The 60948-nt window shown below is 36.7% G+C and overlaps 2 protein-coding genes and 3 pseudogenes across 2 annotated transcripts; all 5 read left to right on the plus strand.

The window, feature by feature from the left end:
- The first annotated feature begins 6655 nt into the window (after positions 1–6655).
- On the plus strand, positions 6656–7618 carry LOC139044304 (olfactory receptor 5A1-like). Its single transcript, XM_070503732.1, has one exon. The coding sequence runs from the start codon at positions 6656–6658 to the stop codon at positions 7616–7618; it is 963 nt and encodes a 320-aa protein (XP_070359833.1).
- Positions 7619–17415: 9797 nt separating this feature from the next.
- Positions 17416–18476, plus strand: LOC123277913 (olfactory receptor 5AN1-like; annotated as a pseudogene).
- A 12829-nt stretch (positions 18477–31305) lies between these two features.
- Positions 31306–37838, plus strand: LOC139044305 (olfactory receptor 5A2-like; annotated as a pseudogene).
- Positions 37839–42618: 4780 nt separating this feature from the next.
- LOC139039754 (olfactory receptor 5A2-like) lies at positions 42619–43466 on the plus strand (annotated as a pseudogene).
- Positions 43467–58913: 15447 nt separating this feature from the next.
- On the plus strand, positions 58914–59852 carry LOC139044333 (olfactory receptor 5AN1-like). Its single transcript, XM_070503770.1, has one exon. It carries the CDS (start codon positions 58914–58916, stop codon positions 59850–59852), a length of 939 nt encoding a protein of 312 aa, XP_070359871.1.
- The last annotated feature ends 1096 nt before the right edge of the window (positions 59853–60948 follow it).

Below are 60948 nucleotides of genomic sequence, written 5' to 3' on the forward strand. Positions count from 1 at the left end.
CAGATTTTCTATTTCTTCTTGATTCAATCTTGATAACTTGCATATTTCTAGGAAGTTATCCATTTCTTATAGATTATCCAATTTATTGGCATATAGTTGTTCATAGTAGTCTCTTATGATCTTATGTAGTTTTGTAATATCACTTGTAATGTCTCCCCTTTCATTTCTGATTTTATTTCAGTATACTTTTTTTTCTTAGCCTATCTAAAGATTTGTCAGAATAGTTTATTTTTTGAAAACTACCTCTTAACTTCATTGATTATTCTTATTGTTTTTTGGTCTCTAATTCATTTATTTTCATTCTGATCATTCTTGTTTCCTTCCTTCTACTCACTTTGGTCTTAGTTTGTTCTTTTTTTTCTCATTCCTTGAGTTGTAATGTTAGGTTTTTATTGAGATTCTTCTATAGTCTTAATATATGAATTTATTGCTATAAACTTCCTTCTCAGAACTGATTTTTTTTATGATGGTATTGGTTTTGGTGTGTTATATTTCTATTTTTATTTGTTTTAAGATATTTGTTGATTTCTCTTTTGATTTCTTATTTGACTTATTGGTTGTTCCGGGGGTTTTTTTTGTATATTTTCTGTACACGAAAATATTTGTAAAATTTCCAGCTTTCCCTAAGTTGATTTCTAGTTTCATACCAATGTGGTCAGAAAAGATACTTGGTATGATTTCAGGCTTAAGAATTTTAAAATATGTTTGTATCCTGTCATATGATCTATCCTGGAAATGTTCCATGTGCACTTAAGGAGAATATATATTCTGCTGCTATTAGATGAAATGTTGTATAAATGTCTGTTAAGTCCATTTGGTCTAATACGATGCAAGTCTAACATTTCTGTGTTGATTTTTTGCCTGGATGATCTATCCACCGCTGAAAGTGGAATACTAAGTTCTCCCACTATTATTGTGTTGCTCTCTATTTCCTTCTTCAGATCTGTTAGTATTTGCTTAATATACTTAGGTGCTCTGATTTGGGATGCATGTATATTTACATTTATTATGTTTTCTTGATGAATTGGCCCCTTTACTGTTATATAGTTACCTTCTTTGTTTCCATATTTGGCTTAAAATTTATTTTGTCTGATATAGATAGCTGTTCCTGCTTTCTTTTGGTTTCCACTTGCATGAAATATCTTTTTCCATTCCTTCACTTTGAGCCTGTGGCTGTCCTTAAAGCTGTAGTGAATCTCTTGTGGGCAGCATATAGTTGGGTCTTGTTTTTATCTATCCAGGACTCTGTCTTTTGATTGGTGAATTCAATCCATTTACATGTAGAGTTACTTTTGATATATAAGCACTTACTAATGCCATCTTATTCATTGTTTTCTGATTGTTTTGTATTTCCATTGTCTCTTTTTTCCTTGCGTGTGCCTGACTTTGTATCTTTGGTGGTATGCTGTGTTTCCTCTTGTCTTTTTGTGAATCTACTCTAGGCCTTTTCTTTGTGATTACCATGTGCGTTACATAAACATCTTATAAAGAAAACACTGCATTTTAAACTGATAGCAACTTAAATTTTCTACAAAAGCTGTACCCCTTTACTCCTATCTTTTATATTTTTATGTTGTTATTTACCTTTTTTTACATCAAGTATTCTTTAACAAATTATTCTAGCTATAAACATTTTAATACTCATCATTTTTAAACTTTATACTAGAATTAAGTGGTTAACACACCATCCTATTACAGAATTAGAGTTTTTTGTGCCTGCCTATATACCTACCTTTATGCTATGCTACGTGCTTTTGTATGTTTTCATGTTGCTGGTTGGTGTCTTTTTATTCCAATGTGAAAAACTTTTTTAAGGCAGGATTAGTGGTGGTGAATAATCTCAGCTTTTGTTTTATGAGAAAGTCTTTATTTCTCCATCGTATCTGAAGGATAACTTTGTGGGATAGAGTATTCTTGGCTGGCAGTTTTTCTTTCAACACTGAATATACCGTTCCCCTCTGTCCTGGCCTATAGGATGTCTGCTGAGAAAACTGCTGATAGCTAATGAGATTCCCTTGAAGGTACAATCTTTTCTTCCCTTGTTGCTTTTAGGATTCTCTCTTTGTCTTTGATCTTTAACAGTTTTATTTTGATTTGTCTTGGAGAACGTCTTTTGAAATGAGAACATAGGGTGATCTGCGATTGTGAGTGTACCTAAGTCTCTCCAGGTTTTGGAAGTCTGTAGTATTATTCCCTAAATTAATTTTCTGCCCCCTTCTCCCTCTTTGTTCCTTTTGAACCTCAATTCTTCTAATTTTGTTTTGATGAAATCCCATAGATCACGTAGGCTTTCTTTGCTCTTTTTCCTTCTGTTTTGTTTCCTTGGCTTTGACTGCGTTAATTCAAACGTCTTGCCCTCTAGCTCACTTTCCTGTCTTCCATGTTCTCTACTCTACTGAAGATGCTCTCTATTGTATTTTTCATTTCATTCATTGAATTATTCATCTCCAGAATTTCTGTTTGTTCTTTTTTATAATTTTTATTTCCTTGTTATATATCTCATTTTGTGTCTTCATTTCCTTATCTTATTATCTTCTTTTGCCTTTTATTTTCTTTCATTGAGATTCTTCGAAAAGCTATTTTGAATTCTTTATTCGCTTAGTCACAAAATTCTGTGCTTCTAAAATTCTGTTGTTGGCGATTTTTGTTAACTTTACATGATGACATGTTCCCTTGATATTTCATATTTCTTATAGCTTCTGGTTGCTGCTTTTGCACTTGAAATAGAAAACACCTCTTCAAATCTTTGCTAGTTGCCTTCAGATGGGGTATCCTGTTATTGGTGGTGTTATATCTGAGGTTTTCTCTGCCTTTATATGGGTAAATGTGCTCCACTCTTATTGCTCTCACTTGTGGCAGAATTCTTAAGCTATTGTGTCTTCCCTGGTTGTTACCAATCGCCAATTTGGCTACTGGAAGACTCTTTTTTGTTTTCTAGAAGCTGGCACTACAGTTCATGTATGTCTTTTTTCCCTTGCCCACATACTCAAGTTTATTTTTCCTAGATCACTCAGTTTACCAGATTTGTTGTTGCTGCTGCCCTTGGAAATATACAAAAGAAGTCAGTTGCAGAGTGGGGAGAAGTGTGTTTAGCACTGGCAACTTAGGGGTTCCCACAGACCTGGTGGGGAGATTCTTGAGTGAGGTACTCCTGGAGCCTCATGGGTGGACTTTCTGTTGAAATCCTGAGTCAGGAGGAAGAAACTATGCCACTTTAAAGCTCTTTAATATTCTCAACTGTTTCTTTCCTGCTCTTCCCTCTTCCTCCAATCACTGACTACCTGTCTCAGTACACTAGGTACTTCTGGGAAGACTTAGGTTTCTCCAGATGCTTCCAGCACTACAATGGTAGCTGGGCACTCACTTGTGGCTCTTTTTCCCTGGGGATAGTTCACCACTGCTGAAATCTTCAGTCTGTACGTTGTTGCCTTGAACAGGTGGTGCTGGGAATGCTCCTCTCACCTTCTCCGCTGTGACCAACTCATATTTTTTTTCTCCTCCAATAATGTGCTATAGTCCCCTCTCAGGAAGGCTAGGCTTCCATAAAGTCTCTCTCTTTCATGGGTGTCAGCCAAAGTCAGCACTTTCCAGGCTTAACCAATCATAACCCAGGTGGCTTGGGTTAGGTTCACTGTCTCCTGCTGGCCCTGTAGCCCATTCTAATGTCTGTCTGCCTGTTACCAGATACACAGGTGGGCAAGATTCCTCCTGGCTCCCTTGGTTTTTGGTCCTGGATGCCACAACTCCCACAAGGTGTTTTTGTTCATGGATGAACGTCCAACTCACTGTTACAAAAGTGGGACAAAAAGGAAGACTGTCTTTTACTGCTAAGATGCTAACATTCCTCCTTCCCCTGATAATTTTTAGTCTCATACTTTGACTTACATAGATATGCAGCCTGAATCTTTCACTGTTCTGACACCAAAAGACACAAAGTCAAAATTCTTGTTTAAAGGGATTCTGTGTTGGTGTTGCCCTCAAGGTATCTTCCAGAAATAATATAAATCATTTCTGAAAGATCATATTTTAAACACAAGCATCAAAGATTCCCACAGACAAATTTTTAAAAAACATGAACTTAAGTTAAAAAAATTCACTAAGCACAGAAATATACAAGGCATCTTGACTAAGAGTCAGCTATGACATCTAACTATAGAATCAGATTTGCAAAACTATATATTTAAATCATTAGTTATTAATGAGAAGTAAATATGTTTAATATGTTTAAATACCAGATGCTTGGAGAGTATGATGAAAGAATAAGAGGCTGTCAAAGGTGACCATTTGGGAAAAGAACTAAATGGGAACTCCAGAGAGAAAATAAAATATTATGATGGAAATTTGAAATTAAGTGGATAAGTTAAACAGCCAATTAACACAATTTATGTTAGTATAAATTTGTTGGAAAAGAGGTCTGTAAAAATTATACAGAAGACAATAGAGAAATACAAATAACGGATGTTTTAGTGATGTGGAGGATAGAGCAAGAAGATTCAGTGACATACATTTAATTAGGGTTCCAGAGGCATATAATAAAAATATATGGGCAATTTTAAGAGTATTGTGTTTGGTAGACAGCACATGAGGCTTAAGGTTACCATATTGAACAACTAGGCATTACAGGAAGCTGTGAATATGTCCATGAGTAGAGGAAGAACAGTATAAGTTGTAGCTCCACAATAAATCTTTTTGCTGTCCTGATTGTTAGTTATGATGATGATGGTAACAGTGATGAAGAATGTAATTTTCTGCTCTGTTGTCACAAAATTCTCCCTCCATTCAGTTTCACTATGGACAGAACCACATTCAAGTCTGGGAATGTTAATACATTCATGCATCACTTAATTACAAGGATACATTTATACATGCCTTGTTAGGCTATTTTGTCTTTGTCTAAACATCATAGAGTGTACCTAGACAAACATACATGTTATGCCTACAGCACACCTATGTTATATGGCACTAATATTATGGGATCAATGTTGTATCTGTGATCTTTCATTGACCAAAATGTTGTTACATGGTGCATGACTGTGCAGCATGTCTGCTACCATTTCTCCTTCCATATTGATGGCAAGTCTTGTATTTCTTTTCTAATTAATAACTTCATTTCTTCAGAATACTCTTCAAAGCAGTGCAACACGGAGCAATGACTGATCTGATTTTGAGAAATGAATGCTTCTACTTTACTTCTCAGACTGTAGCCTTATGCGTCTATGGGGATTTTCTATTTGCATTCATTTTTGGAACTAGAAGGCTTGGAAATGATTGTAGAAAAGGAAGACATTCAGGAAGTCTAATGCTGACAAATATTTGTAGTTGATAGACATAGGTTATTCCATTAAGGTCACAGCCTTTCTCCAGGGAAATTTACAAGACATCTACTTTTACCCATATACAACTCCCAGGCCATCTCTGACATACATTTTCTACCTTTCATACCTTCCCATGATTTTCTTTCTAGTTTGAGTCATATTAATTTAAATAGCTTTGTTGGGAGATGTTCTAATGACCATCTGGAGAGATAACAGCTATTTCATCTTGATGAGGGCATATAGTATCTGATGCAGAAATAATCTTTGGCTTATTTACTGTTTGGACTGAAGACTTAGTGCCTTCTTTCTCTGGACTAGCTCCAAAGAGGAAAACAGAAAGAATCTCCAGAAATTCTGCCTTAGTTTGATAATAAGAATGTCCATTAACTAAACATCTTAACCTTTACTTGAGTTCAAGTCACTCTACTTTGTAGGAGAAGTCTTGAAGCTAGGAACCATGAATAAACTCCAGGATGATTTAAGAATCTAATAGAACCATATGCAAAGGTGACAAGTGGTTGCAGTTTGCTGGGTAGAGGTTCTAGAGTTTCCAACAGATTTTCAAAAGTATCATTGATGGAAAGAACATCAAGAATCACTGTCTTAGATAACTTAACTTATAATATCCCTGATTTGAGGAAAGGAAAATGCTGCAACTGTAAGGAAAGGAACATAATGGCTCTTTCAACCTTGTCTTATCTAACTTCTCAGGAGCCTTCCTAGAGTCATTAGGTTGGTTAAGTCACACCCATTTCCAATCTATATCTTGGTGTGTGACTCTTTCCATCATTTAATTACGTTACTTTCATGTCTCTGAAGGCTTTATAAAAGTAGAAAGGCAGTTACGAAATCGTCCACCCTCCCTGATGGCAGATTAATAGAACGTTGGTTCCAAAGGAGATTTTACAGAGCACCTACTCCAGCATCCTTATTTGACAGATGACACCCAGCATGGTTCAGGGTCTTCTGAAAGGACTGATAAATAGTGGATCCAACCGAGCAGAATCTTTGTTTCCCCATGTTGAGAGATGACAGTTTTTATAATTTGGTCTAGTTCCAATTCTCATATATTTGTAAACTCTGGAATGTTAAGACATGAAATTAAGATTTTAGAGGATAATGTAAAAATAATGTCCATTTACTCCCTTCTGTCCCCTAAGAAAATGACAATATCCAAGGGAATTTTTCAGTTAAGGCTTGTAATTTCACATTTAAGACTATATTAACTCAACTTTGAGGATTTAAGATTGACATTTAGTCAGCTGTGTGAACAGAAAGAAATGTTTGTTTTTATTTTTTGAGAATGAATTTATTTCCATTTCTAATCATTTTCTCAGCAGATGGCACCAAGCATGTCCATGGAAGGGGATAGAAATTACACTTCTGCGTCCATGTTTGTTCTCCTGGGACTCTCAGATGGAAAAGAGTGGCAGCTTGTCCTCTTCCCAATCTTTCTAGGGATCTACCTTATGACCCTAGTCTGGAATCTGGGTCTTATCATCCTAATCAGGGTGGACTCCCACCTGCACACACCTATGTACTTTTTTCTCAGTTTCCTGTCATTTTTAGACATCTGCTATTCTTCTTCTACCAGCCCAAGGATGCTTTCAGACTTCTTAAAAGATGAAAAAACAATTTCCTTCACTGCCTGTGCCACCCAATATTTTGTTGGGTGCTGGATGGGTCAGGCTGAGTGCTGTCTCTTGGCTGCCATGGCCTATGACAGATATGTTGCTATTGGTAGGCCTCTGCAGTACCCAGCCATCATGGCTCCTGGCCTCTGTCAGAAGATGGTTGCTGGGGCCTATGGGAGTGGTTTCCTTAGTAGTTTAGTTCAAACAGTCCCTAGTTTTCATCTCCACTTTTGTGGGCCCAATATCATTCTAAATTTCTTCTGTGACATAATCCAGATTATTTCCTTGTCTTGCACCAATCCCTTTATCATCCACATGATTATTTTTCTGGTAGCATTTTTTACTGGATTCGGGTCTTTTCTTTTTATCCTCTTATCTTATGGTTTTATTGCAGTTTCTATTCTGAAACTATCCTCTGCCAAAGGTAGTGCCAAGGCCTTCAATACCTGTGCCTCCCACCTGGCAGTTGTGACAATCTTCTATGGTACAGGCCTCTTTATGTACCTGAATCCTAGCTCTAGCCACTCCAAGAATCAGAACAAGGTGCTTTCAGTGTTCTATGTTATCCTTATCCCCATGTTAAATCCTCTTATCTATAGTTTGAGGAACAAGGAAATTAAAGAGGCCCTCAAAAGGGTGATAAAGAGGACAACACATTTATCTCACTAAGAGCAATATTTATGCAGGTGCTATTTCTCCTATAATGAAGACAAAGTTTAGAATATGTATTTGACTTTTTGTAGGTCACAGGTCTTCTTTCTAGGTAGAAAGAAGAAGTGAAAGCATTGCTCTTTGATTCCTCTTGTCATTATTCTTAGCTACCACCACCAGGGGATCTGTTCGAGACAGTGTCACCAACATTGAATTTACTTTATAAACCTGATTCTATGATTAGACCCAGGTACATAAAACCCTACGTTTTGAGAACAGAGAATCTAATAGATATTTTATGTACAGAAATGTCAAGACCCTAGGAAGCCACATAGACTGTTTTTTCCTCTACGATTTTTAATGTCTTTTGTTTATTTTCAACCATTAAGCATTTGTATATTTCAATAAATATAATATAAAATAATGTATAAAATTAAATATGTGAAAATTAAAAATAATTTACAAATGCACACTTTATCATCTTATTCATGGACAGAGAGAGAGAAAGAAAAAGAAGGAGAGAGAGAGAGAATGATAGTGAGAAAGGAAACAGAGGGAAGGAGAAGGGAGGAGAGGAGAGGGAGAAAGACTGGTCTGGCATATTCCCAAATAATGTTTCTATCCCCTCCATCTTATTCCTGGAGAACTTCTTGTGTAGTGGCTTGTGAAAAAGAGGTGGGAAAGAGGAATGGTAGGAAGAAAGGGCCCTTTTATGGTCAAGAGTTGGGGAGATTCTCAGAGGCTAGAAAGAAGTCAAAGTTATCAATTTATGGACATAGTTCACCTGAAGCATGCTCCATGGTTGCTTCCCAGAGTCAAAGCAAGACTTCAGAAATTAAGGCTGTTGTGATGTGTCTTGGGAGACAGCGTCAAAGTCCCAGAGATATGAACCTCCCAGGGATTCCAGGGCCTTAAGTTTGATCAGGGAGCAGCAAAGCCAGCTGACTTAGAGACTCAGATTCCAATCAAGAGAATTTAAAGAAAATTTAAATAGATATTTTTTCAGACAAGTTTGTGTACTATATGTCATACATATTACATTAGTATTTACACAACACTTTATACTTCATATGGTTACATTGTACAGATGTGATTTATTTCTATTGCCATGTGAGTTGGCAGATGAGAAGTTATTCCCATTTCACAGATTGAAACTTTGGGCATATTGAGGTCTGCCACATTCTTCCCAGGGTAGCAACAATCCACGGTGAGTCTCGCAAATTTTCATGTGTGGATTATAAGTGGTTCCTATAGACCAGAAGCACGTCTTCCAATGCTTAGCCTTGGAACCCAAATTCTATACTTTTGGTGTTATATCTTTAAACTATCTTAAGAATCTATTCAGTTTAAAAGATTAAATTAGTATAGTTCTTATCAGAGGGAATATGTAACTGCTAACGAATTAGTGAATGTTAAATCAAAGAAATAATTTATTTCCCCATCCATCCTTTTCTCCCTAAAAGTAAGATTAGCTGAACTAGGTCAAACCAAGAAGGAGACCTTCTGAAAATATCTCTGTATTCCTAGTAATTGCAGGATAGGTGAGCTCCATTTTTCAAAAACAAAACACAAAAGTTTATGGGGATTATCTTAAGTAGATATTTTTAATGAAGGATTAGTAATGCAGCATAATATGCTGGAAAGAACTCCAATTCAGAAAACATGAATTACACCTTCTGATAATAGAAGTCATCGTTTGTACTACATACTGTGGTAAGTGCTGGATAACTGTTAACTAATTTGATTCTTTCTATGAAAATTTACTCTGAGATGTATCTACTATTATCAGCTCCATTTTATAGGTGATAGTACTGAGGTTTGGAGAGGTTAATTTGCTCAAGTTCATACAACCTACAAGTGGAAAGCTGGTATTCATCCCAGACTGGCTGATACCAATGCCCATGGTTGTAACCATGGTAACTCATCCCCCTGTCACAAATTAGTTTTATTTCTTCCCTATTTCCTTGATTTCCTCACTTATGTTTAGGAAATCATGCCATGTCTGCTTCAAAGGGCTGCTTTGATTACTGACTCAGGTCAGGTATTTGAGAAAATGTATGTATGTACATATCTGAAATGAAAGTACTTTGTAAACTGGTAAGTGCCCACACATCTAATTTATTGTTGTCAGTCTATATTGCCAACCAGCTGTGTCATCTTGGGCAAATCTCTTAGCTCCACTGGCTTCAGGTCCTCACCTGGAAATTGATGACATTTGACTAGATGGTTTCTAGGTCCTTTCCAGCTCAAATGACTCCAAGTTCATTAAAAGAAAAACTATAATCGTGAGACCATAATAGGACAGTGATGAAGTGAGGAATTGAATCAGAAGGGACATGGCAAAGTAGCATGGAAAAAACTCCATGACAACCATGACTCCAGAGAGCAAGTACCTGGAGAGTTTTCTCCCTGATTGTCTTTTCTCCTTTCACCTCTGACCTAATAGCTCATTTAAGAGGATCTCTAGTTGTGGGCATCTCTCTGGGGGTGAGTGGAAAGCCAATCACATGGCCAAAAGTGCACATCTTGGAGTGCAAGGGCCCACCTGAAAAATTCCTTTGGAAAAGAAATAAGCAATTTCAATCTTTAGCAAGAACTCTGTCTTCATGTGGGATCTAGGCCAAGCTCATAAGGGAAGATTTATAGAGAACAGTGGATTCTGTGTGTCTCTATATCTGTGTTACTCTTCCTTTAGGACCTACACAGCACAAGGGTTATGGTTCTCAGTCTCTCCTAGACTTTAACTTTTCCCTCTCTCTCACTTCTACACCCTTCGCTTAGGGGTCTTCCTTAGGTTCTGTTTCCCCTTACTCAAATTCTTTGAACTTCAGTGAAAAGAATATTTTCTAAACTGAAATTTCAGGTATTACTCTGTGGTGAGGCATAGATGTCTAATTCTAGTTCTCAATTTCTTAAGTATATGATCTTGAAGTCTGTTAATTTCTGTTTTTATTTTGTAAATTGGGGATAATAGAATCATCTAGAGTCTAATGAGACAAAACCTATAAAGCCTAATAGATTGTAGAAATTAATAATTGTGCTCTGAATCAAAAATAATAATTTGTTGAATTTCAGGGGAATTAACTAAGGTAAAACCGACTTGCCTGTGCTTCCCAACTTCAGCCATTCCATGACTCTCTTAATTTAATTTTCCCTTGAGAATTCTGCTTTCATATAATAATAATTAATTTGATTTCCATTTCAGTATACACCTTTTATTCATTATTTCTGAGCAGCAAAGCCAAGCTGGTCATTTCATAATTATATAATAAAGTACTCATGTACAAATCTATTGATCTTTTGAAATAATCCAAATAGTTGTGCATTGTCATCTTTGAAAACTCTGGTGGTCCGGAGCATGGGTGACACAGAAATCAGAGATGCCTCGCTGCAAGCACAGGCAGTGTTGATCTAACTGTTCCTTTTATCCTTCTTTTACTATGCTGTTATTCATTCAGCAACATTCCTGGCTTCCTCAACCTGATTGATTTCTTAACCTGATTTTCTACCCTGCACAAACTTGCAAATGGCCATGTCCTTAGAAGATCAGATTGGAAAAGGTCTTGATTAACTGTATCTCCACAGCAATATCGCCAACCAATATTTACCTCAGTTATCTTTTCCTCTACAAACTGTCTTGGGAGATGGCAAACACATGCAAAAAAATAATCAAAGAGAGTAAGTATATTCAGATTTTATTTTGTTTTTCTCCTGGCTTATCAAATTTTAAAAACATACATTTTTAGGATAACTTTTCTCATGAACAAGTTAAACAATCCACGACTCATCACATTTTTTCTGGGAATGATGAGGTACATGGAATACATTTAGTTACGGCTGACTCTGTTAACAGAATGTAACAAAAAAGTGAATTTTAGTGCAACCAATTGATCAAAAGCTTGATTCATTTTCATTGAATTGATCAATTATTTTGTTGTTTCAGGGATGTTGTGCGTGAATTTATATTTTCAAAATATTTTCATTGAATTGAATTCATCTTGGATAAAACGTGATGAATTATATAGACAGCACTCTAAGAGTAAACAGAAAGATTTCAACATTCATAAAACCATAATTGAAATGAAACGAAAATCATATATTTTCAGTTTCTCCTCCAAAGCTGGGTGAAAGAACCGTTCACGAACATCTTCAGCATATATTTACTGAGTTATATAAATGTTAGTATATGAGATGCTTATCACTAAATAGGAAAACATCTTCACTAGCCCATATACTGTTATAATAGAGTATCATCAATTCAAGAGGACCTGGTGGTGGTGGAACATGAAAAATAGCACCACGTGTTTACAATCCTGCTGACTGGAAGATAACGGAATAATACAAGATAGAGATAAATGTAATCATATAACCGATATTCTTGAATCTTAGCTTAGAGAGCATCTAATTTAGCAAAGAATTTTATGAAGAGCTCCTTGATGCTATAGTATTAGTTCTGCCTTATTTTTCTTTCACAGAAAGGAATGATAATTGCTAACATTTATTGAGCCCTTACTATTTTAAATCCTTTGTGTCATTCAGTTCCTGAAACAACCAGATGAAGTGGTAAATATTATTAGCCCCATTTATAGATGACTCCACTGAGACACAGAAAGGTTAATAACTTGCTTAGGATCACACAGCCAGTGAGTAAATGTAAGGAAAGTCTGACAATCTATTCTCTCTGTCATTCTCCCTCTTTCATTCTCTCTCCATTATTTTCCTTCTCCCTTTCTCTCTCCCTCTTTCTCTCTCACTGTGCTAACTATTAAGGATTTCTATATCTTAATAACTTTTTATTACAAATATAGGAGTTGTAGAAAATAAAAATACAGATAAAAATAAAGAAGAAAATCAAAATCATACCACTTATTACATTTGTCAATTGTAATTGGTTCACATGTGTGTGTGTGTGTTTGTGTGTATGTGTGTGTGTGTCTGTGAGAGAGAGAGATTGATTATATAAAGTAATCGTTTTCCTCTAGAAAGGTAGAACCATGTTTTGCAAACATCAGCAGTATACATGAGTGCCTATCCCTTATTGATTTATGCTTTTTATATTAAAGGCATTGCCACATTGGCATTCATATATTTTGTGACTAGGTTTCCCAGTTCATCAATCGTATTTCAAAAGTGTTTTATATAAGCGGGTTTTCAGCCATAATCAAGTTTAAATTGCTACATCATATTTTGTCTCTTATGGTCTCTTACTTGATGTTACATTTCAGAAATTGCATTCCCATCCCAAGATTATGCACCTGTGTATGTATTGATTCCTCTGACGCCTTTTATTTATAGTAAGCTAGGTCTCATAGACCCTTTAGGGAAGAGTTTATTCTTTTCTATCAGTTGAAAATACTAAATTTATCATCTATTTAATTCTTATCAGTATTTAAATTTATTTTTTAAATTGTATTTGTTCTTTTGACACATGTCTATTTTTACAAGAATAATCAATTATCAATGTTTATAATGCTTTTGAACATCTGAAAGTCCAAATCTTTCTAATTATTAATCTTTTTCACAATTTTATTGGCCATTATCATTGATTTACTCTTTCCTCTCAAGGAAGATCAGTTTGGGTATGGAACATAGCCAATAGGTGTTATCTGTTCTGAATCTCTTAGTGAGCTCTAACTTGCTGAGCGTATCAACAAATATATGAAATATATCTTCGTTGTTTTAGGGAATTGAAATAGCTACTTTGACTCTTTCTTGACATCAAGTCTCATCATAGCTTGATGCTGGCTGTCAATTGATCCAAGTGTACCTGAATTCAAGCAAACTGCATAGAAAATCTTTTATGTGGTTTCTGTCTATATGACTCCAGGTGGTTTGACTTGCCTGGACACTAGGTCTGAAGCTACAGCTGCCCAGAGGTAATGATGCCTGACTGTCTGCAGGGCTGATGATGTCTCAGAAGTTTCCCCAAATTAATCAATAAAACTCTAGTACCCATGGCATTCCTATTCATGAGTACAGCTGTTATTTGTGGTTATCTGTAAGCAATCACTGATAATAATATCCAAAATCTATTAAACAATTAATGTGTACCAGACTGTGCTGAGTGTTGGCATGGATCTCCTCATATAACCCTCCCATTAACCTTCTGTTTAAGGGGCTCTTGGTGCCCTAAATCTGTTAGGAGTAAATCGAACCTAGTGTGTATAAGCCACTGAGACAGGTTCATAGAGTGAGAGAACATCAGAACTGAAACTCTTTTCTTCAGCTTTATTGAGATATAATAGACATATAACATTGTATAAGTTTAAGGTGTACAACGTAATGATTTTATATATGTACATATTGTCAAATGGTTACTCCAATAAGATTAGTTAACATCCATCATCTCACACCATTACAGTATTCTTCTTTGTGACGAAAACTTTTGAGATCTACTTTCTTACTGACTTTCAAATATACAATAGAATATCGTTAACTATAGTCATCATGCTGTACATTACACTACCAGAATTTATCTTATAACTGGAAAATTTTACATTTTGACCATCTTCACCTATTTCCCCCACTTTCTGGCCCCTGCCTGTGACAACCACAAATCTGATCCTTGTTTCTGAGTTGGGCTTTTTTAGATTCCATATACAGAGAGATCATGCAGTATTTGTCTTTTTCTGTCTGACTGACCTAACTTAACATAATGTCCTCAAGGTCTGTCCAGATTATCACGAATGCCAGGATTTCCTTCTTTTTTTAAAGCCTGAATAATATCCCATTGTTAAACATATAATTTATGTTATTTATACATATTTATACGTATACTTGTTATTCATATTATTTATATATTTATAGTATGATTTCTTCATTCGTCAACGGACACTTAGATTGTTTCAATGTCTTGCCTATTATAAATAATACTGCAATGAACATGAGAGTGCACATATATTTTGGTGATTACATTTCCTTTGGATATATACCCAGGTATGGAATTGCTGGGTTATATGACAGGTCTGTTTTAAATTTTTTTAGGAAACTATGGTTTCCATAGTAACCACACCAATTTACATTCTCACAACAGTACACATGGTTCTGTTTTCTCCACATTCTCACCTGCAGTTATTATCTCTTGTCTTTTTGATGATAGCCACTCTAACAGGTGTGAGTTGATATCTTATTGAGTTTGATTTGCAATTCCCTGATGATTAGTGATGTTAAGCACATTTTCATGTATGTGTTGGTATTTTGGATGTCTTCTTTGGAAAAATATCTAATTAGATTCCATGCCAAAATTTTAATTGGATTATTTATTTTCTTGTTATCGAGTTGTATGGGTTCCTTATATATTTTGGATATTAAGACCCTGTCAGATAGGTGATTTACAAATAATTTCTCTCATTATGTAGGATGCTTTTTCATTTTGTTTAGCACTTCTTTTGCCATGCAGAAGCTTTTTAGTTTGATATAATCTCTCTTGTTTACTTTTGATTTTTTTGGCTTGTGGTTTAGATGTGATGTCCAAAAAATCATACCCAATCCATGTTCATTTTTTCCCTATGTTTTATTCTAGGGGTGTTATGGTTACAAGTCTCACATTTAAGTCTTTAATTCATTTTGAGTTTTTTTTTTTTTTGGTGGGGGGGTGGTGGTGGGAATGGGATCCAGTTTCATTCTTTTACAGGTGAATATCCAATTTTCCCGGCACCATTTATTGAAGTGACTGTGTTTTTTCTATTGAGTATTTTAGGATCTCCTGTCAAATGTTAGTTGACCATATATGCACAATTTTATTTCTGGGCTCTTGATTCTGTTCCATTGGTCTATGTATCAGTTTCTATGCCAGTATCATATGATTTTGATTACTCTAGTTTTGTAATATAGTTTGAAATCAGGAAAGGTAATATCTCTTGGCCAGCTTTATTCTTCTTTCTCAGGATTGCTTTGTCTATTCAAGTTCTTTTGTGGTTCCATACAAATTTTAGGATTGTTTCTTCTATCTCTGTGAAAAATATCATTGCAATCTTGATAGAAATTGCATTGGATATATGATGGCTTTTGATAGTATGGGCATTTCACCAATATTAATTCTTCTAGTCCATGAACATGGGATACCTTTCCATTTACTTGTATTTTTTTTCAATTTCTTTCGTTGATGTCTTATAGTGTTCAGTGAAGAGACCTTTCACCTTCTTGGTTAAATCTACCACTAAGTATTTTGCTGTTTTTGATACTATTGTAAATGGGATTTTCTTTATTTCATTTTCCTAGAATTTGTGTAAGTATATAGAATGCTTATTTTGTATCCTGAAACTTTACTAATTTCATCGATTAGGTCTAACAGTTTTTTGGTGACATTTTTAGAGTTCTCTACAAATAAAATCATGTCATCTGCAAATAGACACAATTTCAAGTCTTTTCTTCCACAACTTTGATGCCTTATATTATTTTTCTTTGACTTGATTGCAGTGGCTGGGGTCTATTACTATTTTGAATGGGAATGAGGAGAATGGTCATCTTTGTCTTCTTCTTGATCTTTCAAAAAAACTTTCAACTATTCACCATTGAGTATGTTATTGGGTATCAGCTTGTTATATATGAGCTTTAGTATGTTGAGGTTAGCTCCTTCTATACCTAATTTATTGAGAGTTTTTATCACGAATGGTGCTGAATTTTGTCAAATGATCTTTGTTCATTTATTGAGGATTATATGATTTTTATATTTCATTCTATTAATATGATGTATTACATTTGTTAATTTTTGTATATTGAACTATTCTTACATTCTAGGAAAGAACCGTACTTGACCATGGTGTATGATCCTTTTCATCTGCTGATGAGCTGAGTAATTTACTTGTTAGTATTTTGACGAAAATTTTAAAATCTGTATTCATCAGGGATATTGACCTATAGTTTTCTTTTCTTGTAGTGTCCTTATCTGGCTTTGGTATCAATGCTGGACTTATAAAATGAGTTTGGAAATGCTTCTTCCCCTTGAACTTTTTGGAAGAGTTTGAGAAGGATCAGTGTTAATTCTTCTCTAAATATTTGGTAGAATTCCCATGCAACCATCTGGTCCTGGGCTTTTCTTTGTTGGGAGGCTTCAATTACTGATTTGATCTCCTTACTTGTTATTGGTTTCTTCAGGTTTTCTATTTCTTCATGATTCAGTTTTCTATGTTGTATGTTTCTAGTAATTTACCTATTTCTTCTAGGTTGTTTCATTTTTGGAAGAAACCATAGGACAAGGGGAGTCCTTTTGTTTTGGCACTGTGTGAGCAGGGGGCAGGGCAATAGGGTCAGAGTGCTGCTACTCCTCTACTGTTCTAGTGTGGTCCTTCTCATTTTACATGGTCCATGGGGATGCTTCAGCTTCATAAGCACATTTAGGATTTTCACCACGATATCTTTTCTATGAATAGTTACCAGTTGTTCTGGTAAAGCTGACTGAAGTCAAGAACAACTTATTTTGCTGTCTTGATGATGTCACTCGGAATGAAAACTCTAAGGTCTGAACCCTTAATCACAGTACTTTTCTGTTTACTAAGACACAAAATATCCTAAAATTGAGAAAAGAATTGGGGTCAATAGTTAGTTGTAATAGCTTCCCTTTGGAATAGTTATCAGTAAATCTTCAAATATCATTTTTAATTTTCATGACCTCATGAAATAATTGAGAACCTGTAGCACAAGTCAGGTACTTTTTGATATTCAATATGAAAAACTGGGGTCTTTCCATCAGCACGGTGAAGTATTTCCCCCTTTCCACTGATGAATGGAGGGAAAAAAATGGCACTAATGAAAATTGTAAAGCTACTAATTTACCTGAATATTGTCTATTTTCTGATTTTAGAAACACCAAGTCAATGGTTTGTGGAGGAAATATTACAGATATCAACCCTTTCATCCTCTTGAGATTCTTGGATTTCCCTGAAATCATAGTAGCGTTCTCTGTTGTATTCCTGTTGACCTAGGTTATGAGTCTAATGTGATACCTGTGCCTCATCCTCTTAGTAAGGATGGACTCCCACCTCCACACACCCATGTACTTCTTCTTCAGTATTCTGCCCTTAATGATATCTATATGTGACCTCCACAGTTCCCAAGATGCTCTCTAACTTCTTCCAGGAGCAGCAAACTATCACCTTTGTGGGTTGTGTTATTCATGACTCTGCCTTCTCAACCATGGGACTAAGTGAGTCTTGTCTCATGACAGCTATGGCTTATGACCAATATGCTGCTTTTGTAGACCACTTTTCTATTCAATCGTCTACTCACCCACCCTCTGTGTTTGGATGGTACTGAGGTCCTATATGGATGGACTCTCTGGTTCTATATCCCAATTGTGTGTCATGCTTCAGCTCCACTTCTGTGAGCCTAATGTCACCAACTACGTCTTCTGTGACATGCCCCAAGTGTTAGTCCTGTCTTGCACTAACAATTTCTTTGTACAACTCATGACTGCTATATTAGCAATGATCTTTGGGATAATAAATGCCTTAGTTATTATGATATCCTATGGCTATATTGTCATCTACATTATGAAGAACACTTCAGCTACAGTACTGTCCAAAACTTTCAACACCTATGCTTCTCACCTTACAGCAGTGACCCTCTTCTAGCCCTCAAATATCTTTTTCTATTTGAGTTCCAGCTCTAGTAGCTCCCCCAGCTTTGATAGATTTGCATCAGTCTTCTACTCTGTGGTGATTCGCACGTTGAATACTTGATTCATAGTCTGAGAAACAAGGAAATCAAAGTCGCCTTGAAGAGGTTTGCAAGAGAAGAGAGAGTATTCCTGAAGTCACGGAGTATAAGATTTCTGACCAATTTGTCTTGTCAGAATCACTTTAATCCACAAAAGTATGCACACTACTGCACTATAACAAAACTCATATTGCCTTTGGGCAAAGAAGGCTTAATTTAACACAGATAATATGAGGAAATAGAACAATAGGTGACTCAATGCCACACAAACACTATAACTTTAGGTCCTGGAGGTTCATTACTTTCATCTTACGTGAGGAGTGGCCTCATCATTTATTATTTTTTCTGAAAGTATTTGTGAAACATTAAAGTTTAAAAACTTGTTGCTTCTTTTTGCTACTGAGATTGACCTCTGTCCAATTGCAGGCCTCTGGCATTGAAGGCAAGATAATTGACAGAGGCTCCTGGGGGTGTACTAACTTTGTCTCCCAAATATTTTGATGCAGCATTATCTAAACATGGTGGTGACCAATGTATGGTCTGTGTTTCTGAACAGAATGGGAATGAACAGAGAGAGGGGGTGTGCCTTTAGAGAGAAACAAAGCTATAGAGTTGGCCTGGTTGTGCCTCATGGAAGACCAGTCTGAGATAGCTAACATTTGTCTAAGGTCTCTTTCAAAGGTAATCATCTAATAAGTTTTTAGTTACATCCTAGTCTCCACCAGCTTTGGTCTAAGGAATGAGGTGATTTAAATGATAAAAGGAATCAATGAAGCATCTGTTCCACTCAGTGCCGTTTGTTTATGATTCTGATGAATTAGTTTCTTGCATCTAGTGTCCAGTTGGAATTTCTGCTGGGAAATGATATTAAAAATCCATGTCACAGCCAATAGCAGTTTCTGATATTATGAAATGCAAACCTCTCTTTCTATCCTCCATTCAATCTAGAAAGTTTGTCCTTGGTTAACATAGACAATGGGATCACACTACCAAATCATTTCTGATATTTAAAGCATCTGAACATGTTAGGTAAGAAGACTTGTGTGAGAGTTCATTATAATAATAGAGTTACTGAATATTCAGTATTGCAGGGACAAAGAGGAAATATGGAAAACTTGTCTACATTCCTTCCTACTGTTTGTGTTCAACATTTTAAGTCCTAGAGATTGGCGATTGTTTGGGGTGATATAATGGATGGAGTAGAACAGTGTGAGTGACTTTAATGCTCGTATTTTCTGGGAAACCTCAAGGGCCAGGAGTGATAATAGATAGTGGGATAGGCAGGGTTCTCAACTCTGACCAGTTTTCACTGTCTGAAGTAAGACATAAAGTTGTGGTCCTTGTGGTATAGTTAAAAAATAGATCAAGATGCCTAACAACACTGACTGTTGATTTACCAGATTTCTCAGACTTGAATAAACTAATGTAAAAAAGATATAATTACATTTACATATTATCCTTGAAGAGTCATTGGATTCTTTTTTATTTTGCTTCTATTTTTTTTTATTGAGGTAACATTGATCTACATCATTATATCAATTTTAGGTGTACACCATGATATTTTGATTTCTATGTAAAAAACATCATGTTCCCCACGCAAAGACTAATTACCATCTATCACTATACACATGTGCCCTTTACTTTTTTCACCCTCCCCCCATATCCCATCACCTCTGGTAATCACCACTGTAATATCTATTTCTATGATTTTGTTGGTTGTTATGGTTTTTATCTTCCACTTCCAGGTGAAATCATACAGATTTCAAATTTTTATAAATATACTTTTATACAAAATACAAAAATTTCCATTATAAATATATTTCCATTATAAGCATTTGTTACATGTATATTGCATATATGTATGGAACTGTTTATAACTATGTATAATTTATTACATTAATAGTTAAATTACAAAAAGTGGTGGCTTATTTGTTGCTCTCTAACATTCATAATCATTCTTTCTCTGAGAAATATACTGAAATATATATATATATGGAGAGGATGATTTTTCTGTTGTTAAACATCATTGTTTCAGTAGATTCGTCCCAACTCTGGGTTTCAGGGTTGAACCCAGATTGGTTTAAGACAATTAGAAAATATCCAATAGCTATTGCAACTAGCTTAGGGTAGAAGTGAGGGATATGAACAAATTAATGCAAGAAAGATGCAAGAAGATGTTTTCTGGGGCTTCTGGGAAAGAAAATCTTTTTCTCTTCTGTGGAAGCTACCAGAAGAGATACTCTCTTCTTTTAGATGGTGTGAAGTAAGACTGTGATCTCTAGAATTTATACAATTTTTCTACCATAAGAGAAATTATCCATAGGATAGAACAATTAGTCTCCACAGCATATTAAACAAAAAAGAAAAAACTGGACATTTATAATATTGTTTCAGCCACTGGATCAAATTTTCTCTGATTACTTCTGTTCTATGAGCTAACAGATTCACTTGATTGTTTGACCAGTTTCATACTTTTTCTGTCATAAAAGATGAAAGATTCCTACTGAAAATCATTTTGTAATATATACCAAGAATAACAAAAATGTGATTTTTTGAATGTGTTCTCTATTATTTGTATATTATTTGCCTATTTTTGTACAATAAATTGGTACAAAACTTTGTGGCTTCAAACAAAAATAGATATTTATTACCTTTTATAGTTTTTGTGGGTCAGAAATTCAAGTGCAACTTGGCTGTGTGGTTCTGGCTTAAGAGGTCTGATGAGGTTGCACTCAAGTAGTTGGTCAGGGCTGGAGTCCTCTGAAGCTAGATCAAGGTGGGAGGATCTACTTCTAAAATAGATGCCTCGCATTGCTGGCAATTTGGTGCTGTTTGATGGAAGGAGGGTAATATACTTCTTACATGGGTTAGGCCTATTAAATGTAGGAGGGTTCTGCACAAGCCCATGAAGACCAGAAGGCCAGGGTCATAGGAGACGATCTTCAAGGCTGCCTATCACCCTCAGCTGTTAGAAATGCTTCAGAGTAAATATATTCAAAAACTTTCATTGAAAACTTGGAAACAACTTCTATGCTACATGAAAAGAATAGTTAAATACAGTGAGATATAGCCAGTTGGCTCATTAAAATACACATGCCAGAAAGTAACACTTAACACTGCAGGCACAAGATTTTGACAATCAATCTACAAATTCAGGTATTCAGGAAACACTATTTTCATTAACTTTCTATAACACAATTTCTACTTTGCGCTCTCTATTTCTTCACTGCGAAGAAACTTAGTCAATTTGTGAGTCCTTCTGTCTTTTCCCTACATTTGTGTCTAAGTTCTAGAGGACTGAATGATGTCAGGGCAAAGGAGCTATTGGGCTCTTGATCTCTCTCCACAGCAGCATCTCCTGAGATATCTATTGCCTCAACAGATCCCAAGATGTCAAATCATAATTGGGTTACTGCTGAATTCCATTTATCCACATCCTAAAGACTGTTAGGTCTGGTGACTCTGCTACTCATGAACGGTCTTAGTCGAATGGGAATTGTTCTGTTATTCCCATCCTATACTCTGGCACAGGAAATTCTGTAGAGCTCAAGCCCTAAGTGCCCAGTGGCTGTCTCCCTGGACCTCCGTGAAAACATTTTCTGAAGTTTCTGTCTGCCAAAACAGGCCCTAACCATCTTTTGGTATGGCTCTTCTGTTCTTGGTGTGTCTAAACTTATTTGATAGTTGTGGTATCTCAAAGCCATTCTGGAGACTCACTCATGTTTTTGGGCACATGATCTCTGTTTCAAATTCTTTTTGCTGTCACATCCTTTCTCTGAGGCTTGAGAACATAACAACTTGCCTGACTGAAAGAGAGGAATGGTCAGAGATAGGAGGAAGGAAATATTAAGTAAAAAGCTAAATATTATTACAAAAATATTTTCTATTAGCTGTTACATACAGCTAAGTGAAAAATTTAAAAAGGAAGGTTGGATGGGGATTTGACAAGATACTAAAGACATATTAGAAGCATGAACAGACCTTATTTTCTAACATATTGTCACTGACTGCTTGACATTCTCCATAGCATGGCCTCTTCTATCTCCTCTAAGTTATTCTTTCCATGTAGCATATGGAGAAGGAAAACTCAGACCTTGAGGACCAGAGGACAAGGGTTTAGTGTCTTGGGTGCAAAACAAGAATTGCTTCTCTCAGTGAATGAATGTATAAAGAAGATGTGGTGTGTGTGTACATATATATATACACACACACACATAGAGATATATAAATAATGGAATACTACTCAGTCATAAAAAGATGATATTGTGCCATGTCTGACAACATGGGTAGATCTTGAGGGTATTATGCTAAGTGAAATAAGTCAGAAATAGAAAGGCAATTTCTGTATGACTTCACTCATATGTGGAAGATAACCAAACAAACACATAGATATGGAGAACAGATAGGTGGTTAACAGAGGGGAAGAGAGAAAGGGGTAAAGGGGCACATAAATATGGTGAGCTAGCCTTCTGGTGGGGAAGAAAATGTAGTCTATACAGAAATCAAAATACAATGATGTAAAAATGAAGTTTATATAATGTTATCAACCAATGTGACCCCAATAAAATAAATTTTTTAAAAAACACCCCAAATAAAGAATTGCTTCTTGTACATTTGGTGAGAGATGATAGCAAAGTAGGGTGGAGGGAGATGCAAGAGTTCCTTTTTGGTGCATGTTTTGGGAAGACTGAATGTTATTTCTCTTTTAAAGTTCCTTATGCTCTTTGCCCAGTTCTTCCTCTTTTCCTCCTTGTCTCTACCATTCTTCATACAATTGTTGTCTCCTCTCATTTTCTCTCTTCTACTTATTTCTTCCTTTAAAATAAGAAGATGGAGCCATGGAAGAGAAGAAGAGATCAATTTCTGTTTCTTCTTCCCGACTCCAAACTTCTGGAAGGTCTTCCTGAATGTGACCCATGCTTGGGTCCCATCTAAAGGTAAAAAACCAAAACAAAACAAAAGTAAAAGAAAACAAAAAACTGGTCCAAAATAAGAAGGTAGAGAGCTGAGATTCCCTCTATTGCAGGGTCTGACTCAGCATTGTTGGAGATTCACCACTTCTTGGTGTCTTTCCCAGATAGAGGTTTCTGATGATTGTCCATATGCTTTGATGACATAATTTATTTTATAGAGAACAAGGTTGGAAGTGTTTTTTAAATTATCCCCATTATCCTTCCAGGGTGAATGGAGCTTTCCTTGACATAAAAATGTCTCAAAAGATGAGCATGCCGAAGGAAGAACTTGGAAAATAAACAAGGGACCAATTAAGAGAGTTGGTCTCCCCTCTATCACCCAGGACGGAGGTTATTTACAGCTTGCATGATTTTAATTGCTCCTTCATTGTTGGGATCTGTGCTCCAAAGTCCTCTCTTAGATGTGAAAGAAGCCTCATAAGCTTTCAAGGTCCTCTTCTCCCACAGCTAGATCATTTCTGAGGGAGGCTGAGTGAGCAAAACATTACTAATAAAAATCATGAACTCATCTCAGAATTCTGATAGAGTGGGATACTCTCAGAAGCTGGAAGCTGAAATATTTTTTGGCTATTTCTGAATACTTGGGTAAACCACAAAGAAGAAAGAGTTAGAACAGAGGAGAGTAAAGCTTTACAGAACTCTTAGGTGAGTCATTAGGGGCTCTGCTCTGAGGAATGTGAGGGCCTGGGACCCAGGAAAAATTTCATAGTTTTACAAATAGCTCAATATCATTGTCCTTGAAGTCTAAGTTTTATGAGTCCCTCTTCCATCGCAACTCATTTAGCCTGAAAAGCATTCTGTAGAGGGAGATCTAAATATGTAGGCTGTGTCAATATACTTTGGTACAAAATGGGGAGCTGGAAAACCTCTGACACCTTTGATTAATGTTTAAAAGGAGAAAACACAGACCCAAAGGAAAAGTTGTGGGTAATTTTTGAGGGGCCTATGCTACTTGGTTTGTTCCATATAAAAGTCACATTTGAGCAGTCTACAGAAGACTCCCAAATTGAGTGATTTCAATGCATCTTTGATGAACATTTTGGGTCTTGAGGAATTGGAGGACCACCCGTCAAGAAAAACTGTAATACTTGGTCTTCTGAGACTGACCCTGTCCATATTTCCTGATAAATAAAGCTCTGCATATTTTGTTTCCTGTCCTATAAATATGTTGAATTTTTCCAAAGTCAACTGTGTAAATATTAGGAAGGATTATTGATGAAATATCTTAAAGAAGAGAGGTATGTCAAAGAATATGTATGGGCCTTCCCTGGTCTCTGACTTCTTACCACATCCAGTTGGTGATCACCCACAAGAATTTATCTCCATCTTTCTCATGCCACACATCATCTCTTGTTTTACATTATGTCTCTATGGGTCCATTTATCACCTGTCTTCCTGGGCTGTAGGCTCCTTATTGGATGATTTACATCATACAAAACACAAAGATAGTGCTTTACAGTGTTTAGAAATAAGATTAATGCAGCAATGAACACATGTTGATGTGCAGTTCAGTGCAGATATTTAAGATGTGGCTTTGGATCTATATTGCCTGGGTTTGAATCCCAGTTCTGCCCTTTGTGAGTTGTGTGACCTTCAGCTATTTAGTACTCTGACCCACAGTCTCTTCATCTGAAAAATGGGACTAGTAAGAATACATACCTCATAAAGTTGTTGAAAATTAAAATATGATAAAACGTGAAAGTATTCAGAATAGCTCTTGGAACATAGTACACACTCAATAAATATTAGCTAACTAATACCACACCTTAATTTTCAGGCAAATGCAATCACTTTAGAAGCCAAAAAAAAAAAAAAAGCAAATCAAGTAGCTTGGGGTTTTAGAAAAACAAATGGCCAGTGATAAGCTAGAGTAACCAAAACTTCATAGAAGTATTCTTTGTAAAAGTGTTTCTGGTAATATGGTGGATCATATGTTCAAAGAAATTACTAACAGTAGATAAAATATGCTTTTTCATGCAGAAGCCAGTGAGAAAGCAAATAAATTTATCAACGTACTCAAATGACAAGAAAAACACAAACTTCAGAGGGCAGTAAGATGGGGCCATTATTTTCCCATGAGTATCTATTAATCTCTGGTATGCTCAGTCCTGGGTTTTAATAAGCCAATGTATGAAGGGTAGGAGAAAAAGACAATGTGTGAGATTCACTTAGAGACAACAACTCATTCCCCCACTGCCGCTGAAAACATGGACTCTCAAAGGGTAACATTCTCAGTTGTCAAACTAGGAAAAACCTACACTCAAAATGAGATAGTGATATGCACATCTCTCTCAGCTTTATCGTGAAAGAAAGACAAAAAGTAAAAAAGCCTTGGGGCTGACCCTGTGGCTGAGTGGTTAAGTTTGTGCGCTGCACTTCTGACGACCCGGAGTTTTGCAGGTTCAGATCACATGCGCGGACATGGCACTACTCGTCAGGCCATGCTGGGGCAGCATCCCACACAACACAACCAGAGGCACTCACAACTAGAATATAAAACTATATTCTGAGGGTCTTTGGGAGAAGAAAAAAAAAAAGAAGATTGGCAACAGCTGTTACCTCAGCTGCCACTCTTAAAAAAAAAGTAAAAAAGCCTTCCCTGATAATTCTTTTTGTAAAATTTATTTTTATTGAGATAAAATTCACATATCACAGTGTGTAAGTTTAAGAGAGTCAGCGTGTTGATTTGAAACTTTTACATATTGCAATATGCTTACCATGCTAGCATTAGCTAACACTTCTGTCATATCACATAGGTAGATTTCTTTTTTTGTGGTTGGAACAATTAAGATCCAGCCTGTACAGATTTTGAAATATAGTGATGTACATTTGCAATTTATATAATTTTATAAACCAATGTTACCTCAATAATGGAAATAGATCTATTCTTATGAATATTGAAGTTTATAACAGAGTATTGTAGTCTATAATCACTATGCTTGGCATTAGATCTGTAGGATTTATCTGGGAGTTGCAAGTTTGTACCGTTAAACAAAATATCTCCAATTCCTGCATCCCCAGTCTCTGATAAGCACCATTTTGTTTGCTGTTTTTATGAACTTGACTGTTTTAGAACCTGCATATAAGTGATATTTTACAGCCTTGTCTTACTCTATCTGACTTATCTCACTTAATGTAATGCCCTCAAGATCCATCCATGTTGCTGCAAATGGCAGGATTTTCTTCTTTCTCGTGACTCACTGATATTCCACCGTGTGTGTATGTGTGTATAACATCGTCTTTATCCATTCATTCATTGACAGATATTTTGGCTGTTTCCATATCTTGGCCATTGTGAATAATGTTGCAAGAAACATAGGAGTGCAATATCTTTTTGATATCCTTTTTTCATTTCATTTGGACAAATAGCCAGAAGTGGAATTGCTGGACAATATTGTTATTCTATTGTTATTTTTTTGAGGAAACTTCTTACATTTTTCCATAGTGGCTGAAGTAATTTGTAATCCCATGATAGTGAATGAGGGATCCTTTATCTCCATATCCTTGCCAAACTTGTTCTCTCTTGTCTTCTTGATGATAGCCATTCTAACAGGTGTGAGAAGATATCTCATTGTGATTTTGATTTGCATTCCCCTAATGATTAGTGATATTGAGTATATTTTTGTGTTCCTTTTGGACATTGAATGTCTTCTTTGGAAAAATGTCTAGTTAGTTCTACTGCCCATTTCTTTACATCAAATTTTTGATATTTGTTACTGAGTTGTGTGAGTTCTTTAAATACATGGGATTATAAACCCTTATCCTATGTATGGATGGCAAATATTTTCTCCCATTCTGTAGGTTGCCTTTAATTTTTTTTGATTATTTCTTTTGCTGTGTAGAAGCATTTTAGCTTGATGTAGTCCCGCTTGTTGATTTTTGCTGATGTTACTTGTGCTTTTGATGTCATATCCAAAAACTCATTGCCAAGGTCAATGTCAACAAGTTTTTCCTCTAGGTTTCATTCTAAGAGTTTTATGGTTTTATGTCTATGTTTAAATCTTTAATTCACTTCGAGTTAAGTTTCATGAGTAGTTTAAGTAAGGGGTCTGGAGTTTTCTCTGCCTTTGTATGGGTACACATGCTCCACTCTGCTTGCTCCCTCTTGTGGCTGAATTCTTTTATTTTTTTCAGATAAATAGTGATTTTTTTAATACACTTTTCAACATGGCTTTTTTAAAGAAAGTACTGTCTACTTTTTAAATTAAGTATCTAAAATTTTTCATATCTATTTTTTTAATTGCAGTAACATTGGATTATAACATTATATAGCTTTCAGATGTACATCATAATATATTTCAAATTCTGCGTAGATTACATCATGTTCGCCACCCAAAAGCTAATTATAGTCCATCCCCTCACATGTGAGCCTCATCACCCCTTTTGCCCTCCCCCCTTTTCCTCTCTGGTAACCACCACTCCTGTCTCCACTTCTATGTGTTTGTTTGTCGTTGTTCTTATCTTCTACTTATGAGTGAGATCATATGTTATTTGACTTTCTCCCTCTGACTAATTTCACTCAGCATAATCCCCTCAAGTCCCATCCATGTTGTCACAAATGGCCGTATTTCATCATTTCTTATGGCTGAGTAGTATTCCATTGTGTATAAATACCACATCTTCGTTATCCATTTGTCCCTTGATGGGCACATAAGTTGCTTCCAAGTCTTGGCTATTGTGAGTAATGCTGCAGTGAACATAGGGGTGAAGGTATCTTTATGCCTTTGTGTTTTCAAGTTCTTCGGATAAATACCCAGCAGTGGGACAGCTAGATCATATGGTAGATCTATTCTTAATTTTCTGAGGAAACTCCATACTGCTCTCCATAGTGGTTGCACAAGTTTGTGCTCCCACCAGCAGCGTACTAGGGTTCCCTTCTCTCCACGCCCTCTCCAACATTTGTTGTTTCCTGTCTTGTTAGTTATAGCCATTCTGACTGGAGTGAGGTGACACCTCATTGTAGTTTTGATTTGCATTTCCCTGATAGCTAACGATGTTGAGCATCTTTTCATATGCCTGTTGGCCATCCGTATATCTTCTTTTGAGAAATCTCTGTTCAGATCTTTTGCCTGTTTTTTAATTGGGCTGTTGGTCTTTTTGCAGTTGAGCTGTATGAGTTCTTTGTATACTTTGGATATTAACCCCTTATCAGATATATGGTTTGCAAATATCTTCTCCCAGTTGTTAGGTTGTCTTTTCATTTTGTTGATGGTTTCCTTTGCTGTGCCTTCTTAAGCTATTGTGTCTCCTCTGGTTTATGTCACTCACCATGCTGGCTCCTGGAACCCTTTGTTTCCATTTTACAGAAGGTGGCACTAGAGCTCACATTTGTGTTTCTGCCTTGTCCACAGACCAGGTCTGTTTTTCTGAGACTCAGTTTACCAGATTTGCTCTTATTGCTACACTCAGGAATGTGCATAAGGAGCCAGTTGCAGAGGGGTAAGAGGTGTTTGTTTAGCACTGGGAGGTTGAGGGCTCTGGTGGACCTGGTGGGGAGATTCTCTGGTGAGCTACTCCTCAATGCTCATGGATGGACTTCCTCCTGAAATCCTGAGCCTGTGTGCCCCTTTAATATTCTCAACTGCCTCTTTCCTGATCTCCCTTCTTTTTCTAGTCATGGTCTACTCACCACAGTAATCTCTGTACTTCTAGAGAGAAATGGATTTTCTAGCTGCCTCCAGCACCCCTGGGGTAGGTGGGTACTAACTCACTGATCTTTTTCCTCACCAGAAGAGTTTGCCACTGCTGAATGCTTCAACTTCTGCAGTGTACCTTGAAGTGGTTGGTGCTAGGAAAGCTCCTTTCACTGTCTCCACTGTGACCAATCTCACACCTATTTTTCTACTCCAGCAGTACACTGGAATACCTTCTCAGGAAGACTGGACTTCCACAAAGTCTCTCTCCTTCATGGGTGTCTGCTCAAGTCAGCCCTCTGCATGCTTTACAGGACTCTGACCAAGACGGGTTGGGGCTATTTTTCTGTCTCCTGCTGGCTCTGTAGCCCATGCTAGGGTGTGTCTGCCTATTATTGGATGCACCGGTGGGGTGAGATTCCTTCCACATCCCTTGGCATATCATGCTAGATACCACAAAAGCTCTTTTGTTCATGGATGGATGTTCAATTCACTGTTACAAAAGGGGGACAAAAAGGAGGACTGTCTTTCATCACAATGGCACTGATGTAATTCATTCCTCTGGTAGTTTTTATTTTTATATATCTGCATCTGTAAATATGCAGCCTAAATATTTTCACTATTTTGACACTTAAAAAAAATCAAAATTTTTGTTTAAAGGGATTGTGGGCTGGTTCCGCCCCCAAGGCATCTCACAATATAATATAAATCATTACTGAAGAAACAAATTTTAAACTCAAGTGTCAGTGGTTCCCATAGATAACTTTTAAAGAAACATGAACTTAAGATAAAAATAATCACTAAACACACAAACAGGGCACCTCGAGTAAGAGTAAGCAATAACATTAGAGAGTCAGACTTGCAAAACTATGCATTTACATCATTAAATAATAATAATTTCAACAAGCATGTTGAATATGTTTAAGTAAAAGATACTATAGAAATTATGAAAAACATTGAGACTATCAAAACTGAATATTTGGGAAAAGAACAAAAAGAATATTAGAGACAAAACAAAATATTATGATTGAAATTTGAAATTCAATGTGTGAGTTAAACACCCAATTAGCACAACTTCTGATTTACTGCAAGAAGGATCTGAAAAATTAAACAAAACAAAGTAGATAAACACAAATAATGCATGTTTCAGTGATGTAGAGGGTAGAGCTAGAAGATTCAACATACATCTAACTGGAATTCCATGGGCATATAATAGACATATAGAGGCAATTTTTAGAGTACTCTCTGTGTTTAGCAGACATCACAGCATGCTTAAGGTTACCATACCAAACAAATAGACGTTAAAGAAACCTGGGGATATTTCCATGAGTAGAATTCAGTATATATTGTAGCTACTCAATAAATCTTTTCGTTGCCATGATTGTTTATTATAATGATGATGGCAGTGATGATAAAGAATGGAATTTCCTGCTCTGTTCTCACCAAATTCTCCCTCCATTCAGTCTCATTGTAGACAGAACCACATCAAAGTGTGGGATGATAAATACGTAGTCTGTCTGTGACTAGTTCTCCTTCCATGTTGATGGCAAACAGCTTAATATTCTTTTCTAATTCATCTCTTCATTCCTTCAGAGTTATTCTCAAAAGAGTGCACTATGAAGCAATGACTGATCTGATTTTGGGAATTTCTGGGAATTTCTACATTCCTTCTCAGGCTATATCCTTACGCTTCTATGGGGATTTTCTCTTTCATATATTTTTGAAACTAGGAGGCTGGGAAATGGCTGGGGAGAAGGAAGATATTCTCCATGGCTAATGGTGACAAATCTTTTGTAGTTCATAGACAGGGATTATTCCATTAATGTCACAGCCTTTCTCCAGGGAAATTTCTAAGACTTTTAGTTTTACCCATACACAATTCCCAGGTTAATTTTCACACTTATTTTCTACTTTCATGGCTTCCAAGGATATTTTTTTTAGTTTGAGTTCATCTGAATGAAAAAGTGTTTGTGTTGGGAGATGTTGTAACAACCATTTGAAGAGATGACAGCTATTGCATCTAGAAGAGGAGACACAATGCCTGATGCAAAAATATTGCTTTGGTTATTTACCCTTTGTCTTGAAGATTTAGTGATTGTCTTCCTTGGACTGGCCCCAATGAGAAAAAGAGAGAGAACTTCCAGAAATGCAGCCTCAGTTTCATAATCCCCATGTCCATTGCCTAAGCGTCTTAACACTTACATGAGTTCAAGTCACTCTATTTTGTAGGATAAATCTTGAATCTAGGAACCATGAATAGAATTGCGGGTGATTAAGAATCCAATAAGCCATTCGTGAAGGTGGAAAGCGGTTGCATTTTGCTGGGAAGAGGTCCCAAAGTTTACAAGAGATTTCAAAAGTATCACTGACCCAAAGAATATCATGGATCATGGCCTTAGATAATTTAACTCTTAAGTATCTCTGATACTTATAGGTGACAACAATGGCCACCACTAATGTCTCAGTATCTGGAGAGATTTCTCCTCTCACTGAGATGCCTCCAGAGCCCACCAGGTGAGTCTCTTTTCACCAAAGGTCTGTCACCCTTCTCTCTGGTGATTTTAGGTTGCTGAGAAGAGTGAGTTTGTGCATGGGCCCTTTAAGACCTGGGTCTTTTCAGCTTTCATCCAATAGCTTTTCTGGGGGTATTCCCTGCGGCAGTTAATATCTGGCAAAGCCAGATAGTAAGACCCTCATCTCAGTTGTGCTGAGTCTGAAGGATGCTTATAGCAGTATCAGGCCCCTGCTCCAGACATCACTCTTCCAGGGAGGGCTGCCTACCTTAGGGTGGCTTCTGCCTGGCTGGATGAGAAACTCTGCTGCTTCTGAAGGTGGCTTTTTTCCTCTCCAGCAGGAATTTCTGCCCCTTCTGCCTTAGTCAGGACTGTCCCTTGTTGTGAGGGTTCTTTTTATCCAGTTTTCAGTTTTCTATCCAGGGTAATTTTTCCAAAAATGATTGTAACCTGGTTCTGTCCATGGGAGGAGATGAGTTCAGAGTCTGCCTATGCCGCCATCTTGATGACATCTGCCCCTGATTCAGTCTTAATAGGACGTGTATTTTGAGTAAATCATTCATTTCTCCTAGATTATTCAATTTGTTGGCATATGATCCCTCATAGTAGTCTCTTATGATCTTATATATTTCTGTACTATCACTTGTGATGTCTCCTCTTTCATTTCTGGTTTCATTTAGTTGAGTCTTCTAACTTTTATTCTTAGTCTAGCTGAAGGTTTGTCAGTTTTGTTTATCTTTTCAAAAAACCCAGCTCTTTGTCGATTTTTTTCTATTGTTTTTCTGCTCTCCATTTCATTTATTTCTGCTCTGATCTTTGTTATTTCCTTCCTTCTACTCATTTTGAGCTTAATTTGTTCTTTTCTCCTTTGATTTCTGATTTGACTCATTTGTTGTTCAGGAGTGTGTTGTTTACTTTCCACATATTTTTAGGTTTTCCAGCTTTCCTCTTGTGGATTTCTAGTTTCACCTATTTTGTCAAAACAGGTACTTTGTATTATTTTGATCTTAAATTTTGTAAGAATCTTCTGTGTCCTGTTGTATAATCTATCCTGGAAATTTTTGTTTACTCTTGAGGAGAATGTGTATTCTACTGCTATTGAAGGCAGTGTTCCATAAATGTCTGTTAGGTCCATTTGGTCTAATGTATGTTTCAAGTCCAACATTTCCTTGTTAATTTTCTGTCTGGATGATGTATCCATTGCTGAAAGTGGACTATTAAAGTCCTTACGGTTATTGTATTGTTACCTATTTCTCCCTTCAGATCTGTGAGTATTTGCTTAATATATTTATGTGCTCTGATTTTTGGTGTTTTTATATTTACACTTATTATATCTTCTTATGAATTGACCCCATTATCATTATATAATGAACTTCTTTGTCTCCTATTTCCATATTTTGCTTAATGTCTATTTTGTCTGATATAAAATGTCTGCTTTGTTCTTGTTTCTACTTGCATGGAATATCTTTTCCATTCCTTTACTTTGAACTTATGTTCACTCTTGTAGGTGGCATATAGTTGGGTCTTGTTTTTCTATGCATCCCCAGTCCTCTGCCTTTTGTTGCTGAATTCAATCCATTTACATTTACAGTGATTACTCATTCACGAGAACTTTCTAATGCCATCTTATTCACTGCTTTCTGGTTGTCTTTTAATTCCCTTCTTTCTTTTTTCATCTGTTTCTGCCTACATTTGTACAATGGTGATTTTTTGAGGTGGTATGCTCTGTTTCCTCTTTCTTCCACTTTTTGAATCTACTCTCAATTTTTGCTTTGTGGTTACCATGAGGTTTGCATAAACATCTCATAGAGAAACAGTCCATTTTATGCTGATACCAGCTTAACTTCAATTGTCTACAAAAGCTGTCCCCTTTTGGGGCCAGCACCCTGGTATAGTGGTTAAGTTCATCATGCTCTGCCTAAGTGCCCTGAATGTCGGGCAGAATGTAGGAATATTGGCATAGATATTACCTTAGGGCTAATCTTCCTCAAACAACAAAAGAGGAAGATTGGCAACAGATGTTAGCTCAGGGTGAATCATCCTCATAAAAAAAACTGTACTGTTTTACTCTCATCTTTTATATTTTTATGTAATTTTTTACCTTTATATTGTATATTGTATATTCTTGAACAAATTATAGTAGCTATAATTATTTTTAATACTCTTCACTTTTCACTTTTATACTATAGTGAAGTGATTAACACACCATGCTATTACAGAATTAGGGGTTGTTATATGTAACTGTATATTTACCTTTATCACTCTTTTCTATACTTTCGTATGTTTTCATGTCCCTGATTAGTGTCTTTTTCTTTCAGCTTAAATAACTCCTTTTAGTATTTCCTGCCAGGCAGGTCTTGTGGTGATGAACAACCTCAGCTTTTGTGTTTCTAGGAAAGTCTTTATTTCTCTTTCATATTTGAAGTACAACTTTGTGAGAGAGAGTATTCTTGGCTGGCCATTTTATCCTTCAACAATGAACATGTCATTCACTCTCTCCTGGCTTGTAGAATGTCTGCTGAGAAAATTGCTGAAAGCTTAAAGGGGATTCATTTGTAGGATATAATCTTTTGACCTTGATTATTTCTAGTATTCTCATTTTCTTTGTTTTTGACATTTTTAATATAAAGTGTATGGAGAAGGTGCTTTGGCATGATATAATAGGATGATCTGTTAGCTTTATGAAGTTGGATGTTTAAATATCTCCTCAGGTTTTGGAAGTTCTCAGGATTATTCATTAAATACATTTTGCAGGGCTGGACCAGTAGCGCAGCAGTTAAGTGCCCACATTCCACTTCGGCAGCCCGGGGTTGGCCAGTTTGGATCCCCGGTGCGGACATGGCACCACTTGGCAAGCCACGCTGTGGTAGGCGTCCCACATATAAAGTAGAGGAAGATGGGTGTGGATGTTAGCTCAGGGCCAGGCTTCCTCAGCAAAAAGAGGAGGATTGACAGCAGTTAGCTCAGGGCTAATCTTCCTCAAAACAAATACATTTTGTTCCCCCTTCTCCATCTATTTTCCTTCTGAGCTTCAATTAACCCATAGATAATGTAGGTTATCTTTGTTCTTTTTCATTCTTTTTTCTTTGGTTGGCTCTCACTGGGTTATTTCAAACTTCCTGTCCTCTAGCTCACTCATCTGTCTTCCATTGGCTCTACTCTACTGAGGATGCTCTCTATTGCATTGTTCATTTCATTCATTGAATTCTTTAGCTCTGGAATTTCTATTTGGTTCTTTTCTATAATTTCTATCTCTTTGGTAAATATCTCGTTGTGTTCTTTTTTCCCTGATCTCATTGAATTTTTTTTCTGACTTTTCTTGTAGTTCATTAAGTGTTTTTGAAATGGCTGTTTTAAACTCTTTATCGGCTAGATCACATAATTCTTTGCCTTTCAACTTGGTTCTTGGAGAATTCTTGTTATTTTTAGGTGAGGAATGTTTTCTTAATATTTGATGTTTCTTACAGGTTTGTATTGCTGCTTCAGCATTTGAAGAGACAGACATCTCCTTAAACCTTTACTAGTTCCCTTTAGATGGAGTATACTATTGTTAGTAGGGTTATAGCTGGGAATGTCTCTGCCTTTATGTGGGTACACATACTCAACTCTTCTTGCTCTCTCTTCTGGCAGTATTCGTAAGCTATTGCATTTTCTCTGGTTCTTACCAGAAACCAGATCTGCTAGCTAAAATGTCTTTTCCTTTTTCCAGAATGTGGCACTACAGCTCATGTTTGTGATTTCTCCCTTGCCCACAGATCCTGGTCTGTTTTGCTCAGAGCACTCAGTTTACCAGATTTACTCTCACTGTGCCCTCAGACAAGTACCAAGGATCCAGCTTCAGAGTGTGGAGAGGTGTGGTTTTAGTACTCCTAGAGGCATACGAGTAAACTTTCTGCTGAAATCCTGAGTGCAGACAGCAGGAACTATGACCCTTCAATACCCCTTGCTGTTCAGCATGTATTACCTGGCTGAGTAGTCTAGATATGATTTTGGGAATTGCACCCTTCTACCTACTTCTCTGGCTATAGCTTTATGCTTCTAAAGGGATTTTCCATTTTTATTCTTTCTTTTGGACCTAGGAGGCTAGAAATGGTTGAGGAAAAGGAAGACACTCTGGAGGGCTAATGCTGACAAATATTTGTAGTTCATAGACACAGTTTATTTCAGTAATGTCACAGCCTTTCTCTGGGAAATCTCCAAGACTTCACTTTTATTCATATAGACAACTCCTAGACTACATTTGGCATTTAGTTTCTACCTTTCATAGCATTTCATGATTTACTTTCTTATTTGAGTTCATCTGAACAAAATGTTTTTGTGTTGGGAGATGATCTAATGACCACCTGAAGAGGTGACAGCTTTAGTATCTTACAGATGTCATACAGTGCCAGATGCAAAATATTATTTTGGTTATTTATGATTTGTCCTGAATACTTAGTGTTTTCCTTCCCTAGACTAGCTCCAGTGATAAAAAGAGAAAGAACTTCCAGAAATCTTGCCTCAGCTTTCTAATCTCCATGTGCATTGCCTAAACATCCTAACCCTTACTTGATTTCAAGTCACTCCACTTTATAGGAGAATTCTTTAGCCTAGGAACTATGAATAGAATTGACAGTGATTGAGAATCCGATAAAACCATATAGAAAGGCGGTAAGTGGTTCCAGTTTCCTTGGTAGAAGGTCCAGAGTTTCCAAAAGATTTCTAAAGTATCATTGACACAAATAAGATCAAGGATCATTGTCCTAGAAAATTTAACTCGTAAGAATATCTGATTTGAGGAAATAAGAATCTGCACCTGGGGCCAGCCTGGTGGCGCAGTGGTTAAGTTCACACGTTCTGCTCCTCGGTGGCCCGGCGTTCGCCAGCTCAATCCCGGGTGTGGACATGGCACCACTTGGCAAAAGCCATGCTGTGGTAGGCGTCCCATGTATAGAGGAAGATGGGCATGGGTGTTAGCTCAGGGCCAGTTTTCTTCAGCAAAAAGAGGAGGATTGGCGGTAGTTAGCTCAGGGCTAATCTTCCTCAAAAAAAAAAAGAATCTTCCCTTTTAACGAAGAGAGCATAATGGTTATTACAACCCTGTCTTTTCTAACTTCTCAGGAGCCTTCCTAGTGTCATTAACTTGGGTAAGTCATATCCATTTCCAAGCTGCTCTGGGTGTGTAACTCTTCCCATGATCCCATTACATTGCTCCTATATTTATCCAGGGTTTATGAAAGTAGAAAGAGAGTTACAGAATTGTCCACCTTCCCTCATTAGAGATTAATGGAATATTAGTTCCCAAGGAGATTTCAAAGAGTACCTACTTCACCAATCTCATCTTGCATATGAGGTCCAGCATGATTTGGGGACTTCCTCAAGCACTGAATTTATATCAGAGCCAAACCTTAGAAGAATCATTCTTTTTCACCATATTGAGAAATGGCACTATTTTCCTAATGTAGTCTATTTCCAATTCTCATATATGTGTAAACTCTGGAATGGGAAAACAGGAAATTAAGATATTTTAGGGGATAATGTACTAATGATGCCTATTGCTCATTCTGTTTCCAAAGAGAATGGCAATATTAATCATAGAGGATTTTTTCAGTTAAGGTTGCTGATTGTACATGAGAAACATTGATTACCCTCTTTCCAGTCTTCTTGGGGATCTACCTTGTGACCCTCCTCTGGAACCTGGGTCTCATCATCCTAATCAGGATGGACTCCCACCTGCGCACATCTATATACTTTATTCTCGGTTTCCTGTCATTTATAGATATCTGCTATTCTTCTTCCACCAAACCAAGGATGCTTTGAGACGTCTTAAAGGGTGAAAAAATGATTTCCTTCATTGTTTGTGCCACCCAGTATTTTACTGGGTGCTGGATATGTCTCACTGAGTCCTTCTCCTTAACCATGATGAGCTATGACAGATATGTTGCTATAAGTAGGGCTCTGCAGTACTCAGCCATCATCGCTCCTTACTTCTGTCAGAAGATGGTTGCTGGGGCCTATGGGAGTGGTTTCCTTGATAGTTTACTTCAAACAGTCACTTGCTTTCTTCTCTAATACTGTGGGTCCACTATCATTCTAGATTTCTTCTGTGACACAGCCCAGATTATTACCTTGTCTTGTTCCAATTCCTTCCTCGGCCACTTGATTCTTTTTCTGATATGTGTTTTTGTTAGGTTTTTATTTCCTAGTTATCATCTTATTGTAGGTTTTTATAGTAGCTTCCATCCTGAAAATATCTTCTGTCAAAGGTAATGCCATGACCTTCAATACCCATGCCTCCCACCTGGCAGTTATGAGACTATTCTAAGACACAAGCCTCTCTGTATATCTACTTCCAAACTCTGGCCACTACAACAAGAAGGACAAGGTGCTGTCAGTGTTCTGTGTTATCTTTATCCCCATGTTAAATCTTCTTATCAATAATCTGAGGAACAAGGAGGACAAAGAGGCCCTCAGAGAGTGTTAAAGTGGCTAACATATTTACCTGACTAGGAATAATATTTGTGCAGCTGTTATTTCCTCTTAAGGAAGACAAGGTAAGAAGATGCAAGTGGCCTTTTGTAGGTCATAAGATAGCTAGGTAGAGAGCAGGGGTTAAAACCTGCATCCTTGATTCCTGGTGTCGTAATGTTTAGCTGCCACAACCAAGTTATCTGTCTAAAACAGTGTCATCACCATTGAATTTAGTTTAAAAACCCTGTGTCTATGATTACACTCAGGTAGATAAAACTCTACGTTTTGAGAACAGAGGTTCTGATGGATGTTATACGTAGGGAAATGACAAGAATCTTGGAAGCCACACAGATGATTCTTTCTTCACTTATTCTATTTTTTAAAGTTTATTTTTAATTGATATGCATTTATTTATATTTCAGCAAGGATAGAATAAAATAGTCATTAAAATTTTACATGTGAAAATTGAAAATAATTTTTTGAAATTATTTTATTGCTAGTATTTCCAGCAGTGGGGGCAACATCAAAGGTGTGAATATCCCAGGCAGAAGTGGGATGCCCTGAATAGAGGTTTCAGAGGACACCACCAGCACACACACCAGCACTGGCAATGAGAGCCTGCGGCCCTAGCCACATAGGAAATCAGACCATAGTTGCCTCACAGGGAGGCATGTGATGATTGATTCAGATCAGGGATTTAAGAAGATGTATGTATGTATTTATCTAAAGTGAAAGTGCTTTGTAAACAGGGAAGTGCCCACATATCTAATTTGTTGTTATCAAGCTATATTACCAGTCAGCTTTGTCATCTTTGACAATTATTTTAGCCCCACTGGCTTCAAGTTCCTCGTCTTAAAAATAATCTCTAGCTCCTTTCCAGCTCAAATGACTCCAAGTTTATAAAAGGAAAAGATATAATCATGAGATTATAATGGGACCATGGGGAAGTGGGAAATTGAATAAGAAAGGACATGGTAAAGTCGGGTGTGAAATTAGCAGGGAAAATACTCCATGACAACAATGATACAGAACCTGGAGAATTTTCTTCCTCTAATTGTCCTTTATCCTTCCACCTCTGCCTTAACAACACATTTAAGAGGATCCTCAGTTGTGGGTATCTGTCTGGGTGTGAGTGGACAGACAACTTCATGGCCAAAAGCATCCTTCTTGGAGTGTAAAAGGAAGACTTGGAAAAATCCTCTGAAAAAGAATTAAGAAATTTCAATCTTTGGCAAGAAGTATTTATCCCTGAAGGGTCTGAGCAAAGGATAGGGCAAGATTTATAGAAAACAGTGGTCTGTGCTTTCTCAATATCCATGTGATTCTTCCAATAGGCCCTAAGTGGAGCAAAGTTTATGGTCTTCAGTATTTACCACTCTTTAACTCTTCCCTCTTTCTCACTTCCATTCCCTCCACTTAGGGCTCTTCCTCAGATTCTCTTTATCCTCACTCAAATTCTCTGACCTTCAGTGAAAAGAATAATCTCTAATCTAAAATGTCAGTAATTACTGTGGGATGAAGGGCAGACGTTGAGTTCTAGTTCTGCAATTTCTTAATGATGTGTTTTTGAACTCTGTTAAATTCTGTTTTCACCTGTAAAATTGCAGAGTACAAAAAGAACATATAAATTCAGTTAGCTAGGCTTCCACAAAGTCTCTCTCATTCATGGTTGTCTGCCAAAGTCAGCACTCTTCAGGCTTTACTTGACTGTGGCCAAGATAGGTTAGGAATATCTCTCTGGATCCTGCTGGCTCTGTAGCCTATACTGAGGTCTGTCTGCCTATTACTGTATGCATAGGTTGGCAAGATTCCTCCTGTGTCCCTTGGTGTATGATGCTGGATACCATAATTCACAAAGGTACTTTTGTTTGTGGATGGATACCCAATTCACTGTTACAATTCGTTGTTACAAAAACAGGGAATGTCTTTCTCTGCTAAAATGCTGGTGCCACTCCTTTTATTTGATCATTTTAATCTCATCTATCTACTTACGGAAATATGCTGTCTAGATATTATAATGATTGTTACCCCCAAAATAACAAGTCAAAATACTTCAAAGTATTTGACAGAAGTAACATAAATCATATCTAAAGGAATACATTTTAAATCCAAGCATCAATGATTCCCACAGATAAATTTCAAAGAAAAGTGAACCTAAGATATAAAAATCACTAAACATACAAATAAGCAGGGCACCTGAGGTAGAGTCAGCAATGACATCCAACTATAGAATGAGGCATGCAAAACTATGTATTTCTATTATTAGAAAATAATTTAAATAAGTACATTTCAAACGTTTAAATAAAAGATATTATGGAAAGTATGATGAAAGAATAAGAAGCTATCAAAGCTGACGATTTGGGGGCCGGCCTCATGTCCAAGTGGCTAAGTTCATGTGCTGTGCTTCGGTGGCCTGGGGTTTCACTGGTTTGGATCCTGGACGCAGACATGGCACTGCTCATCAGGCCATGCTGAGGCAGCATCCCACCTGGCACAACCAGAGGTACTCACAACTGGAATATTCAGCTATGTACTGGGGGGCTTTGGGGAGAAGAAGAAGAAAAAAAATAAAAAAAATAAGATTGGCAACAGATGTTACCTCAGGCGCCAATCTTTAAAAAAAAAAAAAAGCTGACCATTTGGGCAACGAAGAAAATGGTACCTCTAGAGAGAAAACAAAATATTATGGTTGAATTTTGAAGTTGAATGGATCACTTAAACAGGCAATTTGCACAACTTATGATAGAATGAATTTACTGGAAGAGAGATCTGTAAAAATTAAACAAAATACAGCAGAGAAATATAAATAATAGATGTTTCAGTAATGTGGAAAGTAGAGGAAGAAGTTTCGGCACACATCTAATTGAGTTTCCTGAAGGATATAATACAAATATAGAGGCAGTTTTCTGAGTATTATCTGTGTTTAGGAGACAGCATGTGAGGCTTAAGGTTACCATATTGAATGAATGGACATTAGAGGAAGCTGTGAATGTGTCCATGAGTAGAAGTAGAAGAACAGTATGTATTGTAGCTACCCTAATAACCTTTTTGTTATGACTGTTGGTTAAGATGGTGATGGTGATGATGAAGAAGAATGCAATTTTCTGCTGTATTCTCATGAAATTCTCCCTCCACTCATTATCCCTGTGGAAAGAACCACAACTATGTATGGGTTGGTAATTACATATTCTGCTATCATTTCTCCTTCCATGCTGAAGGAAAACATCTTGATTTTCTTTTCTATATAATCTCTTCTTTCCTTCAAATTTTTTTCTCAAAACAGTGCACCATGAAGCAATGATTGATGTGATTTTGAGAAATAAACCCTTCTATGTTACCCCTCAGGAAATAACTTTATGCTTCTATGGGCATTTTCTCTTTCATTAATTTTTGGAACTAGGAGGCTGGGAAATAATTGTGGAGAAGGAAGATATTCCCAGATGTCTAATGCTGACAAATATTTATAGTTCATAGACATAGCTTATTCTGTTAATGTCACAGCCTTTCTCCCGGGAAACCTCGAAGACTTCTAATTTCACCCATGTACACAACTTCCAGGAAATATTTAACATCTATTTTTGACCTTTCACAGCCTCCCATGGGTTTATCTCTATATTGAATTCATCTGAATTAAAATGTGCTGTGTTGCTAGATGTTCTAATAATTATCTGGAGAGACAACAGCTGTTGCGTCTTAAAGAGGGCACATAGTGCCTGATGCAAAAATATTCTTTTGGTTATTTAGCATTTGGCATGAAGTCTTAGTCCTTGCCTTCTCTGGACTGGCTCCAAAGAAGAAAAAGAGAAAGACTTTCAGAAATTTTGCCTCATTTTCCTAATGTCCGTATTCATTGCCTAAGCATCCTAACTCCTTTATGAGATCAAGCCACTCTACTTTGTAGGAGAAGTCTTCAACCTGGGAACCACGAATAGACTTGTGTTTGATTGAGAATCCAGTAAAACCATATGCGAAGGTGGTAAGTCATTGCAGTTTGCTGGGTAGGGGTTCCAGAATTTCCATCATTTTTGAAATTATCACTTGCCAAAATAAGATCAAGAATCACTGTCACAAGCAGTTTAACTCATAAATATCTCTGAGTTGAGGAAAGAAAAATCTGTACCTGTATGGATGGGGGCATATTGTCTCCTACAACCTGGTCTTATCTAACTTCTCAGGGGCCTTCCTAGAGTCATCAATTTAAGTCACATGGATTTCCAAGCTACTTCTTGGTGTGTGACTCTTACCACCAACTCATTACATTATTCTCAAATCTGTCCTGACTTTATGAAGGTAGAAAGGAAGTTACAGAATTGTCCAACTTCCCTGGTTACAGATTAATTGAATACTAGTTCCCAAGGGGATTATAAAAGAACTTGCTTCACCATCCTCATTTAACTATAAGGTTCAGCATGGACTTATTCAAGCACCGAATTAATTTCAGAGCTGTGCTGTATCAGAATCATTCTGTTTCACTCTATAGAGAGATGACAGCATTTTCCTAATTTAGTCAATTTCAAATTCTCATATATTTGTAAAATTGGAATGGGAAAACATGAAATTAAGACTTTAGGAGACGAGGTACTAATGATGTCCATTTACTCTCTTTTTTCCCCAAAGAGAATGGTAGTATTTATGCAAGAACATTTTTCAGTTAAGGTTGGTGATTCTAGGTAGAAGACACAGATTAAATCAACTTTGACGACTTAAGATGTATATTTAGTCAGATGCATGACTGCGAAGAAATGAAGAGTATAGATTTTTGTTTTTTGAGAATGAATCCATTTCCTTAGCAAATGTCACCAAGTAGGAAGACGGAAGGAAAGAGAAATCACACCTCTGTGGCTGCTTGTTCTCCTGGGACTCTCAGATGAAAAAGGCCTGCAGCTTACCCTCTTTCCAGTCTTCTTGGGGATCTACCTTGTGACCCTCCTCTGGAACCTGGGTCTCATCATCCTAATCAGGATGGACTCCCACCTGCGCACATCTATGTACTTTATTCTCGGTTTCCTGTCATTTATAGATATCTGCTATTCTTCTTCCACCAAACCAAGGATGCTTTGAGACGTCTTAAAGGGTGAAAAAATGATTTCCTTCATTGTTTGTGCCACCCAGTATTTTACTGGGTGCTGGATATGTCTCACTGAGTCCTTCTCCTTAACCATGATGACCTATGACAGATATGTTGCTATCAGTAGGCCTCTGCAGTACTCAGCTATCATAGATTCTGGCCTTTGTCAGAAGATGGTTCCTGGGGCCTATGGCAGTGCTTTCCCTAGTAGCTTAGTTCAAACAGTCCCTAGCTTTCATATCTACTACTGTGGACTCAATAAAATTCCACATTTCTTCTGTGATAGAGCTCAAATTATTTCCTTGCCTCACTCCAATCCTTTCATCATCCAAAAGACTGATATTCTGCTAGTTGTTTTACTGCCCTTGGTTCTTTTCTCTTTATCCTCTTAATCCATGGTTTCCACCCATTGCAGCTTCCATCCTGAAAATATCCTCCATAAAATCTATTGCCAAGGCCTTCAATACCTTTGCCTCCCATCTGGCAGGTGTAACAGTCTCCTACGGCACAGGCTTCTCTGTGTACCTGCATCCTAGCCCTAGACACTCTGAAAAGCAGGACAAGGTACTGTGAGTATTCTATCCTACCCTTATCCCCATGTCAAATCCTCTTATCTATAGTCTGAGTAGCAAGGAGATCAAAGCGGCTGTCAAGAGGATGGCAAAGAGGACAAAAAATTTACTTCACTAGGAACAATATTTGTGCAGGTATTATTTCCCCTATAATGAAGACAGGGTTTAGAATATTTAAGTGACCTTTTGTATGTCACAAGAATATCTATGTAAAAAGCAGAAATTAAAATCTGGTTTTCTTGATTCCTGGTGCCATTATGTTTAGCTACTATGACCATGTGATCTGTTTGAGGCAACATCATAAACACTGAATTCAGTTTACAAAGCCTTTTTCCATGATTAGACTCACTTAGATAAAACTCTCTGTTTTGTGAATACAGGTTTTGATAGATAGTATGTGTAGAGAAATGCCAAGAACATACAAAGACACATAGGTGCTTCTTTTCTCTAGGATTTTTAAAATGTCTTTTATTTATTTTCAAATATTAAGCATTCATATATATTTGAATAAAAATAAAATGATGTGCAAAATTAAATGTTAAATTGAAAATAATTTACTAATGTATACTTTATCGTCTTATTCATGAATAGAGAAAGAGAGAAAGAGAAAGAGTGTGTGACAGGGAGAGACACAAAAAGAGAGAGATAGAAACAAAAATACAAAGACAGAAAGAGATAATGAGAATGAGAAAGGAAGTAGAGGAAAGGAGATGGGAGGGGAGGAGACAAGAGGCAAGGAGAGGGGAAAGACTGGTGTGGCATATTTAAAAATAACATTGTTATTTCCTCCAACTTACTCCTCGAGACTCCTTGTGTAGTGAATTGTGAAAAAGAGATGGGAAAACATAATGGTAGAAAGAAGGCACACTTTTGAGGTTAAGATTTGGGGAGATTCTCAGAGGCTGGAAAGAAATCAAAGTCATCAATTTCTGGGCATAGGTGGCCTGGGACATGCTCCATGGTAGCTTCCAAGAGACCTCAGAAATTAAGGCTGGTGTGATGTGTCTTGGGAGGCAGCGTCGGAAGCCCATAGATCTGAAAGTCCCAGGGATTACAAGGCCTTAAGTTTTACCAGGGTGCAGCAGAGCCAGCTAATGTCGGGGGGTACCATGGAAAGCCAGAGCACAACCAGGAGAATTTCAGGAAAATTTGAAAAGAGATATTTTTCAGGCAAGAGTTTATGGACTAATTTACTTACATATTACATTAGTGTTTATACAGCATTTTATACTTCATATAGTTACATTGCATAGGTGTGATTTGGCTCAATTACAATGAAAAGCTAGCAGATGAGAAATTGTCCCCGTTTTACAGGTAGAACCTTTAGGCATATTGACGTCTGCTATATTCTTCCCAGCATAGCAACAATCCATCTTGAGTTTCACAAAGCATGATTTGTGGAACACAGATGGGTTATTACTGACCAGAGACATGACTACCATTGCTTGCCAGTGGTATGCAGATTCTATACAGTTTTTTATCAGGGGGAACATATGACTCCAAACCAAATAGAAAGTGTTAAATCAAATTAACTCATTGCCACATCCATGCCTTTCTCTCTAAAATTAAAACTGCCTGAAGTAGATCAAACCGTGATTGGGACCTTCCTAAAGCATTGCTGTATCCCTAGTAATGGCAGGGTAGATGTTTCCATCTTAAAAAAAATACAAAAAACAAGAAAAAAAAAGTTTTCAGGAATCAACTTAAGTAGATATTTTTAATAAAGGATTAGTAATGCAGCATAATATGTTGGAAAGAACTCCAATTCAGAACACATAAATTAAATCTACTGTTAATAGAAGGCATTCTCTGTACTTCACACTCTTATAAGAGCTTTGTAATCATTATATAATTCGATTCACTGTATGAAAATCTATCTGTGAAACAACTACTACTGTCGACACCACTTTAAAGGTGATAACAAAGAGATTTAAAGAGTTTAATTTGCTCAAGTTCACACAAACAGCATTTGGAAACCTGGAATTCTACCCATACTGGCTAATACCAATGCCCATGGTATTAACTACAATGATACGTGGCTGTGCCATAAATTAGTTTTATTGGATTCTTATTGCTTCAATTTCCTCACTTATGCACATGGAATCATGCCATGTTGACCTCATAGGATTGCTGTGATAATTGATTCAGGTCAGGTGGTTGAGGAAATGTATGTATCTAAAATAGAAGTGGTTTGTAAACAGGGAAGGGTCCACATATCTAATTTATTGCTATCATGCCATATTAGCACCCAGGTGTGTCATATTGGGCAAATCTCTTAGCTTCACTGGCTTTGGGTAGTCACCTGGAAGTTGATGTTATTGGACTAGATGATCTCTAGGTCCATTGCTGTTCAAATGACTCCAAGTTTTATAAAAGAAAAGCTGTAATTACGAGATCATGATTTTTTGAGGAATCTACATACTTTTTTCCATAGTGGCTGCACCAGTTTGCACTCTCACCAGCAATGTTTGAGAGTTTCCTTTTCTCCAAATCCTCTCCAACACTTGCTATTTCCTGTCTTGTTAAATATAGCCATTCTGACAGGTATGAGGTGATACCTTGTTGTAGTTTTGATTTGTATTTCCCTGATAATTAGTGATGTTGAATATCTTTTCATGTGCCTGTTGGCTATCTGTATAACTTATTTGCAGAAATGTCTGTTCAGATTTTTTGCCCATTTTTTAATTGGGTTGTTGGATTTTTTTGTTGTTGAGATGCATGAGTTCTTTATATATTTTGGATATTAACCCCTTATCAGATATATGGTTTGCAAACATATTCTCCCAATTATTAGGTTGTCTTTTCATCTTGTTGATGATTTCTTCTGCTGTGCAGAAGCTTTTTAGTTTGATGTAGTCCCATCTGTTTATTGTTTCCCTTGCCTGGTAAGACATGGTACTTGAAAATATGCTGCTAAGACCAATGTCAAAGAGTGTATTGCCTATCTTTTATTCTAGAAGTTTAATGGTTCCAGATCTTACATTCAAATCTTTAATCCATTTAGAGTTAATTTTTGTGTATGGTGTAAGATAGTGGTCTATTTTCATTCTTTTGCATGTGGCTGTCCAGTTTTCCAAACACCACTTATTGAAGAGACTTTCCTTTCTCCATTGTATGTTTTTGGTCCCCTTGTGAAAAATTAGCTGCTCATAGGGGCCAGCCCGTAGACGTGTGGGTTTATTTCTGAGTTCTCGATTCTGTTGCATTGATGTGTGTGTCTGTTTTTGTGCCAGTACCATGCTGTTTTGGTTACTATAGCTTTGTAGCATATTTTGAAAACAGAGAGTGTGATACTTCCAGGTTTTTTCCTTTTTCTCAGGATTCCTCTGGCTGTTTGGAGTCTTTTTTGTTCCATATAAATTTCAGGATTCTTTGTTCTTTTTCTGTTTAAAATGTCTTTGGAACTTTGATAGGAATTGCATTGATCTGTATACTGCTTTAGGAAGTATAGACATTTTAACTACATTAATTCTTCCAATCCAAGAGCATGGAATATCTTTCCATTTCTTTGTGTCCTATTTCTTTCAACAATATTTTATAGTTTTCAGTCTACAAGTCTTTCACCTCTTTGGTTAAGTTTATTCCTAGGTATTTTATTCTTTTTGTTGCACTTGTAAATGGGATTGCATTCTTAATTTCTCTTTATGCTACTTGGTTGTTAATGTATAGAAACCCAACTGATTTTTGTATGTTGATTTTGTATTCTGCAACTTTAGTGTATTCATTTATTGTTTCTAAAGTTTTTTGTGCAATTATTTAGGGTTTTCTATATATAAAATAATGTCATGTGAAAATAGTGACAGTTTCACTTCTTTCTTTCCAATTTGCATCCATTTTATTTCTGTTTCTTGCCTGATTGCACTGGCTAGAACTTCCACTGCTATGTTAAATGAAAGTGGCAAAAGTGGGCATCCTTCTCTGGTTCCTGTTCTTAGAGGAATAGTTTTCAGTTTTTCTGCATTGAGAATTATATTAGCTGTGAGATTTTCATATATGGCCTTTATGATGTTGAGATACTTTCCTTCTATACCCATTTTATTTAGAATTTTTATCATAAATAGATGCTGTATCTTGTCAAATCCTTTCTCTGTACCTATTGAGATAATCATATGGTTTTTATTCTTCCTTTTGTCTATATGGTGTATCACATTGATTGATTTGTGGAGGTTGAACCATCCCTGCATCCCTGGAATAAATCCCACTTGGTCTTTTTGATGAATTGTATTCAATTTGCTGGCATTTTATTGAATATTTTTGCATCAATATTCATCAGTGATACTGGCCTGTAATTTTGCTTTTCCGTGTTGTCCTTGTCTTGTTTTGTTATCAGGATAATATTGGCTTCCAGAATGAGTTAGGAAGCTTTCATTCCTCTTGACTTTTTTGGAAGAGTTTGAGAAGACTAGGTATTAAATCTTCATTGAGTGGTCAAATTCACTAGGGAAGCCATATAGTCTTGGTCTTTTGTTTTTGGGGAGGTTTTTGATTACTGTTTTGATCTCCTTACTGGTGATTAGTCTATTCAAATTTCTATTTTTTCTTGATTACATTTTGGAAGGTTGTATGATTCTGAGAATTTGTCCATTTCTTCTAGATTATCCAATTTATTGGCATATAGCTTTTCATAGTATTCTCTTATAATCTTTTGTATTTCTGAGGTGTCCATTGCAATTTCTCCTCTTTTACTTCTGATTTTTTTTATTTGAGCCTTCTGTCTTTTTTATCTTGTTGAGTCTTTCTAAAGTTTTGTCCATTTTATTTATCTTTTCAAAGAAACAGCTCTTGGTTACATCAGTTTTTTCTATTGTTTTTGTTGTCTCTATTTGATTTGTTTCTGCTGTGATTTTCATTCTTTCCTTTCTTCTGCTGATTTGGGGCTTGGTTCATTCTTCTTTTTGCAGTTCCTTTAAGTATACTGTTAGATTGTTTATTTGAGATTCTTCTTGTTTGTTGAGGTAGGCCTGTATTGTTGTAAACTTCCCTGTTAGAACCACTTTTGCTGTATCCCATGAATTTTGGCATGTCCTATTTTCATTTTCATTTCTCTCCAGGTATTTTTTGATCTCTCCTTTGATTTCTTCATTGACCTAATCATTGTTCAGTAACCTTTTGTTTAATCTCCACATATTTGTGGCTCTTCCGATTTGCATTCTGTAGTTGATTTCTAGTTTCATACAATTGTGGCCAGAGAAGATGCTTTGTGTAATTTCGGTCTTCTTAAATTTATTGAGACTTGTTTTGTGGCTTAATATGTGATCTACCCAGGAGAATGTTTCATGTGCATTTGAGAAGAATGTGTATTCTGCAGCTTTTGTTTGGAATGTTCTATATATATCTACTAAGTCCATCTGGTCTAACATGTCATTTAAGGCTAATGTTTCCTTATTGATCTTCTGTTTGGATGATATACCCATTGGTGGAGTGTTAAGTGGAGTGTTACAGTCCCTTGCTATTACTATCTTATTGCCTATTTCTCCCTTTATGTCTGTTAATAATGGCTTTATGTATTTAGGTGTTTTGATGTTGGGTGAATAGATAATTAGAAGTGTTATATCATCTTATTGGATTGTTCCTTTTGTGATTATGCAGTGCCCTTCTTTGCCTCTTGTTAACAGTTTTGTTTTACAGTCCATTTTTTTCTGATACAAATATTTCTACCACAGCCTTCTTTTCATTGTCATTGCATGGAGATTCTTTTTCCATCCTTTCACTTTCAGCTTGTGAGTGTCTTTAGGTCTGAAGTGTGTCTCTTGTGTGTAGCATATATATAGATCTTTTTTTTGTTCAGTTGGCCACCGTATGCCTTTTTATTAGAACATTTAGCTTATGAATATTTAATGTATCTATTGATAAGAGTGTACTTATTGCCATTTTCTAACTTTTTTTCTGAATGTTTTAATTGTTTGTCTCTGTTCCTTTCTTCTTCTCTTGAATCTTCCCCTGTGGTTCAATGTCTTTCTTGAGCATTATGTTTCAGTTCCTTTCTCTCTTTTTTGTGTATTTATTATAGGTTTCTGGTTTGTGATTATGGTGAGGTTCACATACAGTAACCTATGTATATAGCAATCTATATTAAGTTGATGAACCCTTTAGTTTGATCTCTTGCTGAAAATGCTACTCTTTTCTTCCTCTCTTCCCATATTTTATGTTTTTGACATCCTAATCTCTTTTCTTTTTGCATGAGTATCTGTTACCCTCCTCATGGAAATAGATAACTGTAGTACTTTTGTTTTATGTCCTTTTTATTGATCTGCTATCTCTATTGTATATTTGCCATTACAAGTGATTTGACTCCCGTAAAATTTCTGCTGAGAAGTAAGCCAATAGTCTTATGTGGTTTCCTTTGTATGTAACTTGTTGTCTTTCTCTTGCAGCTTTTAGGACTGTCTCTTTATCTTTACTTCTTAACATTTTAATTATAATGTGTCTTGGTGTGGACCTCTTTCAGTTTACCTTGTTTGGTGTTCTCTGTGCTTCCTGTACCTGGATGTCTATTTCTTTCCTTAGGTTAGGAAAGTTTTCAGCTATAATTTTTTCAAATAGATTCTCTCCCACTTTTTCTTTCTCTTCTCCTTCTGGGACAAATATAATATGGATATTAGTGTGCTTGATGTTGTCCCAGAGGTCCCTTAGACTGTCCTAGTTCTTTTTAATTCTTTTTTTCTTTTATGTTCAGCTCGAGTGATTTTCTCTACTCTTTCACCCAGCTCATTGATCTATTCTTATGTATCACCTACTCTGCTATTGAGTCCCTCTAATGAATTTTTCATTTCCAGTATTGTATTCTTCACATCTGATTGATTATTTTTTATATTTGCCAATTCTTTGTTGAAGTTCTCACTGAGTTCATCCCTTCTTCTCCCAAGATCAGTGAGCACCCTTATGACTATTAGTTTGTACTCTTTGTCAGGTAGATTGTTTATGTCTGTTTCATTTAGCTCTTTTTCTGGGTTTTGTCCTTTTCCCTTATTTGGAACATATTCCTTTGTCTCCTCATTTTGCTTCTTTCTCTGTGCTTATATCTGTGTATTAGGTAGGTCACCTACATCTCCCAATCTTAGACAGGCGGCTTTATTTAAGAGATGCCTTGAGGTCCATCAGTCTTTTTCCCTCTTGTGACTAGTTCCAAATGTTTCAGGAGTGTCCCCTGTGGGGGCTACATGTGTTCTGTTGTGGCAGGGTTGCTCTTGCTGCAGGTGCCTGGGGAGGCTAGGCTGTCCCCCTGGCTGGCTGGTTGTAAGGTTCAGTTTCATGTTGCTGCTATGGTCACCTTAGTCAGTTTATCAAGTGTGGGGAGCCCCAGAACAGTTGATTGAAAGGTCTCATATCATGTCCCTATTGCACTTTTTCTGTTAAGTGAGTAGTTCCCCTTGTGTGGCTGGTTGCTAGACTGAGGGACTGACAACAGCTATAGGCCTATGACTTGCAAGGCTATTGCCAGCTCTCTCAGGATTGCAGCTGAGTTGGGCCAGCCCCAGGCATGGGAGCATCCAATTTATTCAGGCTTTGGAAGATGGGGCCGATCCCCTATGTGGTTGTTTGATAAGCACAAGTCTGCTGCAGCTGACAAAACCCACCACCCACAGGGCCACATACATCATCAACACAGTCTTGCCATGTGCGCATGCCCCCACCCACTTAAGTGGACACAGTTGCATCACTGCAGAGGCTCCACACACTCTGCCAATGCAGACCTGCTCCTCATGCATGCCCTGCCCCACAGAGATAGACCCACTCACCTGGCAGCAGAGGTTCCAAGCACCCCACATCTGTGGAACCACAAGTTGTCCAAGGGTTTGCTGTTAGATGGTGCCAGTCCCAAGGGCACGCTGTCTGTCCTGGCTGAACTGGATTAAATCAGTGCTCTAGTGGGGGGGGGGGGGCGCAGACCCCTGTGCTGGCAGGCCAGAGGAAGAATTCCAATGGCATTTGGCAGCTTCTGTGTCAGCTTGCCTGTACTAGATCATAATAATGCCCACTGCCAATGTCTCAGTCCCTGTGGATGTCTCACTTCTCAGCGAGATCCACCCAGAGCCTATCAAGTGATTCTCTTTTCACCAAAGGACTGTACACTTTTCTTTCTGGTGATTTTAGGTTGCTTTCCAAAATGGGTGAATTTGCACATGGGCTCTTTAAGAGTAGGCTTTTGTTCCCCTTATGTCTGATAGCTTTTGGGGGGTATTCCTTATTGTAGTTAATAGCCAGCAAAGCCAAAAATTATGACACCTATCTCATTTGTGTTGAATCTAAAAGTTGCTTATGGCAGTAATCTTCCCCTACTCAGACAGCCCAATCCTCCAGAAATGGCTTCGTACCTTAGGATCATTCCCTCCCAGCTGAGAAGTGTCATAGCTTGAAGGTGGCTTTTTTTCTCTCCAGTAAGGAATTTCTACCTCTTCTAGCTCTGCCAGCACTGTCCCTTGTTGCCAGTGTTCTTTTTATTCACTTTTCAGTGATCTCCAAGAGGTAATTGTTCCAAGAGTAGTTGTAAATTTGTTGTGTCCATGGGAGGGGGGGAGTTTAGAGTCCACCTACACCTCAATCTTGATGCCTTCTTCCCAGTAATGCAGCATAATATGTGGAAAAGAACTCCAATTTAGAACACAAAATTAAACCTATTAATAGAAGGCATACTGTGTACTACACAGTCTCAGTGCTTTATAAGCATTTAACTAATTTGATTCTCTGTATGACAAACTACTCTATCAAGGAGCTACTACTATCAGCCTTATTTTATAGGTGAAAATTCTGAGGCTTGAAGAGCTTAATTTGCTGAAGTTCACACAATCAGCTAGTGGAAAACTGGCATTCAAACCAGATTGGCTGATATCAATGCCCATGGTTGTAACCATGATAAGTTATGATTTTGTAATACATAAGTTCTACTGTATTCCTTATTGACTTGTTTTCCTCACTTGTGCATAGGAAATCAGCCCTATCTGCCTCACATTGCTGCTGTGATGATTGATTTAGGTCAGCTATTTGAGAAAGTGTACTTAAAATGAAAGTACTCTGTAAACAAGTAAGTGTCTACATATCTAATTTATTGTTATCAGGCTGTATCATCAACCAGATGTGTCATCTTGGGGAAATCTCTTAGCTCCACTGGCTTCAGATCCTCACCAGGAAATTCACGGTATTGGACTAGATGATCTCTAGGTGCTTTCCAACTTCAGTGACTCCAACTGTATTAAAAGAAAAGCTATAATCATGAGATCATAATAGGACCATGGGGAAGTGGGGAATTGAATCAGAAGGGACATGAGAAAGTGGGACATGAAATTATCAGGAAAAGAACTCTATGTCTCAAGAGAGCAAGTGCATGGAGAGTTTTCTCCCTGTAATTGTCTTTTCTCCTTTCACCTCTGTCCTAATAACATACTTAAGAGGACTCCAGATATGCGCATCTCTTTGGCTGTGAGTGGACAGCCAATTTCATGGCCAAAATCACACATCTTGGAGTGTAATAGGGTCCAGTTGTAAAATTCCTTTGGAAAAGAAATAAGCAATTTCAACCTTTGGCAAGAAGCTTGTCTTCCTGGAGGATCTGGGTCAAGGTCAGAGAGCAAGATTTATAGAAAACAGTGAATTCTATGCTATCTCAATTGCTGTGTGATTCTTCTAGTAGGAAGAGGAAGTACATGAAGCATGGGTTATGGTCTTCAATCTCATTCATTCTTCAACTCTCCCCTCTTTCTCACTTCCACACCCTGCACTTATATCTCTTCTTCAGGTTTTCTTTCACCTTACCCAAATTCTATGGTATACAGTGAAAAGAATAATTTCTAAACTAAACTGTCAGGCATGGATGTTGAGTACTGGTTCTCAATTTCCTAAGTGTATGATCTCAAACGCTGTTAATTTCTGGTTTTCACCTGTAAATTGGGGATAATAGAATCATCTATAATATAATGAGACAATATGTATAAAGGCTAACACATTGTAGATATTAATAATTGAGCACTGAATCAAAATAATAACTTGCTGAATTTCAGGATTAACTAAGATAAAATATGCTTGTCTGTGTTTCCCAACTTTATACAGTCCACTGCCTTTTCTAAAATTTTTATTTTATTTTTTTTGAGGAAGATTAGCCCTGAGCTAACATCTGCTGCCAATCCACCTCTTTTTTGCTGAGAAAGACTGGCCCTGAGCTAACATCCGTCCCCATCTTCCTGTACTTTATATGTGGGGCAGCTGCCTCAGCATGGCTTGATGAGCGGTCCCATGTCTGCACCTGGGAACCAAACCAGCAAACCCCAGGCCACCAAAGCGGAATGTGCAAAATTAACTGCTTAATATCTACAATGTGTTAACCTTTATAGATATTGTCTCATTATATTATAGATGATTCTATTCTCCCCAATTTACAGTTTATCAATTGTATTTATATAAGTAGGTTTTTCACTCATAGCCAAGTTTAAATTGTTATATCATATTTTTTCTCATAGTTTCTGGCTTCATGTTATAGTTTAGAAATTTCTTTCCCATCCTAAGATTATATAAATGCATATCTATTAATCCCTCTAATGCTTTTTACTGATAGTGAGCCAGGTTTCAGCGAGCACTTCGGGCAGAGATTATCCTTTTTCTATCAGTTTAAAATACTACCTATATCGTATGTTAAATTCTTACCAATGTTAAAATTTACTTGTTAAATTCTATTTCTTCTTTTGACATGTCTATTTTTACAAGAATAAGGAATTGTTAATGTTTATATTATTTTGTAAAGTCTGAATCTCCAAGTCTTTTTAATTATTAATCTTTTTTCAAAATTTTCTTGGTCATTAATATTGATTTACTCTTTCAACTCAAGGAAGATCACTTTGGAAATGGAACATAGCCAGTTGTTGTTATCTGCTATGAATCTATTAGTGAGCTATAACACACTGAATGTATCAACAAACATATGAAATATACTTTTGTTGTATTTGAGAATTGAAACAGTTGCTTTGACTCTTTCTCGACATCAATGCTCATCATAGCTTGATGCTGGTTATCTGTTGACTCAAGTGTGCATGAACTGAAGCAAACTAAACAGAAGATCATTTCTGTGATTTGTGTCTTTATGACTTCAGGTGGTTTGATTTGTCTGGATGCTAGGTCTGAATCTACACCTGCCCAGAAGTAATGATGCCTAGCTGTCTACAGAACTGATGATGTCTCAGGAATTTCCCCAAGTTAACCCATAAATTCTAGCACCCCTGGCATTCCTTTTTACAGGTACAGCTGTCATTCATAGTTATCTGTAAGTAATCAATGATAGTAATAGCCAACATCTATTGAACAATTAATGTGTCCTGGATTGTGTGCTGAGCAGTGTCATGAATTTCCTCATAAAACCCTCCCATTAACCTTACAGTTAAGGGGCTCTTGTCCTCACTTTGTTATGAGTAAATCATTTCTAGTGTGTTAAAACCACCAGGGTAAGTTCAGAGCATGAGAGAGTATCAAAACTAAAATTATTTTTTTCCATTTGTATTGATATACGGTTGATATACAACATTGTATAAGTTCAAGGTGTACAACATAATTTACTATATATATATATAATAAAATGATTACCACAGTAAGATTAATCTTCATCACCTCACATAATTACAGTATTCTTCCTTGTGATGAGAACTTTTGAGATCTAGTCTCTTAGCAACTTTTAAATATATGATACAGTATTGTTAACTATACTCATCATGCTGTACATTATATTCACAGATCTTATTTACCTTATAACTGGAAATGTTTTACTTTCTGACCACCTTCACCCAATTCCCCTACCTTCCACTCCTTGCCTCTGGCAACCACAAATCTGATCTTTGTTTCTATGAGTTTGTTTCATTTTAGATTCCACATACAGTGAGACCATAATGTGCTTGCCTTTCTCTGTCTGATTGATCTTACTCAGCATAATATCCTGATGGTCTATCCATATTGTCACAAATTCCAGGATATCCTTCTTTTTTATGCCTGAACAATATTCCTTTATGATACATCCTATTATTTATACATGTGTTATTTATATTTATAAATATATAATTTGACTTTTTATCCATTTATCTGTTGGTGGTTGCTTAGATTGTTTCAATACTCTGGCTATAATAAATAATCCTGCAATGAACATTGGGATACAGGTTTGTTTTAGGGGCAGTGATACCATTTCCTTTGTGTATATTATATATCCAAGATATGGAATTGCTGGATCATATGGTAGGTCTATTTTTATTTTTTTGAAAAAACTCTATACTGTTTTCCATAGTCACTATACCAATTTAAATTCTCATAGCAGTGCACGTTTCCCTTTTCTCCACATTCTGGCCAGGAGTTGTTGTCTCCTTTTTGATTATAGCCATTCTAACAGTTGTGAGTTGGTATCTCACTGCGATTTTGATTTGCAATTCCCTGATGATTATGATGTTGAGCACATATTTATGTACCTGTTGGCATTTTATATGTCTTCTTTGGAAAACTATCTATTCAGGTCCTATGAAAAATTTGAATTGGATTATGTATTTTCTTGCTACGGAGTTGTATGTGTTCCTATATATTTTAGATATTAACTCCTTATCAGAGATGTGATGTGCTAATATTTTCTGCTATTCTGTTGGTTACCTTTTCATTTTGCTTATCATTTTCTTTGCTGTGCAGAAGCCTGTTAGTTTGATATAATCCATCTTATGTATTTATTTATTTAATTATTTAATTTCGCTTGTGCTTTAGGTGTGATATCCAAAACATCATTTCCAATCCATGTTCAGAAGTTTTTTCCCTATGTTTTCCTCAAGGAGTCTTATGATTACAGGTCTTACACTTAAGTCTTCATTCATTTTGAGTTTATTTTTGTGAGTGATGTAAGATCAGGGTCTAGTTTCATTCTTTTGCATGTGAATATCCAATTTTCCCATCATCGTTTATTGAAGAAACTGTTTTTTTCCATTGAGTATTTTAGGCTCTCTTGTCAAATGTTAGTTGACCATATATACACAGTTTTATTTCTGGGGTCTTGATCCTGTTCCATTGGTCTTTGTGTCTGTTTCTACGCCAGTGGCATACTGTTTTTATTTCTATGGCTTTGTAACATAGTTTGAAACATTTGCCAGCTTTATTCTTCTTTCTCAGGATTGCTTTGTCTATACAAAGTCTTTTGTGGTTCTACAGGGATTTTAGGATTGTTTGTTCTATTTCTGTGAAAAATGCCATTGGAATTTTGATAGAGATTGCATTGAGTCTATTGGCAGATTTGTGTAGCATAGACTTTTTAATAATATTAATTCTTCCAATCCATGTACATGGGATACTTTTCAATTTACTTGCACCTTTTTCAATTTCTTTGGTCAGTGACTTATAGTATTCAGTGAAGAGATCTTTCACCTTCCTGTTTAATTTTTTTCTACACATCTTATTGTTTTTGATGCTATTGTAAATGGGATTGGTTTTTTATGTCTTTTTCAGACAATTTGTGTTAGTATATAGAATGCTTATTTTGTATCCCAGGACTTTAGTGAATTATTTGATTAGATCTAACAGTTTTTAGTGAAGATTTTAGGATTTTCTATACGTAAAATCATGTCATCTGCAAATAGACACAATTTCAATCTTTTATTTCCATTTATGAGGCTTTACTATTATTATTATTTTGACTTTATTGTGTTGGCTAGGACTTATTGTCATGTTTTAGGAATGAAGAGAATGGCCATCTTTGTCTTCTTCCTGGTCTTAGAAAAAAATCTTACAACCATTTACCATTGAGTATGATGTTAGATGTCACTTTGTTAAATATGGCCTTTATGAAGTTCAATTTAGTTCCTTTTATGCCTAATTTATTGAGAATTTTTATCAGGAATGTATGTTGAATTTTGTCAAATGCTTTTTGTGCATCTATGGAGAATTATATGATTTTTATATTTCATTTTATTAACGTGACTATCACTTTTGTTAATTTTTGTATACTAAACCATCTGTGCATCCTCAGAATGAATCCTACTTGATAGTGGAGTATGATCCTTTTAGTATGCTGCTGAATTCTGTTTGTTAGGATTTTTTTTTGAAAATTTAGAATCTGTATTCAACAGGTCAAGGACATTGACCTGCAGTTTTCTTTTCTTCTAATGTCCTTATCTGGCTTTGGTATCAGTGCTGGCAGGGGGAGGGACCATGGAGTCAGAGTGTAGCTGTTCCTCTAACTTTCTAACAGGATTCTTCTCATTCTCTGTGGCCCATGGGGATATTTCAGCCTCATCCCCGTGTTCTAGGATTTTCAAAATGATGTGTTGTTACGAGTAGTTGCTAGTTTTTTCTGGCAAGAGTGACAAAGTGAATGACCTATTTTGCCATCTTGATGACGTCATTCAGAATAAAAACTCTAAAGTCTGAACCCTTAACCACAGTACTATGCTGTTTCCTAAGATGCAAAATATCCTACAATTGATACAGTAGTTGGGGCTAATATTTGTACCAGCCTCCCTTAGGAATAGTTCATATGAAGACTTCCCTAAGAGGACTTACTTCATAACTTTATTGGGCATACATGCTATCCCCCAAGAAAATATCAGGATTATAAATTATGATATAATTTTCCAGGCCATGTTGAAGGTGTTGTGTTAAATATATTTGTAAAAAGTTTGAGAAGTTATTATAAACAGTGTAATTTTTCTTATGTGTAAAAGAAGAAAATTTTAAAAATCTACCTAGATGAGATCTTGGAGAGAAGAGCTATTTCAAGTTTATTCTGGAATGATGACAGTTTTACCTCACTATTATTAAGCAGCAGTTATGTATTGAATTTTCAAAATTCCTATAAATTCTTACAGTTTTACAATGATCTCTCTCATATAATCATAGAGCTTCTATTGCTTTTTAGAAAATTTTTAAGATATTTAATATTTCATCTCCACATACCCATGTACTTCTTCCTCCATAATGTGTCCTTCATTGATATCTGCTACGTGACCTTCACAGCCCCCAAGATACTCTCCAACTTCTTCCAGGAGTAGCAAACTATCACCCTTGTGGGTTGTGCTGTTCAATACTTCACCCTTCCAAATGTGGGACTGAGTGAGTCTTGTTTCATGACAGCCATGGTTTATGATTGATATGCTGCCATTTGTAACCCACTTCTCTATTCATCCATCATGTCACCCACTCTGTGTGTTCAGATGGTTCTGGGGTCCTATATTAAATATTTAATTTAATAAATATTTAATATTTTTAAAATATGTCTTTTAATTTTTCTGAGACCTCATCAGGTAATTGGGAACGTGAAACACTGAGAAGGTCCTATTTGACAATTAGATGGAAACTGTAGTCTTTCTTCTAGGACGGTAAAGCGTTTTCCATTTTTCAGTGCTCAGTGAAGGGAAGAAAATGGCAGATGTGAGAATTATAATGTTGTCATTTCACGTGAGTCAGTAATGCATTCTTTTGACTCTTTTCTCATTTTAGGAGCACCAAGCCAATGACTCAAGGAGGAAATATTACAGCTATCACCCATTTCCTCCTCTTGGGATTCTCAGATTTCCCCAGAATCAGAGCAGTGCTCTTCGTTGTATTCCTGTTGGTGTACATTATGACTCTGATTTGGAACCTGTGTCTCATCATCTTAATAAGGATGGATTTCCATCTCCACACACCCATGTACTTCTTCCTCCATAATCTGTCCTTCATTGATATCTGCTACGTGACCTCCACAGTCCCCAAGATGCTCTCCAACTTTTTCCAGGAGCAGCAAACCATCACCCTTGTGGGTTGTGCTGTTCAATACTTCATCTTTTCAACCATGGGACTGAGTGAGTCTTGTCTCATGACAGCCATGGCTTATGATCGATATGCTGCCATTTGTAACCCACTTCTCTATTCATCCATCATGTCACCCACTCTGTGTGTTCAAATGGTGCTTGGGTCCTATATGGCAGGATTCTCTGGTTCTATATCCCAATTGTGTGCCATGCTTCAGGTCCAATTCTGTGGGCCTAATGTCATCAACCACTTCTTCTGTGACATGCCACAACTGTTAGTCCTGTCCTGCACTGACACTTTCTTTGTACAACTCATGACTGCGGTATTAATAGTGATCTTTGGGATAATAAATGTCTCAATTATCATGATATCTTATGGCTGTATTGTCATCTCCATTATGAAGATCACTTCAGCTAAAGGCAGGTCCAAGGCTTTCAACACCTGTGCTTCTCACCTGACAGCAGTGACCCTCTTCTATTCCTCAAGTATCTTCGTCTACTTGAGTTCCAGCTCTGGCGGTTCCTCCAGCTTTGACAGATTTGCATCAGTCTTCTACACTGTGGTGATTCCCATGTTGAATCCCTTGATTTATAGTCTGAGGAACAAAGAAATCAAAGACGCCTTGAAGAGGTTGCAAAAGAAGGGAAAATATTGCTGAGGTCACAGATTATGAGATTTTTGACATATTTATCCTATCAGAATCACCTTAACCCACAATAATATGCACAAGAATGCACTATAACAAAATTCATACTGCCTTTGGAAAAAGAAGACTTAATTTGACACAAATAATATGCCAAAATGGACCAATAGGTGACTCAATGCCATGCAAACACAATATCTTTAAGTCCTAGAAGTTCATGAACATCAGCTTACATGAGGAGTAGATTGATCATTTATTTATATATCAATCTTTCCATCATTTATGAAACATCAGGTTTAAAAACTTGTTGCTTCCTTTAGTTTCTGAGATTGAACCCTGCCCAATTGCAGGACTCTGACATGAAAGGAAAGGTAACAGACAGAGGTCCTCTTGGATATAGAAACTTTGTCACTCAAATATTTTGATGCAGCAGCATGACTAAGACACAGAAGTGACCAATGTTTGTTTTGTGTTTCTGACCAGAATAGGAAGGAACAAAGAGCAAGGATGTGACTTTGGACAGAAACAATCCTGTGCAATTGGTCTGGTTGTGCCTACTGCAAAGACCAATCTTACCTAGCTAGTGTTTGTCTAAGGCCTCTTTCAATGCTAATCATCTAATAAATTTTTGATTACATCCTAGTCTATACCACCTATAGTCTAAGGAAGGAGGAGGTGATTTGAATCATAAAAGGAATGGAAGGATCTTGTCCCTTCAATGCCGTTTATTTATGAATCTGATGAGTTAATTTTTTGCACATAGTGTCCAGTGGGGATTTCTGATGGGAGATGATATTCAAAATCCATGTCACAGCCAATAGCAATTTCTGATATTGTGGGACTCAACTCTCCCTTTTTCTCCCCCATCCAATCTGGAAAATTTACCCTTGGTTCACATAGCCAATGGGATCACACTACCAAATCATTTTTCATATCTCAAACATCTGAAACTATTTGGTGTGAGAATACATGTGACAGCTCGTCATAATAACAGAATTACTGAATATTCAGTATTGCAAAGACAAAGAGCAAATATGGAAAATTGATATACTTTCTTTCCTATCATTTTGTTCAACATTTTATGTCTTAGAGATTTATGGTTTTTTGGGGT

The sequence above is a fragment of the Equus asinus genome, unplaced genomic scaffold (genome assembly GCF_041296235.1).
Source record: "Equus asinus isolate D_3611 breed Donkey unplaced genomic scaffold, EquAss-T2T_v2 contig_800, whole genome shotgun sequence".
NCBI lineage: Eukaryota > Metazoa > Chordata > Mammalia > Perissodactyla > Equidae > Equus > Equus asinus.

What these genes read in the sequence shown, in the direction of transcription:
- LOC139044304 (XM_070503732.1), top strand. Translation starts at nt 6,656, where the DNA reads ATGGCACCAAGCATGTCCATGGAAGGGGATAGAAATTACACTTCTGCG.
- LOC139044333 (XM_070503770.1), top strand. Translation starts at nt 58,914, where the DNA reads ATGACTCAAGGAGGAAATATTACAGCTATCACCCATTTCCTCCTCTTG.